Source organism: Cyclopterus lumpus, chromosome 21 (genome assembly GCF_009769545.1).
Source record: "Cyclopterus lumpus isolate fCycLum1 chromosome 21, fCycLum1.pri, whole genome shotgun sequence".
Taxonomy (NCBI): domain Eukaryota; kingdom Metazoa; phylum Chordata; class Actinopteri; order Perciformes; family Cyclopteridae; genus Cyclopterus; species Cyclopterus lumpus.
In genome coordinates, this window is record NC_046986.1 from 21152564 (window position 1) to 21220033 (window position 67470).

The 67470-nt window shown below is 44.4% G+C and overlaps 4 protein-coding genes across 13 annotated transcripts; 3 read left to right on the forward strand and 1 right to left on the reverse strand.

Moving 5' to 3' along the window:
- The first annotated feature begins 318 nt into the window (after nt 1–318).
- Nucleotides 319–2576, forward strand: rpl8 (ribosomal protein L8). Its single transcript, XM_034561367.1, has 5 exons — nt 319–505; nt 610–751; nt 1092–1310; nt 1449–1564; nt 2379–2576. The coding sequence occupies exons 1-5, from the start codon at nt 368–370 to the stop codon at nt 2535–2537; spliced, it is 774 nt and encodes a 257-aa protein (XP_034417258.1). The 5' UTR covers nt 319–367; the 3' UTR covers nt 2538–2576.
- Nucleotides 2577–3942: 1366 nt separating this feature from the next.
- On the reverse strand, nt 3943–37163 carry usp9 (ubiquitin specific peptidase 9). Of its 7 annotated transcripts, none has more exons than XM_034561360.1 (48): nt 36914–37163; nt 31999–32267; nt 29619–29764; nt 29409–29488; nt 28791–28903; nt 27187–27405; nt 26045–26160; nt 25696–25947; nt 25378–25513; nt 25140–25292; nt 24368–24472; nt 24039–24245; nt 23803–23939; nt 22704–22742; nt 20794–20927; nt 20590–20680; nt 20077–20190; nt 19721–19949; nt 18387–18482; nt 17962–18173; nt 17578–17818; nt 17250–17399; nt 16918–17038; nt 16673–16803; nt 16119–16397; nt 15841–15978; nt 15570–15707; nt 15135–15301; nt 14914–15022; nt 14651–14797; nt 14381–14527; nt 14080–14287; nt 13772–13992; nt 13436–13623; nt 13179–13352; nt 12938–13079; nt 12042–12798; nt 10529–10652; nt 10223–10448; nt 9928–10057; nt 9617–9802; nt 9091–9311; nt 8919–9007; nt 8652–8808; nt 8305–8517; nt 7837–7866; nt 6565–6663; nt 3943–6260 (listed from the first exon to the last, which is right to left on the reverse strand). In XM_034561360.1, exons 2-48 carry the CDS (start codon nt 32098–32100, stop codon nt 5931–5933), a joined length of 7944 nt encoding a protein of 2647 aa, XP_034417251.1. In that variant the 5' UTR covers nt 32101–32267; nt 36914–37163; the 3' UTR covers nt 3943–5930. The 7 variants fall into 7 exon arrangements, with proteins under 7 accessions (XP_034417251.1, XP_034417253.1, XP_034417250.1 ...); XM_034561362.1 differs by having other exon boundaries at nt 15570–15695; nt 36652–37163; XM_034561359.1 differs by having other exon boundaries at nt 36652–37163.
- Nucleotides 37164–39190: 2027 nt separating this feature from the next.
- Nucleotides 39191–52267, forward strand: med14 (mediator complex subunit 14). Of its 4 annotated transcripts, none has more exons than XM_034561569.1 (29): nt 39191–39629; nt 40123–40149; nt 40271–40376; nt 40511–40684; nt 40816–40945; nt 41068–41196; nt 41348–41455; nt 43356–43488; nt 43615–43765; nt 43867–43978; nt 44359–44484; nt 44814–44892; nt 45241–45400; nt 45514–45705; nt 45934–46068; nt 46206–46282; nt 46433–46593; nt 46697–46843; nt 47210–47454; nt 47887–48156; nt 48319–48568; nt 49073–49195; nt 49422–49598; nt 49763–50001; nt 50090–50269; nt 50542–50649; nt 50976–51101; nt 51212–51401; nt 51506–52267. In XM_034561569.1, exons 1-29 carry the CDS (start codon nt 39454–39456, stop codon nt 51577–51579), a joined length of 4305 nt encoding a protein of 1434 aa, XP_034417460.1. In that variant the 5' UTR covers nt 39191–39453; the 3' UTR covers nt 51580–52267. The 4 variants fall into 4 exon arrangements, with proteins under 4 accessions (XP_034417460.1, XP_034417461.1, XP_034417462.1 ...); XM_034561570.1 differs by having other exon boundaries at nt 47240–47454; XM_034561571.1 differs by lacking the exon at nt 49073–49195.
- Nucleotides 52268–52310: 43 nt separating this feature from the next.
- Nucleotides 52311–55969, forward strand: si:ch211-218d20.15. The gene is made up of 7 exons (XM_034561573.1): nt 52311–53287; nt 53609–53727; nt 54362–54490; nt 54598–54700; nt 55214–55332; nt 55423–55568; nt 55680–55969. The coding sequence occupies exons 1-7, from the start codon at nt 53227–53229 to the stop codon at nt 55786–55788; spliced, it is 786 nt and encodes a 261-aa protein (XP_034417464.1). The 5' UTR covers nt 52311–53226; the 3' UTR covers nt 55789–55969.
- Nucleotides 55970–67470: the final 11501 nt, after the last annotated feature.

Sequence of the window (67470 nt, forward strand, 5' to 3'; positions counted from 1 at the left end):
GCGGGCCGGATATACGTGTTATCTTCTAAAGTGAGCCGCGTGGACACACTAAATATAATTTAAAGCGTTATAACTGCTCCTAAAGTGGCGCCGTTACCGTCAAACGATGTTCCGCTGTGGCCGTTAGCACACACGTCACGGCGGCTAGCTCACTGCGCAGGAGCAAAGCTTCTCCGTGTTTAGTTTATAACTTTAGGTCAACGCGGCTCCTCGCTGCGGCTGAGCAGACCGCTGTCATGGCTGCCTATCAACCGTAGCTCCAGAAAGGGGAATGTGTTTTAATGAAGGCAGTGATTAGCCACAGGCCTCAGTTAGCGCTCGCATGCTCGGCTGGTGAATAACCCGTCTTGTCCTGTTTCAGTACACGATGGGACGTGTGATCAGGGGACAGAGAAAAGGTGCGGGCTCCGTATTCAAAGCCCACATCCATCACAGGAAAGGTGCCGCTAAACTCCGTCACATCGACTTCGCCGAACGCCATGGCTACATCAAGGGGATCGTGAAGGTAAAGCTGGCTGCGCACTCGGAACAAGTTTTTATTATTATTTTTTTTAAGTCGTCCAACTTGTCAGTGAATGCAGACTGACGTGCTCTCTCTCTCTCTCTCAGGACATCATCCATGACCCTGGCCGTGGCGCTCCCCTGGCCAAAGTGGCTTTCCGTGACCCATACCGCTTCAAGAAGAGGACAGAGCTCTTCATTGCTGCTGAGGGCATCCACACTGGACAGTTCATCTACTGCGGCAAGAAGGGTAAGAGGGTTAGTAGTGGACTCTCCTAGATCAGATGAAGCCCCGACTGGTTCGAACTAACGCGCCGTCCCAGCGCTCACATTTGACCCAACGTGGTTCTAATGTGTCTGCAGTTGTATCGCTTGTACGCCATCAAGTGATGGATTTAGCCGATTGCTCCGAACACCCTTTCAAGGTTGTGTGACTGGATTGTTAGAATACCGACACAGCGGGTTCTTGTAAACTGGTGAAATTGAGGTCACGTTGACAATAAACATCCTTACTTGCGTTGCATGGAAGGGTGTGTGTTGCTTCAATGTGAAGCATGTGCCTTTTTACTATTTATCTTTTTATCCCACAGCTCAGCTGAACATTGGCAACGTCCTGCCCGTTGGCACAATGCCCGAGGGAACCATCATCTGCTGTCTGGAGGAGAAGCCCGGTGACAGAGGCAAGCTGGCCCGCGCGTCAGGAAACTACGCCACAGTCATCTCCCACAACCCCGAGACCAGGAAGTCCAGAGTCAAGCTGCCCTCAGGCTCCAAGAAAGTGATCTCCTCTGCCAACAGAGCTGTTGTCGGTAAGGATCCTCCATGTGTCTTGTGGTGCTAATGTTTCCTTGTTGACACTTTGTCATCACTGTGTAAATCAGCAGATTTGATGTTTTGAACTGAAGGGTATGAGTGTATCGGTGCAAATTCTGCCCTGTTTGTTACAGGTGTGGTTGCCGGAGGTGGTCGTATTGACAAGCCCATCCTGAAGGCTGGTCGTGCCTACCACAAGTACAAGGCCAAGAGGAACTGCTGGCCACGTGTCCGTGGTGTGGCTATGAACGTAAGTGAACACGAGCACACTACAATTATGTTTATGCTGCAAACCAGGTACCACTGATTTTATGAAGTCGACAGGAGGAACAGCAGACTGAAGTGAGAGGTGACATGTAGACTGGTGGCAATCTTGATTTTAGTGGGTGCGCTTATAAACTCATTTGGTTTATATTCTGCTATCGCTGGAATTTGAGTTGGTTGCGTTGCTCCCATCAAACGGCTTTATTCATCGGCCAAGTTCTGCAGTGTATCTGGAGAAAAGTTGAAAAGAAACCTCAGGGTGGAGAAAGGGATGTTTCACTGTCTTACAAGGTGTAAGCTTTAACATCTCGTGATTTATTATATGGCACACAAGTTCTCAATGGCTCTTGGGAACCTGTACATTTTTATCTTAGACGTTTTCAGATGTTGCGAATGTTAAATCGAGCATATTTTCAGTGCCTGTAGAGGTGTGAGCTGGTTCAGCTGCACGGTCAGACTGCTCGTCTGTGGAAGAGGTGCTGACATGAGGCTGTGGTCTTGACTAGAATCATGTTTTTTCTTAATTGGATGGTGCTGGTTTAACCCTTCTGAGTCCAAATCTGTCTCCATGTGAAGCACTTTGACTGTTTTAAAAATGGGACTCACTAAATGGAAGCTTGTTTGGCTCTGGGTTTCTGCAGCTAATGTAATTAATGCACAATCTCTGTAGAGCTGCAGTCTGGAAACGAAAGTACAGTATTAAAATGAATAGGAAGTTTTATTCTCTTGCTCGATGAGGATGCAACTGCAATAACAAATGATGGTTCCTCTGACTGACGTCCCTTCTTTTCCCTCTGCAGCCCGTTGAGCATCCCTTCGGTGGTGGTAACCACCAGCATATTGGCAAACCCTCAACGATCAGGAGGGATGCACCTGCTGGTCGCAAGGTCGGTCTCATCGCTGCCCGTCGTACTGGCAGACTGCGTGGAACAAAGACCGTCCAGGAGAAGGAGAACTAAATCTGACTTTCTTAATAATAAAAAAAGTGTTCAAAAATCTGTTCCCTTTTTTTAATTTCCAGGTCCATAAGCTGACAATAAGCCTTCACTCCAAACGTCATCGTATTGTGTGGCTGTGAATTATGAAAGTAATTGAACGCTGGTTCAATCCAGCTATTGTAAATGTTATCGGAAACTAGTCTAGTCAAAATGTTTGCAGAACACAAAAAAACACATTTCTGCTTCCAGATGGACAAAAGGATTTATTTACAGTTGTTATATGAAACATAGGTTGTTTTTTTGGCTGTTCAGGGCTATATATTTTACATTGAACTGGAAAACCAAACAAACTGCTGTTACAGCAGGTAATCGTACTGAGTATTGGTACATACAGCATAGACTGATACAGGACTTAACCTTTTATTATTTTTTATTACTAAACCAAACTAGCCTCGTGAAGGAATATTTAGGGAGGATTTCTTACACAAATATTTAAACTGGTCTGAGGGCGGGTCCTGTATCACGACAGCTGTCAGCCCTCGTGCCAATGCTGATTTGATAAGGCAGACCTTCCAAAGTATTTGGATATGCTTTTCAATTGCATGTTTCTGTGACCCACTCAGTGAGGGGATTGTTTTCATTTGAGACATGCAGGAAGCATTACATATTTTCTTGAAGGGTGCCCCACCTCCCTCGAGTTGAACGAAAGATGTGTCATCTATAATGCTGAGGCACTCCAAAGATGACCTTTCAAAACAAAAACAAGTCACAGCTGAAGCAGATATCTTGACTTTAGATTCGTAGTAGCTGCGTGTTGAACTCCAGAAATGGCGCTTCCTACATTTCCCATAATACAACAGTGGCAGGTACAGCTTCCAAAGGATGTATTGCAGGGTTGATGTCCCCGAGTTCAAAGCTTGCAGGCTGGTTTACAGTCACATTTACAGAAACTCAAATGACGCAACACTCAACCACTTTATTAGGTACACCAAGCTAAAACTAGCGGCCATAGCCAACTAACAGTACTGCAATATATCCGACCTTCATGAGTCATGTTCGGTTCTTAAGCACTTGGAAAAGTGTTGAACCTTGTTAGAGGATGTCGTTTGTAGCGCTGCTGAACTGAAGTACATTAGTCATTCCTGTGAGGTCTGATAAATGAGTTCAACTGGAGCACAAACTACATCCTCCAAAACAGAGTATTCAACTGCATTAGTTTTAGCTTGGTCTACCTAATGACCTCATCCCAAATTGTCAGATGCAGAAACAACAAACCACACACACACAACTTCCAAACTTGGTACAAAAAAATAAATAAAAAAGTCAGCTGCTTGTGCGTGTATAATTGCATGTTTTCTGGATGAACTCTGGTGTTGCTCGGCAGATGTTTGCCGGTCGTTGGCCACAAGTAAAAATGAGACACGGGCAAGATTCCATGTTCTTTATTTGCTAAGGGCGCAATGCTTTTTTTGTTATATTTCTGTGCACAAAAAACCTCACAAAGTGAAAGTCCACATCGCGACTGTAGCTCCAGAATTCAACGTCACACCATGGCCAAAACAAAAGTCGGCAAAAAACAGGGCGCAGAACTCTGTACAGTCAATATCTCCTTTAAAAATAACACAAGGACAAAAATGTTCCTCTTAAATCAAATTCTATTTTTTTTGTGAAATACAACAAAATAAATTCTATAAAATAAGAGCAAAATATTTAAATATAATACGATGGGCAGAATATTTTCATTTGCAGGAGTATTTGGTATGTTTTAGACAACAAAAAAAAAAGAAAAGAAAGAAAGAATTCCCAAAAAAAAAAAAAATACATGCATTCAAGTTACCAATTAAATACAGTATTTACTGATGTTTACCTTTTACTCCTACAGAATTACAAATTAGCTCAAGTTGCAACATGACTAACCAGCCGCTATTCTTACGGAACAACCCTGCTGTGGGACCTGTTCTCCGTGGAGCCCGGGGGGGCGAGGGTCTCCCCCGGGATCAGCCCCGTACACGGCCGAGACGCCGGACCGGCTCCACGGCAGAAGAGGCGGCCGACCGGCCAACAAGTCTGTCTACGACTAGGCTCTATTGAAGAGACAGAAGCAAACCACACAGTCTATTACACACCGGGACGGCCCGGTGCAGCGCTTCTGTTGCATATGTGTTTCATTTTTCAGAATTCCTAACGATGAAAGCCAAGCCGTCTATCCCGCCAAAAGAAACCCCCCAAAAAACGGACTGCCAAATGTTGAAGTTGGAGGATTATAATGTGCAATTGAAAAGCCACTTATTCATACATTGGTTCAAAATATCACCCTCATTGTAGATAGGGTAGATGAGTAGAAAAAAGAAAAGAAAAAAACAGAAAAGAAAAAAAACACCTAAGGGTAACAACACCCCTCTTGAGATGTGGATTAAGAACAGCTTTAGGTTGTTATGATCACAAGTCTTCCCTTGAGCTACACTATTCTGGTGAGAAGCCATGCTAAATGTTACAGCATATTAACTAGAGCTTCAAAAAGGATTGAATTAATTACCAGAAAGAAAAAAATAAAACAAATAAAACAAAAAAAGAAAGGCAATGAGTTTCAGAACAATGTTGCATCACTGCTTTTTCACATCAACCAAAACACCGTAAAAGTCCACCCAACCATTCCACATCTCACACTAAAACCAACCACAGCTCGTGAGTTGATTTGGCATGGGTCATAAGGTTGCCAAGGAGCTTAAGAATAATAATAATATAATTATGATAATAACAATGCGTCCTTCTACAGTTGAATGACCAGTTAACTGTCCGATGGCAGAACAAACTTTACTGCTGAGCATGGGTGATAAAACAAAGAGGAGTCGTTGTCTTCTTACAGTTTTTTTTGGGCATTTTTCTTATTTATAATATCCATTTTGTTTTTTGTGTTTTTTTTTTCTCCATATTATCTGCGACATCTCCCAAGAGCAAACCACACAGAGTTATGCTACCGGGGGATCTGAACAGTCAGAAACATTAACATACTATGTACACCTTTTCATCGTCAGCTCCGGGTAATCGGTTTTTCTTTAGTAGAACTCTTGTCCACTCCCCTCAGCAGGCCCCTGTCGACGGGCCAGGCAGCCCCAGGCCAGGGGAGAGCGCCGCCTAGAGGCCAACGGGAGATAGGAGGCTGGGAGCCCTGGCTCTGCACTGCCCTGGGGCCAGAGAGAGAGGGAGAGAAAGGAGAGAGAGGAGAGAGAGGAAGGAGAGATGGGGAGAGAGAGGGAGAGAGCGAGAGAGGAGAGAGAGGGGGGGAGAGAGGGAGAGGGGCGAAAGAGAGAGAAAGAGGGGCGCGACAAAGAGCTCTCTGTTGACCGAAGGATGAGAGGAAGGAGAGCGGGACGATGGATGCTTGAGGCACAGCAGAAGAGGAGAGAGGGGCCGTTACTCCTTAGGTGGGGCAGGCGCTGGGGTCGTGGAGGTGGAGGGTGTGGGGGCCGGGGCCTGCGCCGGGGCCTGCACCGGAACCTGGGTCGGGGCCTCGGTCGGGACCAGGGTCGGGGTCTCGGTCGGGGCCTGAGCGACCTCCTCGGAGCTCTCCCAGTTCTCTTGTGCTCGCGGGCCTGGACCGGGAGTCGGACCAGGGCCAGGGGATGGGGATGGAGAGGTCTGGGTGGGGCCCGGAGTCGGGGCAGAGGCAGGACCAGGACGCTGAGGGTTGTTCATGTGCTGCGCAGCAGGCCCGGTGTACGGCTGTCCATGGGGGTGGTTGTTCTGTTCGGGGGGCGGAAGTAAAAACACAACAGTTGAATTAAATACATTAAAACGCAACCTAAAATGTAATTAACCTAATGTGACGAATTAACTAATAATACTAACAAATACTGTATTAAAACTTAAAAAAACAAAAATAAATCCTCAAATAATATCTTTTGGCCATGGAGAGATCTAAAGAAGCTAACAGTAAACACAACAACCCCAAAAAGCCCACGAGGGAGGAAAGCAACCAGAAAGCGCTTCCGCAACCGCCGCCTGCCATTAGGGCGCCAGGCGGCGAGCGGGAGCCCTGACACGCTACCTGCTGAAACTGTGTGGTTCCAGGAGAGTGCGGGTACAGGGAGGTGTCCTCGGGAGGTGACGAGTCCTGATCGTCCGGCGCTTCCTGTTCGTCCGGCTCCTAAGCAGACACGAGATAGACATTATCGCAAATTACATTTCAACTGGGCTAATAGTTTTTAAAAAGGACTACGCTTTTATAGGAGAAAAAAAACACGTGCAGGAAATGATAGTGTGTACGCAACAGTGAGTGCAGTGTTACACTCCCGGGGTTGTGTGCGTGTGTTGGGGGGAGGGGAGAGGCCAACTGTGTTACGCTGGCGAGTAAATTAGGTTTTAATAGGAATTTAATTGTGTGTGTGTGTGTGTGTTATTTATCCATCAAGCTATTATCAATCAAAACATTTTTACTGCCTTTGAGATTTTTAAAATTTTAGACAAAAAGAGCCTATTAATACTTAGTATATAGGCTACGATAGTAGAACCAAGTCTCGCCTCACATTTGAAATGTTAACTGACCACTGAAGAATAGATGAGGCTAAGAGCTTTCCATCAGATGCTGGCGTTTGAGTTGGGGAGGAAGCAAATATTTGTAATAACATTTTTTTTTAAATAACTAAGTGCACTCGATTGAGCTGGAGGACCAGCTATGTCAGTGACGTGGCTTTAGGCGAATCACTGGGTCCGGGCAGCCGGACAAGCAGCTGTGTGCAGCTGCATTATACGACTCCTGGTGCCCGGCACTCTAAGTGGCGCCTCACCGGCAGCCTGTCCACCTGTTCCTTTACTCCGGACGGAGGGCGGCAATTTAGTTTTGAATTGGTCTTTAATCTTTGGTCACAATGCGTGTTGCCAGCACGCCATGTACGTGTACATCGTTTGAGAGGTTAACATACCAACAATTATACACATCAAGGTATATACTGCTCATGAAAACCGTTGACGACATAAAACTGCTCGGCAGTTTGTGGAGCCTTACTCAAACTTCCTGTATTTACGCAACACTTGCATCACATTAATGCATATAAATATTAAATAAAAAAGGGTACAAAAAGAAAATGGCTCAAAGTTGACAAAATGGGAAGAATCTATGAGGACACAATGCTTCTAGACTCTACCACTGATCACTTGTTAAGCTACAGGAAACTCTAAATTGTGCAACTCTAACTAAAAGTCACTGTGTTGGTGATCTAAACATTGGCCAACTGTTTATCATTTCTCTGCAGATTTCTTTAAGAAAAAAAGATTGGTTTTCATTTCCTTCCTTTATGTTGTGGTGCTTGGAAATACTGACCTTCCCCGGGCTTCCCTGAGTACACTTGAGCTGTGTATGGAATATTACAAGAGAAGTGTGTCACTTGACTGGATTTGTCAACATAAAAATACAAGCAACTTATTTTACATAACATTTTTTTATGCATTGTGAACTGCAGCCATGAATCAACATATTCAGCATATCAAACTTAGTCATAGCTATAGCTTAGGGTGGAAGTAACGTTTAACATGGCTTGTTGGAAACAATTAATGGCTCCAACTAATCTACTCAATGTCAAGATCTTTTAATTCACTCAAACATATTTAATGTATGCATGTTCTCCCACTTATTGTGCCTACAGCCCCGCAGCTTTATCCACTAACAGTTTGGCTCACTGGGCACCGCCACTGAGTGTGGAGGATGACGTATAACATGCATTGTAGTGTGTGTGTGTGTGTGTGTGTGTGTGTGTGTGAGAGAGATGGGGACAATGTCAATGCCATTTACCTCCTCGGGACAAAGTTCACAGGCCTTGGCAAGTGTCATTCGTGCGCTGTGCGAACGCTCCAGGAAATAGCCGTTGGAGGTCTCGTTGCTCTGAACTGGGGGGGACCAGTTGTTGTAGGTGTACTGGGGGTTCCCCGTGTACGGCCTCCTCTCCAGCTCGTCCCCCAACCACTCCACTGCCCACGTCCACTTCCGTTTCAGGTCACCATTGCTCTGTGTTTGCACAAGGAGGAAACGGTGACGCAAGAGGCACAGTTTTAACAGGAAATTTGACTTTCATAGTGGACAGAAAAGAATAAAACATGAACACGCGAGAGAGAGAGAGCTACATCGGGCCCTTAGTGTACCTGTAGGATTTGGTAAGCCACCGAGCAGTTGCTAAAGAGGGCCACCATGCACTTGATGCACTGGTAGGCCCGTTTCTGGTAGTGGTTCTTGGAGCGCTGGATGGTGTCAAAGAGCCCATCTCTGTCATCGGGAATGCCCTTCAGCACATTGTGGATCCTGTGCGAGCAAACAGGGAAAGGAGACATATAAACTTGGATCAAGGCCCCCCCCCCCCAAAAGTAAACAATGCAGTAATCGTCCTTTAAACACAGAGCCATTGGTCTTACCTGTGTGTCTGCCAAGAGTCCTCGATGAGCAGGATCTGTAGCAGCAAGTCCAGGTAAGGCCTCAGCTCATAGGTGTAGGAGTATGCCACCTGCACACACATAAAGTCTGAGGTCTGGCGGACACGTGCAAAGTGAGCCGCCTGCAGAATTCTAGTGGGTCGGAAATATTTACCTGCCAGAGCAGCTCACTGAGCACGGTGGAGGAGAACTGGGGGTTCTCCCAGCAGCTGAAGCGGAGCAGCTTCACCGTCTCCTCTGAGTTGCTGCAGTCCTCGATGATCTTCTTCACGTAGCTGGTCCTCACGAACAAGATCTCTGCCACCAGCTGCTGCACCGGCATCACCGGGGTCGTCAGGTTGGTGTCACCGTACGGGTTGGGGAGGGGTGGGTTACCTGGAGAGGGTAAATGGGGGTCGGGGGGAACTAAGAGTAAATATTCTGAATTGCATGTAGTTAGTAAAAAGGCAACAAAATAGTTGTTTTCTTCTGTCTGTCAATGAAAGCCCTCAGCTCCAAGCTCTGCCTGCACAATACAGAGGCTCAGAGAGCCGGGTTTCTCAGTCACTAGATCCTGAGAAAGGATGAAAATCGTCATCGGGCTCCAACTCTGCTGCCAGATTTATTACTGGCTCACATCTGCAGAGTTCTTATCAAATTTTTTGAGTGGCTGAAAAGTAAATTTAAAAAAAACAACTCACCATTAATGGAAGACTGCATGCGCGAGGAGACGTCACAGCAACGAACCAGCTGGGAGACCACGGTGTAGAGCTTGCCCAGCTCAGCGTACTGATACTTGATGGGAGGGCCGGGACCCTCGTCCAGAGCGACCAGCATGAAAGTAGCAGGGACGTTCAGCTTCAACAGCTGGGTCTTTTCTGCCAGGCCTGCAAATGGGGGAGGGCAGAATTTTGAGTGCCAAACTAATTATTCATTCCATTTTTACAGAAACCTTGCTCGTACGAGTTGCTGAGCAGCAGGTGTACGTGGCAGAGTGCCGCGCGCTCCTTACCCAGATTGGCATACATGACGAAGAGGTTGAAGTACTGCTGCAGGTGACGGCCGTGTTCAGACACCTCTCTTCTGAGCAAGTTGAGTACGGCTCTCAACAGGTGGTCACTTAGACTGAGGTTATCAGAGCCCTGATATACAAACATGGGGGAAAAACAAAACGGACACAAAGCAGCAGGGTTACAACAAGAAGCACAGGACCAGAAACCTCTCGGTGATCACCTGCGACGCAAGCTGCTTCAGGTATCTTCCAGAGCCCTAACCAAAAACATGCCCTGCCAAAGTCAGGCACCAACCTGAGTGGAGGGCCCGGGCGAGGCGGTGGGGGAGGGACACGGGCCGTCCTGCAGCGAGAAGTGAGCGATGAAGACTATGAGCTTGGCGAATGCGCCGCGGACCTCGGCACTCGGGCACTCGAGCAGGTACTCCGAGAACCGGTTGGGGTAAGCAAACAGGACCTTGTGTGCAAACCAATAGCGTACATTCTTACTGTGTCTCAGCAGGATGCAGAGGGCATCATACCTAGGAGGGGAGGACAAAGGAAATGTGGTCAGAGAGGAAGACAGAGAAACAAAAAACAAAACCCAAGAGGCGACGCTTACCAGTCGCTGGCAGGACCCCGTACTACTTTCTTGGTGTGAAAACCTGTGCTGAAGAGGAACCTAGCAGCCAGCTGAGCACTTATCATAGCAATCTCCTCTGCCTCTGGCAGAAGATGGTCTTGTCCTGATTAAAAAAGAAAAGAAAAAAAAGAGTGCAACCATTAACTAAACAGTGACAATTATTCTGTTAATTTGCTTATAAAGTACTCTTAACATGAGCCGACAATCTGTGACGCTTAAGCAAGAGATCAACATACAAAGCTATATTTAACTAGCTGTTGGATCAGATTACTGGATCGTCATAAACACGGACTACCCAGACGGAGGGTTAGCGTGACACACTTCCCTCTTTGTTTTCTCGCTCTGTCCTCCAGATTTGAAATAAAATCATAATGAGGTTATAAAGCAGACTTTACTTTCAGGGTGTTTATTTTGAAGGAAGTCTAATTTGTCTTTGGTCTCTCCAATTGGTAGACTAGAAATAAAATGTTACAAAGCCTTCACAGAAGCAAACCTCATTAAAGTATAAAGTAAAGCAGTCAGCACCTAACCCCATAATCCAATGTGCTGGAGGACACGAATAATGTGCTACATCTACATCTCATCATGAAGTGACGTAAAAGGCACTGAAAGACAGTACTTGTTCAATCCAGTATGAACTAAGATGAAGAGTGAAGGCTCAGAGGAGGCCAAAAAATAAATAAATCTATTTTACAACAATAGGTTTGCTGCTGCTGAAAAGCGTTTTTTTTTTTTTAAAGATGGAAACGTATCTCAACTGGATACAAAGTAGCAAACAAAACATACTGACATCTGCGCTCAAGCATCTTTGTCCCTGCGAAACATTACGGGGCTCTGGTTCCATTAATAATGCATTTACAGAGGTAGTGCATTTCTGGGAAGCCCGCAGTAAACGCCACTGACCACCAATTATTTCCACTGGGATGCTGCACATTTACATCACTTTAAATGTATATATTCTTCTTTTTTTCGACGAGCAGGCCTGAGATTTGTGATAAAATCATAATGTCTTTGAGAGGGAACCAGTGGAGCTACAACACAGACTTCATGAGTCATGACTGGAGGAGGGACACGGTTCTGTACACAACGCACATGAGGGCTGAACTAGTTTGTAGAACAAAGACATTTATACTTATTACTTGTGTGGTTAATGGTCTGTTAGTAGCTTATTTTATCTTCTTAATATGGCTTCTTATATTTTGTCTACAAGTTTATTCAGAGGTTTTCAACTTCCGTTGGCCATACCTGGTTAAATAAAAAAGTAAATATTTACCAGTACAATATCTGTCGTAACAGCCAGTATTTGTGTGCGTTTTTGTTGTAGTTTAGGTTTCAAATGTGCTTCTAAACAACACCTAGGGTTTGAGCTGAGGTGAACTGGATACCTTAATTCATTTAGTTGTAATAACTTGATATACAAAAATATATAATCCACAGAATGAATAGATTAATTAATTAGCAGCACACACACACACGCAGGAAAGAGCCATACCTGGAGGAGGGTTTAAATAGACACTGTTACAGGTCAGAAGTTTCTTAATGAACTGGAAATATTCCAGGCTGTATTGCATTCGGTTGTGCATGAATTGGACGTTCTGCTTGCGGACGCTGCACTCGATGACACCTGGCATCTTGACCTGATGCGGCTTGGTGGAGGAGATGGTCAACTCAGAGATGTATTTGACAAGCTCGCTGTCCTTGTCCAGTGAGTCCATGCGCTCATAGAATAGGATGTAGGCGTTCCACCAGCGCTTCTGCCTCCGGTACGACATCCTCTTCATCATATGGTCAAACACCTCGCCCATGTATTCCCCTCCGAAGCACTGGTTCTTCATCTCCTCCTCGTCGTCCATCTTGCACTCCGTCACGTCGCCGTCGTCGAACTTGTACCAGCGGTTCTTCTCACCGTCGCCCCCGTTCCTCTGGATTATGTAGGAATAGTAGTGTCCGCCACTGGCCTGGCCTGAGTGGACCAGCACTCCAACCAGGCGGTACTTGGAGCTGCCGGGAGGCGTGGGCTCGGAGGGTTCGTTCTGTTGGATCACTTGGTTCTCGGGGTTGACGTCGTCGCCCTCGAGCTTCGCCACGCCCGCCACCGTGTACGGCTCCATGTCCAGCTCCCTGGGGAACTCAAAGTAGTCGTTGAACTTGATGGCGCACTCCCTCTCCCAGTCGTAGTCAAAGCGCTTCAGCTGGATGGCCAGGACTGGCGGCAGCTTCTTTATCAGCAGGCGCTTCACTGTGTCCACCTGGCGAGGAGAGCGAACATAACCGGTTATCTCTCTTTGAACTGAGGGACAGCCATCAAAGCCCCTTCTAGTTTTTCCACCGCAGCTTATTAGCACATTCCAATATTGGATGCGGACCAGGTGGATGCTTCATTCTCACCTTCTTATTACACTTCTCACAGTGGTAGGCGTTAGCTCCCTCAAGAAGATCTCCCTTGACATACTGCTCCATGGAGTCCAACAGGTTCTGGTGGTTCCTGATGTCCACATTGAGAGTTGTGAACGACTCCTCGCACTCGTACCTGGCAACGCAAAAAACATCATTTGTAGCGTAACCAGAACCAGAGTTTATATTTCTGATTCTGTTTCCAGTGACCGAGCGCAAGAAAGACTGCACTCACCTGTGGGGGCATCCCTGACAGATCTTCTGGTCGGCGAAGGACCCTCCGAGCACCTTGCTCAGCATGGCGGGGTGGCCCAGGGCTTTCAGAGCTTCGTCCAGACTGTCCACCAAGGAGTTGAAAAACTCCAGGGCATCGTGCTGCTCCCGCAGATTCACAGGCTCACCCCATAACCTAAAACAGATGGTACAGAGATCAGACATCAGCGACTGCCAAAACAGGCAAATTGCTACAATTACTAAAAGTCTTTGAAATACCTGAACTGTTTCCAGAATCCCCTGGGGACATAGTACTGAAGTCTGGACGCAGCCAGGTGTCCAAAAATGACCTGCAGGTGGCGAAGTACCCCGATATTGTACTCCTTTCTGTCCTCTGACTTGCTGGAGGGTTTATCGTCAAACTGATGGTGGTAGCTGAACACCTCATCACGAGGATCAACGTTACTCTGTGGAGAGGAAACGCACAATGAAAAATTACTCGTATGTCTCTTGCTTCCACAGTTCGTTACTTTTTGCTACCGTATGTCATCGTGTTCATGGGAGAAACGAGACTAAAATAGTAGTTTGGGCAGAAGCTTTGCTCCACCACTGTACCTCGTTCTCTTGCTTCTCATCCCCCGACATGTCGTCATCCACATCGGTGCCTGTGCCCTCAATGGCCAGGATGCCATTGCGTATCGGAGGGATCATGTACAGCTGCTGAATGACGGAGTTCATATAACAGGTGGCTCCGGCATTCTTCAAACCCACGAAGCCTTTGTTGGGCCGCGGCCCCACCGGAGGCAGGTACTCCCATTCCGTCAGCGTCTCGCAACCTGAAAGCGGAGGGAAGAGGCAACACCCTCATGCACGATGTAGATTACGAGCCATCAAGTGAAATTGCCACACCGGTGTTTACATACCCAAGTAGTACATGTCAGTCAGGGTGTCGACCATTTTCTTGAGGTTGCGGACACATCCGACGGCCAGTGCAACCAGGAGCTCAAAGCCAGCGTTGATGGAAGCGGGGGTGCTGCACACTGGGATGGCCTGCTCTGTGGGGAACTCCCCACTCTTCATGTACTGCAGGTACACATTAGATGCCGGGAAGATGAAGTCGTCGATCAGCTCCTGGTCAAGAATAAGAGGGAGAAATATACGTTATGAGCAAAAAAAACTATTATCGCGGACGATGCCGACATTTTCAGTTGTGGTTTGTTTAACCTTGATGAGGTTAGCTCCTCCTTTCTCGCAGCCAATGTAATACTTCTTCTCTGGTGTCTGGAAGGCCAGAAGCTCTTTGGTAACCCCAAGGTGTCCCTCCAGGATGGTCTCCTCCACACCGGTCTCCCCCGTCCTTTTAACCTCATCCTTAGGAATGAACAATTTTTGTGTGTCATCAACTCTGCCCCCACACTAAACTAAATCGATTCAGAAGGAAGCGGAACACAAACAAATCAGATGAAACATGTGATTGACATGTGATAGTTTTACCCTGATCCGTTTCAGCCAGTCGATCTCGTTGTTGAGCAGCACCTCAGCATTTGGCAGGTTGATGTTGCTGTTATACGCATAGTTCAGAAGGTGTCTGAGTAAGGTGAAGTAGTCTCCAGCGTGTTTGGCTCTCTCCTTGGCCGTACTCTGGACACGAACAACTTGAAATTAGGATCTTGCGGGCAGTTAACTGTTCCGATTATTATGAAGCATCACTACAGACAAATGATAGTCTTAAAGAACACAAGGCAATAGCTACTAACCCCTAGCACGGTGAAGAGGAGGGTGATAAAGAAGAGGAGGGGTCGATGGCCCATACAGCACCGAGTTGCCATCAGGAAAAACTGCTCCTGGGCCATTTGACGCACAGATCTGTGAAACACAAAGGACGACGTCACCGTCACGATATCCTGTCAGAGCTACGAAAAGGCTGGAGTTGAGGACATCTCCGCGATGCGAGTCAGTAGATTCCTGGTGTACTTACTTGCTGTGGCAGTGTAGCAGCAAGTCAATAATGAAGGTCTGCCATGCCTTCTCCTTGCTGAGTGTGTCCAGAGCCGTGGGCATGAGGGCGAAACACAGTGTCATCACCTCCAGGGCCTCGCAACACACCTGCTCATCTTCCCCATCTGGCTCCTTAGCTGCATTTGTCTAACGAGAAAAAGGAACAATGAAAGCCATTATGCAAAATTACACAGCGTAGCAATTTTTTACATTGCTAATCCCTTGAAAGTCCACAAAGCCCATCAAGAGCTCTTTGTCTCTTGGTTGTACATTGAGCTCTTTACTGTCCTGCCTCCTAGCTTCCAAAACAGTCTCCACCCATTATCCTCCTGCTTCCTATCCAGCTTAGACCGTTTTTCTAAGTTAAGTGAGCTCCATTCAACTCACAAAGAGCAACATTCAAAAGGGAACTTACCTTCTCGTATATCTTGCTGATTTCTTCATTTGAACTGAAGACGAGCTGCACTGTGCCACAGCCTGATGCCCACACTATTTTCTGCACCGCTCGGATCACACAGATGTCTGGGATGTACTTCGATGCCTGGAAGAAATTCTGGTGAAAAAGGTAGTCCCATAAGATTGTCATCTAACAACATGGTGCCAACAAAAGCCTATTCGCAATAAAACAAATTACCGTTGCTAGTTTACTGTATTCTATTCTTACAAACCTCTATCCATTTCCTTACATTTTCTGTGACCTCATCAGAGATCTGTTGGGCTAAGCGGATGGCTACGTTGCGCAGCATGCATTCTGAGGCCGGGTTAGGGATGTTTTGCAGGGCACTCTGGAGGACCAGGGCCTGGTCATGAGTGGCCTGATTGATCTGTAGAGGTAGTTGATGGCGGTGTGGAGAAAGATAAAACAACATGTCAGAGATGCCAGTCAAGTATGAAAGAGCCAGTCATACAAAGAGGTGTGTGTGTGTGTGTGTGTGTGTGTGTGTGTGTGTGTGTGTGTCCTAACCGGTGAGACAGGAATATTTCCTTCGGCATTGGGCTGGCAGGCCTCGGCCACGGCCTTCACATGCCCAAAGCCTACGGCGGTGAGGAGGAGCTTGGCGATCTTTAGCGCATTGAGGTAAGCACCGCGGCGTGTCTCCATGTCCGCTGAAGGGAGGAAGTTGTTCCTGGTGAGCATGCTCAACACCAGGGGCAGCCCACCGCTCTTCAAGAAGTTGTACTGGAAGTCGCTGGCGTCCTCGCCCAGAGTGGCACTGGCTGGCATCAGCAAAGCATAAACAACCTGGAACATGGGGAAGAAAAGCGTGAACCTTTTTGTATAGATCAACAGACATGGGACCGAACCCTTTGGCCTGTCTCACACCAGGATCAGTGGTATATCCTGGTTTCTTTGTTAAAAAACAGGAACTCTCTGCTAAAACACCAATCAACCCACAATAACTGAATACTACTTCACGGGCCAGTCAAGAGAATGGAGAGAAAACAACAAAGAAAACATGGTTACCAGGACAACGCTATATATCACAACTTGTGTAGCAATAGCACACTGGGACCCACCTCAATGAGGTAGAGCACTTGTGAGGGTGAGGGTCCGAAGAAGCGCGAGTCCAGTGAGGGACTGAGGCTGTTCTCACCGAGCTTGGCATGGTCCAGACACACAGCTCGCAGATTCTCCACGGTGGTGTTGTCTAACGGGGGAACACAACGAACACACAATGAACATCAGCTGTGTGTCTGGCTGTGTACGTTTTCATCAAGGGAAGCGGCTAAATAGTAATAATACTCCACAGGTGCATGTATACCTGGTGGCATGAGTTTCATGAGAACTCGAGCTCCATCTCTGAGTAGTGGCATGTTGAGGTTGCAGCCCAGGTCGGCCACCTGCCACAGGAAGGAGATGTATCGCAGATGCAGCGACATGATCTGTGAAACAGGGCAGAGGGCGTTCACATACTGGTCAACACACGTGACTTAAACGACTGCTTTGTTTATTCAGGGATCAGAACACAGATTGACAACTTTCTTGCAAAATGTTGCCACGTTTGGGGTTCGTGCTGCGAGCTACTCTGAGTGAGAAAGAGTGGGCTGGATTTTAAAAAAAGGTAGAACACTTTTAAATGTGCTGTAAACTCACCACACCAGGAAGACAGCTCTCCACTTCAGGGTTAGGGCCATCGCTGTAGTGGTTGCCGTGGTTACCAGGGGAGCCAGTGGATGAGTCAGATGAGCTGTCTGGGCTTGAAGGCATGTTGGCACTCACCTGGGTCAGCTTGGCCGTGATCAGCTACATTTAAAAAGAAATGACAGCGAGTGAATTCTGATCTAAAGTGAACCATTTGATGTCGACAAAGCGGTTCGGATCATTTAGTTTAAAGAGTAAAAACATAAGAGGCAACACAGCACATTCAACAAACAGACTTATTTACTTTAGCAAAAGACCAACAACAGTCCAACGCTCTCACCGTTTTGTCCTTCAAATTGAGCTGCCCAATCAGCTTCCTGTCATCAGCTGGGTCAACAACCTCTCCACCAATGAAGAGCTCAATCTTGGTGTGCGCGGCATTGGCTTTGATCCTGTTGAGGATGCCACGCCGGACCGAACCGATTGTGTCATTGGTGTGTGACCAGATGTCCAAGTCATCCACCTGACGCCCCTGGTTGGGGAAGCGGACGATCAATGTGATATGCTTCCCTCGGAAGGCTCTGCAAGAGAGAAAAGGGAAGACGGGTTGCCTTGAGGTTTCAGTGAAGGAGCTTGAGGAATGATAATTAGTGACCTGTATAAAAGATGACTGTAGTCTCTGGGTGGGCAACAATGTTGATTGCGTGTATTCTTGTGGCTGTACCTTGACATAGGCAGTATAGTCCTCTCCTCGTGGTAATCGCTGTCACACTCGTTGATGTACTCTTTGAGTACGGTGAGAACTCGCACCATGCGGATAGCCTCCTGACGGGCGCAGTTGATGCTGTCTTTGTCTCCATCTAACACACACAGCGTGTCGTAGGACGCCTTCAGGCGGTCAAAACAGGACTGGATGAAATCTTCATGAATTTCAACCTAAAAAAGGGAAAGGAAACGGGTACGACGATGAAGAGCAACTTATCATACGCCCAATGATTTTTAATCGGTTTGAGTTAACCTCTGTACAGGATCATGTTTGTTGACATATGCATCTGGACAGGAAGGAAACAAGAACTAGAAAAGAGACAAAAAGCCCACACAAAAGCAGTTTAAACCTCTGCTCTACCTGAAACAGAACGGCCAATGTACCTGATTGACTTGTAGTTTTGGTCCGAGGTTGGTGTAGATCTCTTTCAGCAGGTCTATGGCTCGGCTGGCGATATCGTCGCTTCCTTGAATTACCACCTGGGTGGGAGAGAAGAGAAAATAGAATCGAGTCACACTCAGAGCTGAGAGCTCGTTTTCCATGCAGACATGTCTGTGGCGCTCTGAAGCCTTTTAGAAAAAGAAAAAAAAGAGCCTCATTATCGCCCACTCAGAGCAGAAGAGGGGGGGGGGGGGGGGGGGGGGGGGAGGGGGGGAATCACAAAACTCAGTTTGGATTGTAACACGGTTTAAAATCAGCAGAAAAGAAATGTAATAAAGAACTTTTGGAGATGCCCCAATCACATTTCTTTTTACAGCCGACACGATTTGGCGAACGTTTATAATCCATTTGGGCTCGAGACGATTATTTTTCACCAACATCTAGAGAAATAATTTAAACAGTGTCAAACTTGTTTTGCTTTGTCAGTCTTCTATAGTGGTTATTTGCATTAAATACTTCCCTCTCTAATATATGTATATTGCTGTGAAAAAAAATTATTAATTATATTTTGACCACAACTTTGATATACCATCACCAAAATCACCCATAATGTAACTCACTGTCCACTCCTTTTTGTTGATGCAATTCCTACCTCAATGTACATCAGTGACACCCTGCAGAGCATCTTTTGCTCACATGTGCACCATTCCATCAAAGCTTAAGTTATGTCAGAGCAGAGAGTGTAAGTGTAATGTGAGCACGACCAATCACAGTTACATTTATTCACAAACAAATGATACAATCCAGGCCCCAATAGATCAAGGCTTTGAGAATAAGTGCATCATCACCCAGTTCTACCCGACTCAAGTGCCACAAAATTTCCAGCTGCATGAAGCACCGTAGCAATTACAAATGTTTTGAAAGCCAGCGAGACAGTATATTAGGTGGAATATGTATTCTCGGAAGAGGTCGGTCTTCAAGAATTGCATTAGTTTATGATGGGATTCTGCTGACTGAACCGGGTTTGGTCTCAGCAGGATCACACTGCAACTGGTCATGCAGTCAGAACTAAATCCTACAAATATCTCTGGTGTTTCACAAAAAAGGTTATTGTTGCTCCTCTGATACACACAAACTTAAAAATGATCCAACCAGAAACTTTTAAAATCCATCCAGGATTTAGTTGGTGCTCAAGGTTACTAAACTGAGATCTCTTTTTCAATTTTGAATGTTTCCTTAAAGTTAATTAAAAAGTATATAGCATAAAAAGAAAAGAAAGCCTCCCTCCCCAATAAACACACAGTTTGTAAGTGCCCATTGCATCGTTGCTCCTCACCCTCCAGAGGTAGTCCAAGCCGATAAGTTCCAGGTCATCCATCATGTAGGCCCTGCGCTTTGCCACCAGCTTGCCCTCCCTGCAGTTGACAGCCTTGAAGAACCTTTCGAAGCATTTCATGCCATTCTCCGTCAGCAGGGACGGGTCCAACTGCAGAACGTTGTTCTCAAAAAAGTCCTTATTGATGTCTGGGTCCAGGTCTGGTTCATCACCCATCAGCTTGGAGTACCTATTGAGTGGCATGAGACAAAAACTAATAATTGTATAAAAAAATAATAATAATAATAATAATGCTTTCAGCCTTTAAAAATGCAAGCAATAAAATTCAGCTGAGAAGAAATCAAATCCTACTGTACCATTTGAAGCAGGCCTCACGGTCGCAAAGAAACACTGCATTCTCAGCCAGACACTTCCAGATCTGTTTGGCCTGAGGGGCACAAAGCCACAGCTGACCGTCTTTTAGCAGGAACCTGGCAAAAAGACAAAACCAACAGGAAAATCAATAGCAGACACTGGTGGCCAGAAGGTTAACGAAATATGCTTGTGAAGTTAATTTAGTTCATCCATGACTGAATTCATAATAGCTGGTGGGGTGACGTCACTAGGTACCACTTGCTCCTCCCTAATTATCCACAGTTGACCTTGAACAAGGTACTTCAAATTGAGTGGCTCAGTAGCTAGAAGACACGACTGTGGATGTAACGTGTAGCTGTTACAAAAAGGACGATGACAGTACGTTTAGCAATGCAGCCGATTTAAGTCCAGCCGTGTTTAAGGCAGAATATGATTGATTATTAAGGGTTTTATATCCGTATTCCTTCTATTCGTAGTTGTGAGCTCAGCTCTTAGTAGAATGTGAGATATGGTACCTCAGGAAGTTGAGTCGTTCCTGTACTTCCTGCACGTGGCTGTAGCGGCTTCCTGGTCTGACCGTCTGAGGGTCAAACTCAGCCTGTTCTTCTGTAAACGCACACATACGACCAGTCAGACTGCAGACAGTGCACATCCCCTACCCAACTGCTGTACCAACAGGATGCTATCCGTGCCCCCCCACCCCACCCCTGACAACGTACCTTTGGAGAACTGCCTCATGGTCTCCATGTAGGCCGAGAGGTTCTCGGCCACCAGGGTGACCAGAGCGTGGTTATGCTGCAGCTGGTTGATCAGGTCGTGGCGGTAAAACACATGAGGACTTCGCTGAGTTTGACTAAGGAAAGAACAGCAGGGGGAGGGGAAGTTGTCAGGGGGACAAAAAAAACAAAAAAAAAACAGAAATTTGCTGAGGAAGCAAGGAAGACTAAAAAACAAAGTGAGAATGAAGCTGACACACAATTGAACACAATTTCTGATAATAAGAAACATAGCATGACTGGTTTCTCTTTTAAAAATTTTTTATCAGCGATATTAAGAAAGCAGCGTTTGGTGTATGTGTGTGTCATAGAATAACCAGCGGAAGAAGTCATATCATGAAAGGCTATTTCCTGCCTTGATTTCCACAAAAAAGGAAGGTTTATTTGGCTTGAAAACTAAACTCAAAAACCAGATCAGCTTGAACTCTATGCTGAAGATAGTCACATGGGAATCTGCTACACCTTAAAATATGTTTCAATTGCCAATGCAAACATAAAATTAATTAAAATAAAATAAAAAGAGTTGGAAAAGATTTATTAAAATTCAGGAGTTGCATTCAGATTCCAGTTTACCATCAGCAAGGAGCTGGATTATTCTGAATAGTGCTACCTGCTTTTTAAAAACACATTGTGGTGCTACTACATTTCCAGTCCCATACTATTATTATGCGTTTGAGTGGGTTCAAGGCATGAAATACCCTTGATACTTTTGCCTTGAGTGATTTGTGCTGAAAGGAGCTGGCATCAGGAAGAATGGGGCTCCATCTCAAAGGACCTTTCATTTAGTTGTGCAACGGTCTCAATTAAAATGAATATTCTGTGCATGCACTATGGCTTGTGTTCAGTAATGACAAACTGCACAGGAACTCCCTCAAAGTGCCTCTGGAGAAATGATGCATATCAGATATTATACCAAAGGTGTCGGTGTTTTAGAAGCGATGGTAACGACGCCTCATACTAGTGTTTGGAATTGGCTTGCATTCAGAAACAACACCGTGATTTTATCAAGGCTATTTTTTTTTAGATAAAATGGTCATTTTGATTATTATTAATTAATATCCAATATTAGGAAAGGCCTATTGTATTTTATTATATTTGATTGTGACCACAGCGTTTTAGCGTTTTTGTCCTATTAATGACACCAGTGTGATTATTCTAGAATTTAAAACGGGAGCACAACTTGTATGAATTTGTCTCAGTGACACTCTGAGGTCTATTTTGAGGGGAAATTGGACGGCAGAAATAGGAAGTTGTAAATGGATTCTTTATTATCAAGTTTGACTAATTATTCGCACAATTTAAATCATCTTTAGGTACGTATGTAGGCAATATTTTTGTATAATTATCATTCATTCTAAATATGATTTAATATTAAATAATTTGTTTTAATTACTTGTGTATATTAATTTTAATTACTGACAGGCCGAATGACTGACCTAATAAATGAATGCGAAATTTCCTATAGCTTTTACCGGTGGTTTGGTCCTATTGATCAACGCTCTGTTTGTCTTGAGGCCCTGAAGGTCAAGTGCAACAAAAAATGTGATGGATGAGCGTCTGGGTTGCCACAGTTTCCCCGTCCCAAAAAAAGATCTGCAGCTTATTGCTTGGCGATCAGAATACTAACATCTTGTCCATTGCTCGACTGAACTACACGTGTGCAGGACTTTGAACAGGAGATAAGATGAGGTGTCAGTCATTTGAGATGAAACCCAAGAGAGAATTGCATAAGCGGATTCATGTCAGAGATTTACATTTTATATAATAAATATATCATAAACATGTTCAAAGAGAAAGTCAGACTTGACGTGAAACAGAAATAGGTAGAACCCTGGAATTAGCACTCAACTTACCCCACTAAGTTCGTTTGTATGTTAATTGGCATTTTCTTTCTGAAAAACAACAGGCATGTATACTACATGTTTTCTACATGGACTAGAAAAAAGCACTACTTCAAATTTGCGAATAATGCTAAACAATATGAATTCATATCATTCTTACAATTCTTTCACAAATGTTTCACATGCTAAGGTAATGCTTATGTTTGTATAAATCTCTCTACAGTTCCCTGGCAACATGATTGACTGACAGAACAATTGGAATGGAGCTAACCCTACGCTTCTCATCAGCATGTATAGCAAATAACACAAACTAACTTTTGATATCTACAAGCTAGCTATGAGACTAGACAGGTACCTAGCTAGTCGGCTAAAGACAGAAATGGCATTTTGACTGGATGATGTGATTGTTCGGCACGGGCTTGGAGTAGTTTAAGTTGGACCTGCGCCTATAGACCATCTCTGTTTAGCTGCAGTTGCAGAGTTAACTTTGTTGCAGTATAACACATTAAGGAAGTGTACCTTTCAGTTCAGTGAACTGATAAGAAAGTGTGCATCCATTGCCCCAAACCACCCCTATTCCTAACCAAAGAAATAAACCAAGTAGCCAAATATCTGTAAATCTTGATTGAAGGCGCCACACACAGGACTTGCGATGTTTTAAGAACATACAAAACAGTCAACGTCGGAAGCTAAATTTGGCTCTATATTCAATCGAAGAAAAAGTCGTAAATTGTGTGTGCATCGCCCAGCCACTGGTCAGCACTGATGGTTAATTCGTGCACCGGGATGAGTTGCAGAGGACAATCGTGATGTTATCGTGCAATGATGTGACACTAAACTGCAGGTCCACTTACTCTCTTGGGCGCCAAGCGAAAGAGTTCGACATGCCTCGGTCTTGTGCAAATGTGATTAAAATGCCAGTTGGCCAAAATTAAGTGAATGTGAAGGTCACAGGTCTTGTCGCTTTCCTAGTGGGTGTTCATGCATTATGTGCAAAATACAGATTAATAATTCAGAATAAAGCACTCTAAGACTACGTTAGATAAACACTTCAAACCTGCCGACATCAGAATCATCCTGTACACGTTCCTGTAGTGTAAAGATCACTTACCTAAGGTTTTGAGGGGCTTCTCCAAAGAGGCTACAGATTTCTCTGATTTGCTTCAGGGCAGGGATCACCCATTTGTCATTGGTTCGTAGCTCCTCTATGAAGCGATCTATCCACTGAATCTTCTGTGTGTCTCTGTCCTGTGGGTGAAAATGTAAATATGGTCAGTATTTTTGCGTAAAGGAAGCTGGTATTTGTGTGCATGCCATTTAACTTTGAACAAATTCACCAACATGCACCTGTGAGCAACTGTAATCTAATATTTTGATGTGAGCACTAAGTGCCTGGTCCATGATGTCTACAGGCACGTCATCGCTGTGCGCCAAGTTCCACAGCAGGTTGAGGACCTTGTGGGCCATCACCCCATCCTTATCGTCCTCGGCCAAGCGCCGGATGAGTTCCAGCAGTTTTTCCCGCTGCTTCTTGCTGGCGTTGGTCCAGCTTGCCTGCACAAGAGGAACCACTAAGTCCAGGGGTTAAGGCGCATGCAACGGTATGTTGTTGCGATATTGTGAAACAAACCCCTTTTGTGATTCATGATAGAGTTATCAGTCTGACGCTTACTCACCTTGAAACAGTCAAAAAGGTGATCGAGCTGCTCGGGTGAGAAGTCCCACGCCAGCTTGGCCAGGAGGTCGTGGACGTTCTTCACGATGGCCTCATGCTTACCGGCCTGCGGACAAAACAACCCGACTGTCACAAAAACACTTCCGACATTCCCCAGACACCCCGGCAGTGTCAGGGATACGATATTATGAGATGTGGACAACTGTCAATTTGACTAGATTTGTGTTGTGAGAGTGAGCCGTGATTCGTAGCACGGATGTTCTTCTGGAAATAAAAAGGTAACAGATTCACATTTGAACTTTGATGTTACGTCGCGTTACTCTCTGTTCCAAAAGGTCAAAATCCCAGCGACTCCAGTAACTCGCACCTCTGCCGATGATTTACCGCGGACTCATCGTTCACTACTCTTAACCTGCAAGCGACAACATCGCCGAGTGCTTTGCCCGTGCTCTGAGGTGGATATTCTGTACCTTTTTAAATTGGGTTTAAAATGCATATTATGAAAACAAAAACACTCGAAGGCTGAATAAACACTTCCAAGCAGCGGTTACGCCGCGAGACCAAGCTAAGACGAGCAGCTGCCCAGAGCCGGTGCAGACGTCTGCATAGATGATTAAAATGAGACGTTCGATTGAGAAACACACCTGATACAGTGGCAGTCTAACCTTTATAGTTAACGCACCTTTCTAGATATTGAACTCCCTTACAGACTAAACAATTATTTATAAGATTGATACTTTTGAAAAAATATTTAAAAGTTTGTTGCAGTGTACCTGTGCCGCCCAGATGTTGTCCAGATCCTGCATTGTAAGAGCTTTTTCTTTGATAACGAAGCGGAGGATCTTTTCCAGTTTCTCTACGTACTGCGGCTGATGCAAACTGTCCCTCAGCACAATGGACAGGATGTGGTTCTGCTGGATCCACTCCTGACGCAGGACAAGAGGTACATTTTAGAGGGAGAAATCTTCTTTTTTTTTTTTAAGCACAGCGCAAGTCGAGAACTGAGCATACCGCCATGCGCTCCGCAGTCAGCCACTCCTCCTCTTCAGGGTTATGCCGATGAGTGTAGTAGGACACACTGGAGATCACCTTGTTGACTTCGTTTAGTGCATTCATTTTGCCGTTAAAAGAAGAAATTTGCAATAACCTGGGGATGAAAATAGAGAATTAATTTAATGAATATCAAATCAGAATAAAGGTGTTTAATGATGACTGCACTATAATGTTAATAAAACTCTAATAATACCATGATATGTTAAGCGTTATGGATATTTAGGTTTCTCTCTCTCCGATGACTCAATAAAAAAGGCATGATCTTTCGGTACTTACCTAAGAATCATTTTTAATCTAAAAATCTCTAAATTCTTCACGGTCTCCTCCTGCCCTGGTACGCGAGAAGCCAGATTCTTCAGAGACTTGATTATCATGGACAGTGCGTCGTTTTTGGCTTCATTCTTGGCCTCTTTCTTCAGCTCCTCATCCGTGAGGTTCTCTAGAAACTGGGGAACCATCTCGATGACTGGAAGGAAGTACTTCTTTACCGTGTGCAATGTGAGGAACTCGTAACACTGGCCAAAAGGCCTGTAAACACAAGGGGAAACAAAACCAGGATCAGCATTGCACCGACGGCACACCGGACAAGTTGCAGAATATTGCTCTCGGGGAACAGCGGCCTCACTTGATAAGTGCAGCGATGATCTGGACGTTCAGTGCTTGGCCGCTCATGAAGCGATCGTGCAACATTTGAAACCCGTTTAACGTGCCAAATTTGTTTATTAAGTCCACCAACCAGCCCTGTGAAAAACAAAATAAACGTCACGTCACATTGAGACATATTTTTCCTCCATCTCTGAAAAAGTCAGTTTTCCTTTTTGGGGTTGTTTTGCAGTGTTGCAAACAAACGTTGCCAATTCTGGTGTAGCAACTTTTCGTGCAGGATATTTCCCCGTTGAATCAGGCTTTCAATGCCTAAAGCCGTGCATACGCATATGTTTTTATGTAGAACAGCCAATAGGAATGCCCCTAACTCTGAAATGACCTGTGATTGGCCAAAGTCGACAGTCAGACTCGATATTCTAAAGACTGAAGCAGAGCCGGAAGCCGGTGCACAAGTCTAGTTTTCTAGACAGGGTATTGCGTAATTTTTGTCCAATGATGCAAAAAAAAAAGAGAACTGCCTACCCTAGCTTTAACTTACGAAAAAAAAATTAACAAATTTCTTGATTTGATTTTATCTTCATACGACCAAATAATTCCAAGCATGCAAAACAATATTTTCATGCACTATTTTTCCATTTGAAAAAGAGATAAACTCTCTAAAATGTTTTCATTTGAGAAAGAGATACAACAAGCTTCACCTGACAAGAAATGTAACGTTTGCTTTGTAGCCAATAAATAAATACTTTTAAGCTAAAAAAGAAAAGTGACTTAATATTCCCAGAGCTACCCTAAGTAGTCCTGGGCCCCCTGCCAACAAAGGCAGACAGGCAAGCAGTGCTGCAGTACTGTTCATGCTGACCCAGTGCCCACGCTGGATTCATCACTTTTTACTACAAAATCCTATTCTCCAGTGTATCCACCTTCTCTTTAATGCAATCTGTTTTCTGACACATGCACACAAGTGTCCGATGGACTGCGAGTTCCATATAATTCCAGAGGGATTCTCTTTGTTCCATGAGGACCCCGAGGGTGAGACTACACACAATGCAGGGCAAAAAGTCTTTTCTAAGAATAAGGAAGAAAGAGTCTACGATGACTCATTAAACTGGTCGGACATCATATTAAAAAGGAGCACGATTTTAAAGTTTGGTGGGGACTCACCTTAGGAGAGCGCGGGTCCGGTGGTCGGGCGAAGAGCTCGTCATCGGCCATCTGTGCTCCAGCGGGGACAGTCTCAGAGGGCCGTGTGCCGTTGTAGATGTGGAACTTGCAGTGAGGGTTGGTGGCCATGGCCAGTAGCTCCAGTAGAGGGAACCAGTCCTGAGAGAGCTTGGCAACACACAGCTCCACCAACCGGTGTGTGTTATTGATGATACACCTCTGTGAGACAAAGGTTGTAGGTAGATTTGGATAATAAATAAAAAATAGTGAAAGACAAAAACAAAAGTTTAGAACATTTAAAAAACAATGCTGTGATCGACGTCTGTTTCGGAACAATAACCTTCCATTCTGACCTTAAAATTCAGCGTTTCCCACGCACTGCTTGGGTTATCCCAAGTATATTCTGACTCAGTACTACACAAAAGTTCAGAAATACAGATTGGCCTACATGGCCTAAAACATAGGAGCCAAATAAGATAATTTAATTTACACGGTGAATCTGATTCAACTGTGTGACAGGCCAACGCTTCAAATGTGCTTGTACTTTGTGTTTTTGTTTATAAAAACTGAACATTTTCACAGATACCTTAACATTAATATACTTTACTTGGAAATATGAGAAACCCTATATTATTCATGGGTTCTGCCCGGTTACCCTGCAGTCAGGCGAGCCTCGATAGAGCAGCTGCCTCAGACTTAACCCCTAAAATAGACTACCTGTCTAGTCGGATGTTTTACACAGACTTTGGTGCAATTACTGGATTCTCGCATCATGTTTGAAACTTCAGATTTACACATTAAAAAACAAATAAAATGTGAGCCTGCTAATCATATCATTAATAAAATGAGAATCCAAAGCCCCTTCTGCAGTGTCTGTCAGATTTACACATCTGAAGGAGCCAGATACCAGTAATTAATATGGGACTGGTTCATCAAAGCATTCCAAAGAAACTTTCAGACATCATTAAAGTGGTGTAGTTTACAAGCATCTGGTTGCATCTTTAACAATGGCTGTGGATCATAAAAAAAAACAACTTTCTTGTGTAATGTACGAACAACAAGATTAAAACTGGTCAGTTTCACTGGTTTATCATGAAAAGGTATCCAGAGATCAATCCCCTTCATACAACACAACAGTAAGCCTCAGCTACTTCTATCAGACAGATCATTGACTGATCACTGCTGGCGTTGCCCATTTCTCTCAGCTCTAAGAAAACAAAACGGATTAGTCAATTTGCAGGCAAGCACCTGGTCTGAGCATTGCATGCATCCAATGACAAGAGGGTAAAGAATAACTAAAAGCTACGCTGACAATAATACTGACTTGTCAACCCAACACCTTCGATCCCTCTCATAATAAACCAGTACAAAGTAGTTGTAGTGCTCTGTGGGAACTGAAAGTGGGGTCAAATTGCATAGATAATTATCCTTTACCACTTAAATTCAGCTTTTACATGCGTTACAAACAAGCAGCCATATTTTCCTTCATTAAAAACTGAAGAATTCAATTGTGATGGGTTTGATATTTCATTTGAAAACTATATACATTTTTTTTTTTTCAAATTACTCAAGTATCAAAATATAAAGCAACAGCGAAAACTCACATGAATCTCAAACTTCCAGCCACTGACTGCCTCGTCTGTCAGGATCTTTGTGAAGGAGATGGTCAGACCATCTCGGAAAAATCTCTGACAAGCCTCACACTTCACATCCAGTCCTGCAACGGGAAAGACATCTCTCATAAAACACCATACCGTTCATATCAAATGTGCTGCAAAGTGAAATGAAAGGCACTAATGAACATGAAGAGCTTGATGGAGGTGTAAGGCCTCATGCACTGGGAAAAGTTAAATAAAGAAATGTAAGGACATCATCTTGGCCTTTGGGAAACACTGGTCATAATAATTCATCATTTTATCAAGCACCAGGGGTAAAACATTGATTTGATATAATTGTACATTACATATCTGTGTCTGATGTGTTACTCTTGCTAGTTTGATCCAAATGGTGGAAGAGATTCAACATTAATCAAATGTGTGAAAACTTATTTAAAAGATTCATTGAAAATGAAAGTAAGCATAGTAGTGTTATTCTCTACACTTAAATTGACTGAGATGATTAATAATCTGTACTGCTTGATTAGCCTTGAAAAGCAATGACTGTGGGTTGTAAATGCGACAAAGCGTCTCTATAAAACACAAAAGATCAGTGTTTATTCCTACCTTTTTTACTCAGGTCAATAGCAGCTTCCAAGAGGACTTCTAACTCTCCTTTTGGCAAAACTGGAACGACCCAACGAGGCCTGGGAGGGTTGAAACAAACATGAATCAACAAAGGCATACTTACTAAGTCAATGGAAAGACATGGTGCACCGAATCAAGCTTCATTTAAAAAATATTTTTACTCAATTTTTACTCTGTGTGAGTAAATACCTGTTGATCATATCATCCAGCTTGGCTAGGTCAGTGTGAGGGAAGGCGGGCTCCTCCTCTTCCAGCTGAGGGGGTCCATCCCCCTGGGCCTGCTCATCTGGTGGGCTCACTGGAGAGTTCTCATTAGATGAGTTTGGAGATGATGTCTAGAAAAATCACACACACAATCAGAATCATGCAATGCATTGTTGATATCTGTAGATGTATCGCATAACCAAAATCGGTCAGTCACACCAGGTATTTAAAACAAAATCTAAGTCCAAGAATTAGTCACACGGTTGACGAGATGAAATCCTTCAGAGCTCTTCCATAGATATAAAGCTACTGTGCATCCTCTTTGTCCAAAAAATATTAACATCTGGAAACGTAATCTAGCTGAAACACGGGTACAATGTAATGCAAGAAAAGTAATAAATTCCAGACTGCCTTGTTTAGTTTATGTATTCAAGTCTATGGCGATGGGAGAGGAGGCCCAATCAATCGTGTCCATTACACACCACAAAACAAAAAACAACAACTTGGTTACCGTTTGTTTCTTTCCACATTTCAGGTTTGGCTGAAGTGTGGCTATAAGTAACAGCCATATTGGTACAAAATCATTTATGATAATATATGTATTTACTTCATATTTAAATGAATATCGGCTTCCTGGCCGAATGTCATGGGAACAGGGCATGTGTATTCAACTATTTAACCACCAGGATGCCTCTAAGATATAAACGTTATGCCACAAATAAATATGATAACAGCCAGCATCATTTAAGTCGAGAAGAAATGCTGAAATAGCACCACCGCTTTTTAAGGTGCATTAAATATCCCTTGTGTCATCAACCGAAACAGCAGGCTGCCGTTATACTCATGTGGGTGCTCGTCTGGCCACTCGCTAACAAGGCTGTGCAATTTGTAGTGTTTTAATGGGGCATTTTTTTATCACTGGTGTATCGAAACAAATAAAGGATCAGAAATGGGCCTGGCTTTGTGTAGTGGATGTCAATCCATCCATGAAAAAAAGAAAAGAAAGAAAAGAAGAAATGGGCCCCCCCCCCCACACACACACACACACACACACACACACACACACACACATATACATACACACACACACACACACACACCTGTCCGTCTTACCACTTCCCTTGATGAATTATTGGGCTGTTACTAAATACCGTGTTCTTCCTTAAATTAATCCAAATCTGCAGCAAAACAAACAGGATGACAACCGCAAAATTCATTTAAAATGTCAGTGAAGCTGTCATTTTTTGTTGAAAGATCCCTCAAAGTCAGAGTGGAACTTTAATTGCCGTTAACCACACCGGTTTCTATAGGGCCGTAAACCAATGGAGAGGCAAGGCCCACTTCTGGCATGGGATAGGGTTTCTATTGTCTCGGGCCACTAAGTGTACATGCATGTAGGCATAAAGAAGCAGGTGTTTCTCCTGAAAGGCCTTTAAACAAAGCCAGTCAAGTCATTATGCTCGTAGTATTTGGCACACGTAGCAATGATCTTTTCAACCTTATCTAACTCAGTGAAAACAACCTGTAGGCCGACATGGATGTGTTAGAGTTAGCGTTAATATGTGGGTGTATCGGTGTTATGGTGCTGACATTTCTTTGGAAGGAAGGAGTGTTTGAGAAAACAAAATGCAGCAATGTGCTTCCACGAATGTGCATTTCAGCATCGGCGTGACCGTTCCCATCTTTACCGCTTTCCTAAATCCAACGAGTTTGTACGAACAGCAGCGGCGGCGACAGCGCAAGCAGCTGTGTGTGATGGAGTAAAAGAGGGACACATATAGTGGAGGGAGAAGCATAACTGAGAAATATGAAATGTGGGGGTGTGTGGTGAAGGCTCCTTCTGCTTGGCTGACCTACATAGGCAGCTTGCCTCTCACGTCTCACTACAGCTCATCTCTAACCTGCACGCGCGCACACACACACACACACACACACACACACACCCTTTATCTATCACTCAGGAGGCTCTGTTCATTGATGCCTCGCCTCTACTCTCTCACTCTTTATCACTCCCTCCCCTCCCTTTTTGTGTCCCCTTGGGCATCTGTGTGTGGTTTAGGTAGGAGCAATATCTGTAAAAAAAGAAATAATTTAAAAACACTGTGCTGCAGTGTCTGGACTAACAAAAAGAAAAGAAAAAAAAGAGCTCTCAAAACACACCATGTCCCATCTCATTTCACATATTAATCGAAATATAATCGAGTCTATCGTCAGAAAATGTAGTAGTGTAATGCAGGAGTCATGTAAAACAAAAACGCAGTAGACAGCCAAAAAAAGGGAGAGAACAGAAATATTCAACACATTGGACAAAATATAGTGAAAGACAATGTGTGAAGTTTGCTTTGGCTGGCAAGATGACGCTGACCTGGTTCTGTGACAATGGGGGTTGGCTTTGAGCGTCAGGTGCCTGGCCCTGGCCCTGACTGTCGTTGCCCCCCACCGGAGAGCCACGTGTGGTGGCCGTCATGCTCGCCACCGGGCAGATCTTGGCAATCTTGGCCTCTTAGGGAGCGCTGGCCAGGAGGGAAATCACAGCCACCTCAGCTGTAGAGCAGAGGGAAGAGAGCCCGAACGCACGAGAGAGGAACACAAGCACCTGGAGATCTGGACGTGCCGCTGAGACCATTGCATAACCTGGAACGGGGGAAGAGGGGTAAAGGTCAGAACAATCAGCAGGCTGGTTGAGTTATAATGCACAGGCAAAATACACAAGGTGTTTATAATCAACCATCTATAACAACTTGTTCTGAACCGGGCTGTGCCTGGTAGTTAACCACTTTTTTTTTTTCTCTCCGCAAGCGACCTCACAAAGGTTCCATGTTGAGTGATCAACTAGATGTGTAATTAATTTGGATGCTCCAGACAAGCTTTGGAGGGCCAACACGGATCACTGATTTAAATTAGATTTAGAATATCCAGCATCAATCATTGCTGATCTGTTCCCGATTCAATATATCTTAATTGCGCCTTAACCGCATCATCTTACAGTTGCAGATGGTCAATCGCTAACAGACAGTTTATACATCTCTTTCAGACGGAGTAAATTTTCCAACCACGAGGCAACGCTGCAGTGACTTGTGTTGGGACTCGCTACTAGCTAATCTAGGCCTACAACAACAATAATATAAATGATGAACAGCATCTCAAAAATAATCCCACAAATGCCTAGTTTCATTTGAACAAAATTATGTTGCCCCTTGTTAACACGGGGCGTTCAACACTTGCTATGAATAAGTAGCCGGAGGTTACAGTCTGCCTGAATCCATCTCAAGTCCCGCCGCAGGCGACAGCATCATCTAAAATGTGTACAAGGGCGACGTGAACACACAGCCTCAGGTGTGCATCGTGGCGTTGGGGCAACGATGATGAATTGTTCAGTGAGCGCAGCCTTTTACATCTACTGTACCAGTTTTTTTGACAGGCGTATTTAAAAACTACTGACGTAGTCATTTGTAATGCATATTATCAGTCATGCTTCTTTTGGATACCTTGGTCTTCGGCAATTCAGTTTTATTGCAACCTGGGTATTATTTTTGTTGTTTTGGGCTTTTTTTTTATCAATTATAATAATATAGCGCTGACAAAGTTAATTACCGAGATCTGGTAACAAGGTGACATTGTCACACGCTACAATAGGGCAAGAAGCCTGAGCAGTCCCGCGCTGAGATCGCTTCAAACAACCTGGCAGTTTGGCCAGATTATCTAACCCACTTCATTTGGAGGTAAACCGTGGAGATAAGATTTCCCAACTTGGAGGCAAGCCAGGAAGTTGGTCCGTAAACTGTGAAAGTTATTTACCGCGGAAAATGTTTGGGCAATATTGTTTGCTTTCTATTCTTTAAAACCTGCACAAATAGTGTGGCAAATAGTTAAGGAGAATTTCACATAACTACAACTGCCCCGGTTTGAGTCCAGCCAGAGGACATTTGTAGCATGTCATACCTTGCCCCGTCTGACTTCTTTTTGCAGAGGGCACGGCATTCCCAGAATCAAGCAATTCATTATTAGAAATGATGGCCAAAACAAGGAAAAGAAGACCCAGCTTGTATGACACAGGAATCCCCCCCCCCCCTTTTAAATGTCAGCACGCCAATCAGCACAACATGATTCAGCCTGTCAATTTAGCACTTGGCAATGGCACTTGACTGTCTGATCAACAACAAATCCTGACGATAAATGTCCTTTCTAAAAGGGTGGCTTCCGAAAGCATTTCAAATCGAAAAGTATCAAGCTTTCATTACAGATGACTTTCAAATAGAATCTGTTTTTTAGCATCCATTCTCTTTAAAAAGAGTGGCAGTCATTTAAATAAAGAGATATTTTGGGTAGGATAACTGTGCAATGATAGAACTATGAATGAACTGCCATGACATGTGGGACCTATACGTTAGCACACACGCCTTTAAATCAGCAGCCAAAAAGCTAAAGTCTAATACTACATCTTGTCTTTGTATAAACCAATTAGTTCCTGTTTCTTACAATGTTCAAGACTGGCCATCGGACGACAAATTAAACCGCAATTGTTAAAGATAAAGTAGATAGCTGGAAGACACAAATAAGGCAAATGCCACACCACACCTTAATCTTTAAGTCATAAACATTAACACTGGTTATATGCTACTTCAGAGTCAATGCTGTTTTTAATGCATTTTTGCAACTGAAGGTGAAAGGGGGCTATATTAGGTTTACAGACTGGCAATGAATCCAGAACCCGTTTCCACTGCGATTCCTGTGATCAAAATCAATACGGTGCATGGGGCATCATAAAGTAAAGGGAACGTGACTTGGAGTTTTTTTGACAAAATGGAACATTTTCAAGACATCCCCTATGCTGTTCAAACAGCTGAGAGCGTGAGAGAAATTGTCAATCGCACTATGTCTTAGTCGGTATTAAGCTCCAAAGGATAAGAGCCCTTGAGCTATTATTATCTCAATTTCAATTACTTTCTATAAAAGCCCATGTCTCCTGAATCTTCTGCCCAGAAACATCAATAGTTTACAAGATCAACAAATTACTGGAAATAATAGAACTCAATTTGAATTTTGCACATAATACATTTTGAGATACAAATAAGTCAACACAAAACCAAAGAACATGATCATTAAGAACCATAACCCTCTGTGAGGTGGGCAAACATGGGCATACTAAAGTGGCTGATTTTAATTTTGTTTACCACAAATCTATTTGGTGAGCAGCCATGCATTTTTTTCTCAGATATGGATTGGTTGAAACCAATTGTTAGCACGTCTGTTTGGTTAATCTAGGGTCACAGTGTTTTCCCTGGTGGAAGGGTAGTGAAACTAAATTATTTCCTATTTCACAGGTGGCCGGTGACATCAGCTTCGCATCAGCAATTTCAGTTGCAGCTGTCATTACAGACAGTACATTTCGTTATAATAGGCAAAAGATCTGGCAAGTGTGTTTGGCTTGCAGACAACGAAATGCCATCTCATGTATCGAATGCCACAATCAGTGAAACCACTTAGTAGCTACCTATCTACTAATGGGGGTGGGATAGGGTGGGTTACTTTCATGACGCACACAAAAGCATAATGTTTTATCAACAGTGTCAAAAGAGTGACACACACACAGAGAGAGATAGAGAGATCAAACAGCAGCCACCATTAAAACAAGCGCTAAGCTATGTAACATACAACTGCGGCCTTTAGGACCGAACCGGCTACGAGACCTATACGTTGGTGTTATTTAGAAGAAACAATACATATTTAATGGCCGTAGATATCGGTCATATTACATTACGCGTGTTACCTTTGGAATAGTGTCAAAATGAAATAGCTCAGGTGCATATAAAGTACACGGTGACGTTACATAACTATCAATACACACAGGCACCGTCAACAGCTGATGGTTTAGTTAGTTTACGCCTGCTGCTAGTTTGCTAGCTGCGGCAACTAACGTTCAGTTAGCCTGCAAGGCGATCCGCCCAGACGGCGGAGCGGGGACGGCCTTGTCGTCCGAAGCCCTTTGCGCTGAGACACAGGCCTCAGTACTCGACCGGGCCTGGCGTTAAGACTTGCCCAGCATACCGTGGCTACACAACGGGCGACCTTAAGCACAGATAGTTTGGTTAATAACCGAAATCATCAACTAACATCACTTTCCCCGTGTTAATTGTTGACCAACAATGTCCATGTAACGCCGTTTACGGTGCGCTTGGGTCATGCTAGTATGCTAACGAGCGGCAATCTAGATAAACAGTTAACGTTAGCTAGCAGCTAGCTTCCGTGCGAGTAAATACCCGAAGGTGCATCGAGCTAACGTTAACGTTCCTATTTTGACAAGCGGCTCGCTGGTATGACTCGACAACTAGCAAACTAGTTTTCCCATTTATAAAATAAACACCCAGCGTTAAAGCTTAGCATCAATTAGAAGCAATTCCAGCGTTTAAAATAAATTAATCTGACAGGCTGCTTTAGATAACGTAAAATATGTTAGTGACAGGGGAGTCGTCTATTTCCTGAAATGTAGAGTGTTCTAGCCTGTATCGTCAAGTTACAACTTAACGTTGGCTAAAAGAAACTAAAAAAAGGGATATTGGAAGCCCAAGTGAAACTACATGTTAACAGCAATATGGTTTGGACAAATCGACCATTAAGGAGATATTAAAATAGTATGCGAAGGACAATCAAATATGAGTAACTTGTAAACAGGAGCCATTAAAAGGAACCGTCCCTTCTCAGTCGGTAGACTGTGTCGAGGACTGTTTGCGGGTAACGTTAGCTCACGCTAGCTCGCCTTCAGTGGCTCCAGCAGGGTAACGTTCAGCTAATCTGACTGCACGTACCGTTAAAACCATGAATTGCAGTTAAATCGCATTGACAGTCACATTTTCAACAAGCAGCAGCTAGCAAAGCTAAAACCGCCATAGCCTGAACATCACAAGTAACCCAAATGCAGTAACGTTACCTTGCATCCGCCACCAGCTGACGCTAGGACTAGCAAGCTAACAATCAGCAGCCAGCGTACCGAGCTAACGTTAGTTAGCTAACAACTCACCAGGAATTTGATATGACTTCCCCCTCTATTCACGGGCTACGTCCAGCCTTGAACGATGGTATCGTCGTATATTACATAAACGCGGCCTATACCAGCGACAGTTTTTGTAGGACCCAAAACCTGTTACTAGATATATCCAATTCCTACGTTTTTCTCCTCTGCTTCTGGGTGTTTTTCCTGCGTCACCGGCGCGGTAACAGCCCCCTAACTCTATCTAGTCCGATTTCTGGGGCTTGTCACTTCGGTCCCAGCAGTCACTCACAACTTGAATCTGTTCAACATGGCGGAAGCGCAGTCGGACACAAACGCCGCTCAGTGAAACGGGCCAGACGACTGTGTGAACTCCAGCGGTCGGCGTTGTCTATGAGCCAGTTTGCACCACACAACAGAGAGCAGCGCCGCAAACACAACACCCGCTGAATGGAAAGGGCATAAAACCCCTCTCAATTCTGATGAAGTGACTCCGGCTCCAGCGGGAGTACCCGGCCCGTTGTTTGGTAAAAACCAGGCGAAAGAAACGGAGCAACCTGGCGCACTTGACTATATCGCCTCCTATCGCACCGGGTGGTCACACATCAGTGGGCCATGTTATCGTGCAATCTAAACACACAAACTGACATTAAATAATTTATCTTATTAGAGAAGGTGTGGTTAGGAGGAAACACAGAGGAGACTAATTTAATAGAATCTCGTGGCAAACACTTTAAAAGTCACGCGAGAGTACTTGGGTATGGACACATTGTGTCCATGGCAAATAAACGATCACTTTCACTTTTTGTTATAGATTGTGGCAAGATTAAAGGATATGGTCACACTTTTTCCTGTCTGTCTGTAGACATGTGCCAATATGAACGTTGACACAAGACACCATATTCATAATCAATGCACAGTGAAGAGTCAATACCTTCAGTCACAAATTAAAGGGATTTCACTAAGGAGGTAATTACTGGGCATATATACTGATTCTATTACAATGACTAGAGGTTAACACTTTACTCTGTTCCTCACCGCTTTAGTAAACAATTAACTGGCAGGAATTAGGGCTTGAGGGGGAACATTTAATTTATTAACAGTTCACTGTTAGGCAGCATCTTTTCCAATATTACATTTTAAAATGTGCCTCTCAGTTTAATATGCTGAATATTGCCCGTCAATCTTTTCTGCCATTCCCTATGTGTTTTATGCATTGGACACAAATACACACTAATCCTCCACCCTTGGAAGCCAATAAGGTTCTGGGTCCCTACGGAAACAATATGAGCCCCTTTCAGACAACAATCTTGACCAAATACACCACTGGGATAGCATCGTATTTACAAGACGAGGCAAGGAAAGTATTAAATTAGATATTAGAACATATAGAAGACATCATGGTATGGCTCATTGCGGTGTGAGAATGGATGCATGTGTTGTGTCATTGTGCGTATGTTCACGTTTCCATTTAAGGATGCACCAATATTTAAGGATGCACCAATCTGACTTTTTCATTCCTGATACCTTAGATTTAGGGTTATCAGCCGATGAGTACCATTCCAATCTGATTCTTCTATTACTTAAAAAAAACTGTTTTATAAAGGGGTCCTACTGAGAAGCGTTTAGCTGGCTTTAGGTGGGGACAGCTAGAATGCTTTTCAAGGTAGACTTGATCAAGACATACCATTAAAGATGGCAGGATTTAATAAAATTATAATCAAATCTGTATAACAAAAATTTAAAAAAGATAAAGACACAATAATATCAAGTATTTAGATAAGGCATAGAGTTGTTTAACTGATGCCCAGGGTATCTCTGTAAAACACATCAGAGAGTTTTAATGGGTAGTATCATCGTGAATTCTTTATTTTTATAGCATTTCGTGATTCATTATGTTCTGGACTTTTTTTTGTCTTTTTGATTATTCGTTAACCTTCTCATCAGCAGTGGTGGAAAGTGAGTAGTACTGAAAAGTATATTTACCCAAGTTTAGCCCACTTGAGTAAATCCATGTTATGTTACTTTATACCTCTACTCAGATTACTAATACAAAATAAATCAACAAATGTAAAGATATGTCATCATAGATTAAGCGACACAGCAGTTTATACAATTGCGACACAATTGTGACACAGCAGTATATACAATTGCCTGCTTACATCATCTATCAATGATCACAATCCAATAATTTAAAAAACATTATTCGAAAATGGGTCATTCTGCACAATTTAAGCATATCATGATGTTAATATTGTGTGTACTTTTATCTGGAACAGAGTAGTTCTACCCTGTGCTACCAGATACAGATTATCAGTGCCACAGATTAGAGAATCCATTAATTTAAAAAAATACAATAAACTATATAGACACTATCAAGCTTAAACTAAGTCTGTGAACACATACGCACATCTCTGGCACTGAGAGCCCGACATGTACCACCTTGTTTGGTCCCAGTTAATCCAGTCTGGGAACCAGGTGTCAAACACAATTATGAGGAGACGTTCACGACTCTCGCTCCTTCGAGGCTTCGCTCCGGGTTTTCTCGCCCACTTTCCATTCCCGACAGCAAAGATGGCGGCCGAGCGGCGTTGAGCCTTCTCCGTAATGAGTTACCAAATTTGGTACATTTGTTGAGTTTTCTGCCGACTAAGGAAACCGAGTCCATGCCGAGAAACCCGTCTCGTGAAAGAGATGTTGTGAGACTGAAGAATAATCTGTTCACGAGGAGTTCCCTACTACAACTCGATAGTTATTTTTTTCTTCTTCTCCGTTGTAGCGCTGGGTGGTTATCGCCGTAGCTAACTAGCCCGTACGTACAGTCATTGTAAAATGGCTCCGGTGCAGATTGGGTCAGACGGGCAGCTTGTTCCGCTCGGGGGTCCGGTCGTCTCGGGTCCGCAGCCGCCGCCGCCCGGGACACCGGCCACTCAAGGGGTCCGTCTGAGCCTGCTGATTGAATTTCTTCTCCAGAGGACCTACCACGAAATTACGCTTCTGGCAGAACTGTAAGTAACACTCTCGCGTTGTAGGCCTCAAAGCTAACGAACCGGCGGGCTATTCAGCTAACGTTTACAAACTCGGCTGGTGCTCTTCTTCTCCAGCCGCCATACACAGAAAAACGAACGGGCGCATTGCAGTTGACACCTATAGAGGAATTGGGAGATGCCTCTTCATATTTCGAGCCCTGAGAAACGCGGCTAGCGCGGATAACTGTCGTTACCGGTGTGCCAGGGGGCGTACCGGTAAACAACACACCGTTTGTCCGAAGAGCACAAAGTTATAGCTCAGTTACCCGGCATTAATAGTTGGTGTTTATTCAAGACTAGTGTTCACGTGGGGCGGTAATTCCGTGGGTTCAACAGTCTGCTGTTGGTTAGCTAGCTGCAAAGATGAACGTTTCCATTTGCTGACATGGGATGCACAGATTTTAGGCAGTTGATAACGTCTACTGAGGATAAGGAACTATTGCAGTAATTAATGTGTTTGTTCTTTTTCTAGGCTTCCCAGGAAAACTGACATGGAGAGGTATGCTTGGATTTTTATTCAGAACTTATTTATCCCTTCACTCCTTCAGCCATGCATTCTTTTTAAGCTGTTGTTTTTTTAATATCTGTTTTTTTTTTTACATCCCGTTTCTTTCTTTTAGGAAAATTGAGATTGTCCAGTTTGCCAGTCGTACCAGGCAGCTGTTTGTGCGTCTGCTAGCCCTGGTGAAGTGGGCCAGCAATGCAGGGAAAGTGGAGAAATGTGCGGTATGTTTGCTTGTAATTTTGACTTCTTGGTTTAGGTGGATAAAAAAAAAATACACTGCACACTGACTTGTCACCTTTTAGAACACAAAATAACCACCACGCTTCCCATCTCTCTACGGTATCCATGGTAACAGATGATTTCCAGCTTCTTGGATCAGCAGACCATCCTGTTTGTGGATACAGCTGACAGGCTGGCATCGCTGGCCCGAGATGCCCTGGTGCATGCTCGTTTGCCCAGCTTCGCCATCCCCTTCGCCATTGATGTTCTCACCACGGGGTCGTACCCACGCTTACCCACGTGTATACGAGTAAGTCCGTTGAACCCCCTTCTCTGCTGGCTAAGACTGTGCATCTTGGGGGATCAAACTCTGGGCTTCTTGACGCATTCTTGTGCAAGCTTGGTGTTTCATCACAGTTGTTACCACGTCCATTTCTTTAGGACAAGATCATTCCTCCAGACCCCATCACTAAGGTTGAGAAGCAGACCACCCTGAGCCAGCTTAATCAGATTCTGCGACACCGCCTCGTCACCACAGATTTACCACCCCAGCTAGCAAACCTCACAGTCGGTAAGCAGCCAGCCAAACCCGCTCTGGTGTTTTTCAGCTGATTAGCATTTAGTTTTTTATGCTGTACTGGTTATGGGAAGATATAACTAGTGTGTTGTGCTTGTGTGTATATTTTTTCGTAGCAAATGGGCGTGTAAAGTTTCGCGTGGAAGGAGAGTTTGAGGCCACTTTGACAGTGATGGGAGATGACCCCGACATCCCCTGGAGACTGCTGAAGTTGGAGATTCTGGTTGAGGACAAAGAAACTGGAGGTAAGGCGTGCACTCATCCGGCTCCGCTGCACACCACAGTGGGTACCAATGACCCACCGATTGACAATATTGGGAATGTTTTCCCTTTTAACCGTTTGCTCACAACTGGTTTGTCTGCCCCCCCCAACCCCTTCCCGCTCCTTCTTGACAGACGGCCGCGCCCTGGTCCACAGTTTGCAGGTAAACTTCATCCACGAGTTGGTCCAGGCACGTCTGTGTGCGGATGAAAAACCTCTACAGGACATGTACAACTGCTTGCGTATCCTTTCTATCGACGTTGCACTTTGTTGTGCGTCCTGCACAAAACCACTTGGCTTTGGTCCCAGTCCGGTGGGAACTACTGCAGTGGGGCGGAAGTGTTTGGCGGAGCATATCGAGTATTGACTGGTCAAGCAGACGTTTGCAGCATTCCAATGAGTAACACAGCTGCAGAACTGCATCCTACTTAAAGCTTTAAAAAAAATACATTATTAATTCTCAAACGACACAATTACCTTTTCTTACTGACTGGTAAAGGGTAGCACTGTTCTCACTACAGCTTGTCACTTAGTCATATCATGTGAGGTGTAATTCATTCCTCATGGATATGTGTTTCCAACATCTTTTAATACTGTACTAAAAGAAGAACATATGTTTATTTTTTTTATGTGTTCACGCTTTTGTGACATTTATTTTCAAAAGATTTCATTGGTCCAAACCAATCACCGAATATTTGTATTTTTAGGGAGTAATGAGTGTGCCCTTCATTGCAACCTGTACATCAGAATCAGCTTTATTGGCCATGTATGTGTGCACATACATGGAATTTGACTCCGGTTACACGTACGCTCTTGTCGTACATGCATATTTAAATTACAAATGACAGGATAAATATAAAAAGACATTAAAGACAACAGAGTAGTAACATGTATGTACAATATAAAAAACAACAACATGTATGTACCATATAAAAAAACAACATGTATGTTCAATATAAAAAACAACAACATGTATGTACAATATAAAAACAACAGTAGTGACAATGAATTGGGGATGTAGTGCAGAAAGTGGTGATAGTGCAAGTATTGAAGATGTAGGCGATTTAGGTGTTCATCAGAGTGACGGCCAGTGTCGGGTGGTTTTGGCGTACAGTGCTCTGTAGCGCCTACCAGAGGGGAGGAGTTTGAGCAGCTCGTGTTCAGGGTGTGAAGGTCTGCAATGATCTTTCCAGCCCGCTTCCTGACTCTGGAGGTGTACAAGTCCAGGATAGAGGGCAGGCTGGAACCAATAGTTCTCTCTGCAGACCTGACTATCCGTTGTAGTCTGTCTCTGTCCTGTTTGGTGGCCGATCCAAACCACACAGTGATGGAAGAACAGAGAACAGACTAGATGATGGCGGAGTAGAACAGGATCAGCAGCTCCTGAGGCAGGTTGTACTTGCTGAGCTGGCGCAGGAAGTACAACCTCTGCTGGGCCTTTTTCCGTATGGTGTTGATGTTGGCGGCCCACTTCAGGTCCTGGGAGATTGTGGATCCCAGAAACCTGAAGGTCTCCACCGCAGACACGGTGCTGTTGAGTATGGTGAGGGTGGGGTGTAGTGTTGAGGGGCTCCTCCTAAAGTCCACTGTCATCTCCACAGTTTTGGGCTTGTTCAGCTCCAGGTTGTTCTGACCAAACCAGAGGACCAGCTGTTCAACCTCACGTCTGTACGCAGACTCATCACCGTTCCTGATGAGGCCGATGACCGTTGTGTCGTCTGCGAACTTCAGGAGTTTAACAGACGGGTCCCCTGAGGTGCAGTCGTACATGCAGGAAACAAAGGATTTGTTTCCGACTGTCACGCGCCTAAGCCACAGCCTGTTAAGCGTTGATGCAAATATAAAAGATCCTAATCGAGCATGCAAGCCACACACAATGCTAATCAGTACATTTCTGCTCTGCCTTTCCCCCACCACCGCCAGCAGTGCAGCTCTCCGTGTCAAAGAGCAGTCTGTGTTGGGCACAAATAGCCCTTTTTTACCAACAAAGTGTATGTGTCTTGAGGATGTGTGAGTGAGTGTGTGATTTGAATGTTAATGGAAAGATGAGTATAGTACTTCTTTTTTATATTATTTTTTTATCTTTAATCACCTGGACTTGGTATTTCCCCACACTGTTTCCTTTAACTGCGTTGTGTCCAGACTCCTTCTGCCTGTCACTGCAGCTGGAGGTGCTCCACTCACAGACTCTGATGTTGATAAGAGAACGATGGGGAGACCTGGTGCAGGAGGAGAGATATATGCCCGCAAAATACCTCACGCTCACTGTCTGGAAGTAAGAATTTTTTTGCTTGCCCGTACATTAAAAATTGAAGCGAACACTGTGTTTCCCAAAAAACAAAGCTGAGAGAAAGTTATATAGGGTTCATTCTTATTCTGTCCCTTTTTTTTGTTTCACCAGCCAACAGGTTTTGGGCAGGAAAACAGGTACAGCCTCAGTGCATAAAGTCACTGTCAAGATTGACGAATCGGATGGATCCAAGCCATTGCAAATATCTCATGAGCCTCCTCTCCCTGCCTGTGACCCCAAATTAATGGAGAGAGCCATGAAGGTACGGTGGACATGTGTTTTCGGGGTAATGTACAATGTGGCTTACTGTACGAGTATCCGACAGATAAATAATGTTTTTTTCTTCTCTTGCTCGTCTCCTAGATTGAGCATCTGTCTGTGGAGAAACTTCTGATCGACAGTGTGCATGCACGGTCCAATCAGAAGCTACAGGAGCTGAAGGCCATTCTAAAGACCAACAATCCCAACGACAACTGTGTGTATATACTCTACTTTTTTCGTCAGTAAATCAAAAACGCATTGCATTCTTGGGTGTGTGTGCATATATATGGGCCAGTGCACAGAAATCAGCGTTGCCGCCTACAGCAGCTGCTGTGCTGCTAATCAGTTACAACAGTTGGGGGAGAAAAAAGAGAGGCCTTAAGGATGCGGAACGCACCATTTTCAACCTGAGAGAAATCTAATGGGAAGGTTTTCTTGGTCTTAATTATGATGAATTGCATGTTAAAAATTCCCCATTAGTTCGTAGAGATTACTCCCACCCCCCAATTTGCGTTCTGTCAATGAATGTGCCGTTGCCAGGGTTTCGAGTCTTCTGCAAAAGAGATACTTAAGTGTGTGTTTTGTTTATTTCAGCGTTCATCGAGACTGCTCTACCCACACTCGTTATTCCGATACTTGAGCCCTGTGGTCGCTCGGAGTGCTTACACATTTTTGTAGACCTGCATTCTGGCATGTTCCAACCCATGCTGTATGGATTAGGTAAGTCATAGCACATGTTAACCCACCAATATATATATATATATATATATATATTATATATTTTTTTTTTACGTTTGTTCATTGGGTTGTGTTTTTTATATAAGGGTTTGTGTGTGTGTGTAACAACAAAGGCTATCGGCAGTTTGGCTGGTGATGTAAATGGTGATTTACTTATTACTGTGAGCAATGCTGCTGTAATCCCGTAATTTCCCCACTGAGGGACTAATAAAGGATTATCTTATCTTATCTTATCTTATGTCTCTCGGATGGTGTAAATGTTCGTATGCTCTGCACTGTGAGAGTGAAACCCCAGTATGTTCTCTCTCTAGATCAGTCCATGCTGGATGACATTGAAAAGACCGTTAACGATGATATGAAGCGCATCATATCCTGGCTTCAACAACTGAAGTGAGTTCTCAATTTGTTACATAGCTATGAGCATGCAATGTATATTCCCAGCCGACAGTATAACATATTCTTTTGGCACAGGCAAAAGATAGCAGAGGGTGTTCGGAGTTAACAGTAGACGCCGAAGTCTGGTGCCTGCTTCTAGTGTGTCAAAATTGACTAATAACTGTCAGTAGCGACACTTGGCTTAGGAGGTGGCAAGCTCTGAATTTCCCAGAGTCTCGCCCTAATAAACAGTGGGAATGCTGTGTGTAATAGTATGAGCTATGAATCTATGAAGCTATGAATCTTTTTGCACCTTTTAGACTTAGTTTAGATGCCAAAATTGTTCTTTTTCTCCACGGTAAGGTTTTGGTTGGGGGAGCAGCGATGTCGACAGTCCGTGAAACACCTTCCCACCGTGTGCACTGATGTCCTTCATCTGTCCAACTCGGCTTCCCATCCCGTCGGCAGCCTGTCCAAACACAAACTCTTCATCAAGCTCACGCGGCTGCCGCAGTACTACATTGTGAGTTCCTCAACCGGTATATTGTTGAAAAGTGCTATAAAAAAAAAATTCTCCACAAAGGTAAAAGAAATGTTTATGTCCTTCCTCTTATTCTTTTTCCTTTTTTTGGGTAGGTGGTGGAAATGCTAGCAGTGCCTAGCAGCCCCACAGCGTTGCAGTACAAGTACTCTTTCCTGTCCGTGTCTCACTTGGAAGGGGACGAAGGACCCATGTGCGCACAGCTCCTGCAGCACTTCAAACCCAACTTAGAACACCTCGTTCAGGACACAACTGGGAGAGGAGCCCGACCTGGGACTAAGAGAAAGGTAGTCAGTGCTACAGTAGTTATACACAAATTCATTATTTCAGCATACACAAATTAGTTTTTTTGTTTTAATGGATGTGGTGCTTGCCTTGAATTTAGAACTTAGAACCTTTTTTGTGAATTTTAGACAAGCCATTGATGAGAAAGAAAACCTGTGAGCCCAGCTGGATAAATTAAACTAAATAAATGTCCTTCAATATGCATTATTTTATTTTTTTTGTCTTCGTAGGTATCTGGGGACCAGGGGGAACCAGAGCCAAAGAAGCCGAAGCGGTCTGGAGAAATGTGTGCCTTCAACAAAGAGCTGGCTCACCTCGTAGCGATGTGCGACACAAACATGCCTTTCACTGGCCTCAGAACAGAGGTACGTCACTCAGTGCTCAGAGAGATGGAATCAATTCATGCCAATCATAGATGTCTCGTAAAAATATCAAAGCATGGCAATCTCAGTCTTTCTTTTGGGCTAATGCTTCATGTCGGTTTATGTCTGTCTTTGAGCAGCTGTCCAACATGGAGATCCCAAACCAGGGTGTCCAAGTGGAGGGAGATGGCAGCAGTCATGCGATACGTCTACTAAAGTAATAATCCCAAACGCGCCCACACACACTCACGCATGCATTTATGCACACACGATGGCAGCTAAATGTATTTTTTCTTCTTCTTTTAATTCGTGAGTAACTTTGCCCTAAGCCATTGCAACTATTCAGCGTAATTGTTTTATTTTGCAGGATTCCTCCGTGTAAAGATGTCGGAGAGGAGACCAGGAGGGCTTTGGAGCGGTCCCTGCTGGACTGCACCTTCCGACTGCAGGGCAGGAACAACCGAACCTGGGTGGCCGAACTGATGCTGGCCAACTGCCCTCTCAACAGCACGCACAGCAAGGAGCAAGGTACACACACACCACATATGCAGTGTGTTCCAGTCCGTCACTATAAGTTTACAACGTGGCGTCTAAACAAACCCATCTGCCCCCCTCCCCGTTCCCGCACTAGCCTCCACTCGACACGTGTATCTGACCTATGAGAACCCTCTGTCGGAGCCGGTGGGCGGCCGCAAGGTGGTGGAGATGTTTCTCAATGACTGGAACGCCATCAGCCAGCTCTACCAGTGTGTCCTCAACTTCTCTCGAACGCTGCCAGGTACGTGCGCCGTCTTCTGTGAAGACTTCACTCGCATGTAAATGAAAGACTGCGTTACTCTTAAAATCAGCCACTATGTTGCTGGTCATTTTACTGCATGTGCTTGGATTTGCAATGCCTGTGTGTTTTATGTATCATGTTAAAAACAAATTATTGTTTCATTGGTTTGGTTTCAAATTTAAAAACCAGATAAATCGCATGTACCTACACACACATTTTAACCGTGTGTGTGTAGAAATCGGCACATGGCTAATTACAGTTGGTTAAGGCTCGCAGTCATCAGTGTCACTCTCGCTGCGGGTCTATGTGTGGCCAAAGAGGCACACTGATCTAATGCAGCTGCGCATTGTGACTGCTTCCCTCCAGAGATGCCATCTTACCTGAGCCTGTTTTCAGAGGTGCGGCTGTACAACTACCGCAAGCTGGTGCTGTGCTACGGCACCACCAAGGGCAGCTCCGTCACCATCCAGTGGAACTCCAACAGCCAGCGTTTCCACCTGGCCCTGGGCACCGTGGGGCCCAACTCCGGCTGCTCCAACTGCCACAACATCATCCTCCATCAGCTGCAAGAGATGTTCAACAAGAGTCCGAACGTGATGCAGCTGCTGCAGGTAAACGGACGCTGTTATGAAACCACTGTCGTGACATATCTTCTAGGGTAGTGGTTCTCAACCTTTTTTCAGTGATTTACCCAATGTGAAATATTTGTGCACAGTATCCCCTAACCAAGCAATTTTGGTTGAAAAAAAAAGTAATCCACAGCGCTATGCCATCAGTGATATTAATATAAAACATATCAAATTCAGTTTCTGAACTTACACTTATATTCTATTGAATATTGATTAAATAACTATTTTCAAAGGGTTTTTGAATGGATGCACATTTTAAATATATTTAAAAGAAAATCTCATGTACCCCCATTTGAGAACCACTGTTCTAGTACCCTGTTCCGCGTTCTCTATCCACATCACAGACCATCTACTCATTTTTCGATGCTTTGTGTGATTTCCTAGGTAAAGTTGCTACTTTTTATCTTTCCTTAGGTGCTCTCGGACACACAGGCCCCTCTTAATGCGATCAACAAGCTTCCAACAGTGCCCATGCTGGGCCTGACCCAGCGCACCAACACTGCCTACCAGTGCTTCTCCATCTTGCCCCAATCGCCCACGCACATTCGCCTGGCATTCAGAAACATGTACTGCATCGACATCTACTGCCGCAGCCGCGGCGTGGTAGCCATCAGAGATGGAGCCTACAGTCTTTTCGACAACACCAAGATTGTCGAGGGCTTCTACCCTGCTCCCGGACTCAAGGTATACCAGCCGCGGATCACAGTAGTGGTGTCAGTTTCTGTCTAAACTGTTTGACCAAAGAAAATCCTGTATTTTTAGTTCTCATGGACGTGATGATGAACAACCTTTTTTTTTGGTCCATCTTTTTAACATTAATGTCCTTCTCTCGTGTCCCCCATCTAGACATTCTTGAATATGTTTGTAGACAGTAACCAGGATGCTCGCCGGCGCTCCGTCAATGAAGACGATAACCCGCCCTCGCCGGTGGGCGCCGACGTGATGGACAGTCTAATGAACCAGTTGCAAGCTCAGCAGCAGCCACAAACGATGAGAGGGGGCGCGGGAGGCGTCTACCCGCCTCTCACCTCACCGCCTCCCAATTACCATGCCAACGTAACGCCATCGCCGTCCATGATGCCCACCCAGTCGCCAGGTAACGGCACACTTTTTGCATTTGACTCAAGTTTGTGTGAGTGAATGATTTGCCATGCAGCGTTACGACCAACAAATCATTGTTTTTTTAATATATCCCACCCTGCTGACTTACGCATTTCGTTGCAAGAGCGAGTCGTGTGAATGTGAACGAGGAAGAGCAACCATGTGTGTCCATTTTCATTATCATTATTTTTTTTTTAAACCACTGCGTTTCTCATGCACACACACACCTCACAGCCGAGAGGGAACAAAGCATGCATTTATTCCTGCTCCTTCCATTCCTCTCCATCTCAGCGAGCCGGAGACTACAGCCCTTCTTGCCCTGCTTTAGCATGTGTCTACATGCGTGAGTGTGCGTTTGAGTGTGTGTGTGTGTGTGTGTGTGTGTGTGTGTGTTTGTAAGGAGAACTTGTCAACCCAAGAGTCTGACGAGTCCTTTGGTGTGTGTGTGTGTTTGTTTGTTTGTGTGTGTGTGTGTGTGTGTGTGTGTGTGTGTGTGCAGGGAACATCCATGCCTCTGGCTCCCCTAGTGGAGCTCTGAGGGCACCTTCTCCTTTCGGGCCCACCCCATCTCCGTCTTCTCTGGGCATAGCCATGGGCCCGACCAGCTTTGCCAGTCCCCACGGTAAGCAGCAGGGTGGCCCGTAAATTCTGGCCCTGGTGGTGGTTCTGGTCTGTGGGACAAGGGCTGGAATGGGCTGCACTAAACGGCGTCACTTGGCGCTGCAGACTGTATGACCAAGTGGCACGTGGTCAGTGGACCCACGGTGCTGTATTTGCTTCACAGTGGGTTTTTTGTTGTCCATTAAGTTGTTGTTTCGTCGCTGATGGCTGTTCCGTCCTCCCCATAGGTGCTCTGGACCCCAGCTCTCCGTATGCCATGGTGTCTCCCAGCCATAGGGGCCAATGGCCAGGCTCACCCCAGGTGTCAGGGCCTTCTCCTGGGGCTAGGATCCATGGCATGTCCCCTGGTAACCCATCGCTGCACTCGCCTATCCCGGACCCTCATTCTCCACGTGCCGGGACCAGTAAGTACTCGCACCTAGTTTGGTCCTTTACTCGTGTGTTTCTTAATGCTACCAGTCACATATGTCTGCAACAAGATGACATCGTGTGACACGTCAGCGTAGCTATTTTCAGTTGTTTGAGTGTTTGCCTACAACTTCTTTCTCCCTCTTGTCTTTTGGTTTAGGTTCACAAGTCATGCCTACCAGTATGCCTCCCCCCCGCAAGCTACCTCAGCGCCCCTGGGCTGCCTCCATTCCCACCATCCTTACCCACAATGCCTTGCATGTACTTCTGCTCCCCTCACCTACTCCCTGCCTGGTGCCGGGCCTGGCAGGGAGCTACCTCTGCTCACCACTCGAGCGCTTTCTGGGGTCGGTCATCATGAGACGGCACCTTCAGAGGATCATCCAGCAGGAGTCCAACGTAAGTACTGCACTCATTTGGAGAGATCTGGGTGTGTTCTGCTCTCTGCGCTCCCCTAACTTCCCCTGCTCTGTACATTCTCCTCCAGTTATCCATTGTGAACTCTAATGAGCCGGGCGTGATAATGTTTAAGACGGATGTACTCAAGTGCCGCGTGGCTCTCAACCCAAAGAACTACCAGACGCTGCAGCTCAAAGTCACTCCAGAAAATGCAGGTCCCTGGTCCCAGGAGGAGCTTCAGGTGCTGGAGAAGTTCTTTGAGACGCGGGTAAGAAAGAGCAGCAGCCACTTGAAGCCTCAGTCATACATTAGTCAAACACACATAGTGATACATGACAAATGCATGATAACCGGGGGGGGGGGTTTTGTGGGTTTTTAATTATTGTATTGTATTAGTCGAAGTGTTGTGTTTTAACTAAAAATACTTGTCAGTTTGGTTTACAGGGATGGACTTAAAAGGCCATTCATAGAAAAAGACATGCCTGCACTTATGTTGTTGTTATTATTCCGTTGATTCATCTGCTGTCGTCCTTTTGCTAGGTTGCTGGTCCTCCCTTCAAATACAACACGCTGAATGCCTTCACAAAGCTGCTCGGGGCGCCCACTAACATCCTGAGGGACTGTGTGCGCATCATGAAGCTCGAACTGGTGGGTAGCTGTTTCTTTTTTGTTACAATGTATTGAATCATGCTTGTGCGTGAGCCCCCTCATTTTATTTGTTGCTGTTTTTTTTGTTTTTTGATCCATATAGAAAATGACTAAAATTGCAATCCATACGTATGAATATACAAACTTTAGTTCCCAGCTGGCAAACATTGCAACAAGATACAAGCTCCGATAAACTGCTTTTTGCACTGCTGTGTAGTAGAGAAAATGTATTGTTGTGTGATGAATAGCACAATTACAAGATATCCATCAAATATGTTGTTGCCTTTCTTATTTTATTTATTTTTATTTTTTGCCACTCCTTTCAGTTCCCTGACCAGGCCGCTCAGCTGAAGTGGAACGTTCAGTTCTGCCTCACCATCCCTCCCAGTGCCCCTCCGATCGCCCCTCCTGGGACCATCGCGGTGGTGCTCAAGTCCAAGATGCTCTTCTTTGTAAGTCTCCGCAGCGCCTCCACGTTAGCTCCTTGTAGCATTATTTTTTTTTTTAACGACCTTGACCCTGTGTTTTGATGATTTTTAAAAATGTTTTATTTGCCTCACAGTTGCAGTTGACCCAGCGTATCCCAGTGCCCCAAGAGCCGGTGAGCATCATCGTACCCATCGTATACGACATGTCCACCGGCCTCACGCAGCAGGCCGACATCCCCAGACAGCACAGCTCCTCTGGCGCCGCAGCGCTCATGGTCTCCAATATCCTGAAGAGGTTCAATGAACAGCACCCAGCCAGACAGGGTGAGACCCGCACGGGATCAAATCTGACAAACTGAAACTGGTGTCAACTGGATATTCACAAATGTCCTTTCTAACGCTGGGGTCTTTTTCTGTCTTTCTTTCAGGCGAGTGTACGATATTTGCGTCTGTTCACGAGCTGATGGCCAACCTCACTCTACCCCCCGGCACTCGTCAGTAGAAACGACACACTCAAAAGTCCTGGAAGTCAACCAGAGTCCCTTTTGAGACCGAGGACGGTCCATCTCTGAGCGAAGAAGAAAAAGGAAAGCAACAGCTGTGGTCCGAAGATGTCAAAATCCAGCCCGTCTCTCTCCGCTTCAGCCACTGGACTATTGAACCGATGGGAAAATGCTATTGTGAAAAGAATTTAAATATGTACAGTTGTGGACCACAGTCTTTATTCTTGATAGGAGCTCACAAACAAGATTTGATGGTGAAAGAGGAGGAGGGGGGGGGGGGGGGTATAAATGTTATTTGTTTTCCTCCAGGTGCACTTGTAAACAAGATTATCTATTGAAATTAAGGTTGTTTACGAAAATATGTATTATATTGTATATTTGAGTGTTGAACAGAATCAGGTGAGTTAGAGTTTTTGCTAGAGAATTGTCTTCAGTTTTTCCTTTTTTTTTTATAATGCCAGACTGATATTATTTTAGTATCAGGATAGCACACTATTTAAATTTTCTTTCCTTTACTTGGCCAATACCTCTGCATTTTTATTTCAAACTTTCACTTTGGATACTGTAAAAACTGTGACAAACTTTATAAGCCAGTTGTATTTTATTAAGACCCATTTTGAGTCCTGATTGGGGGGATTTGAGACTTCCTGTCTGACTTTGCTATTTAATAAACCACGCCCAGAGTTGGTTTGTGCTTCAAGGATCATCCACTGGCACCACTAAACAAATCAGATCGTTTACTGAAGTGAAAAGAAGCTACTCGCTACACTATATACAAATACTATATTATAAGTAGTCTGCTGTGACAATTCAGGTGTTATTCAATCAATTTTTGGCCAATCATTATCTATTCCGGCCTCAGTTGTGAAGATGTGCTACTTCAGGTAACTGTGGTAAAGGTCATTTTTTCAATATTTGTTGACAGCGTGTCGTCCAAATGATCAGTTGAGATAATATTGTATCATTGATGAAAATGATATTCAGTTGCAAGACAACACGTTTTGGTGTAAACGGTACAACAATTCCCTTTTAAATTTAGTGGACTATAGGTACGAATGAAAATACTACTAAGCTACAGTACTCCACCTCTTAGACCGTGGTGGTCTTTGTGAGTCCTGCGTTAAACCCGTATAGAGAACGGCCACCCTGATCCCCAAAACATGACATCATTCAGACTGGACCCGGGGAAGGGGGCGTTCAAAACTGCTAATCACGGACCGTGACTGCACTGTTGTCGTTGCAAAAGGGCGTGGGCATTGTTTTTGTTGTTGATATTATTACATAGCTGCATGGATCCTCCGGGTGTTGAGGATGTAATCTTCACCTCGCGGCAGCGTGTGATCGTCGGTACCTTCGAAGAAAGCGGAACGAATCGCGGACGAAGAGACGCCGTGTCGGCTTTTTTACGCAACTCCCACCGAACAGTTGACACGCGAACGCAACCTCCCTCGTGATGGATTTGGATACTTCCAGACAAAATGACATAAGATAAATAAATGGATGGATCCTTATCTGTCTATTTAACCCTCTTCTTCCCAAAAGTCTCAACTGGTGACGTCGCTTCTGCAGACCCCCTTATGGCTTTTATGAGCGCTGCCAGTTGAGGAGAATAGCGAGATAACCACAGAGCCGGGCTCGAGTCCGATATGGCGGCGAGCACGTCCGAGCCGCTCTGCCAGCCGTGCGTTTACCACGAAGCATTCAAAGGTAAGTCCCGGGGATGCACACTCGTTTTTTAAAATTTTTATTTATTTATTTTTTCTTCAAATTTCGGGCAGTAGCAGCGGTAACATCTTTCTGGTGCTCGGTATTGCGCGCAGAAACGGGCCGCGTCTCATTTCAACGCGCTGACCACTCCCCTTCGGCCACTGTAAAAAGTCCTCCATCCTTCCCGTAGGACCTGTAGGATAGATGACGCATGCTTTCCCCCCCCCCCCCCCCCCCCCCCCCCCCTCCTTCTGTGAGTTTGTGTTCATTATTAAGGGGAGATGTCAGACAGGCCTACTGATTTGGTTGCTGTGTGGTCAGTGGAGCTGCAGGTGAGGAGACCTCTGATGCCGGTCCAGCTGAGTCCGGAGCGGGTGGGCCTGGAGATGTTGTGTCTTTGCGGGCAGCTGGACCTCCTCATCAGGGCACAGATGCAGCAGGTAGAGTTGACCCTGAGCGCCCTAAACACATCGCTCTCTGCCGATGCTGACAAAGATCACATTTAACTCCTGCACTTTGTTCTCAGATTTCATTTTTAAAAATAAAAAAAATTAGCCCCATCAGCTTTAACCAAAGCAAAATACAACTTTAGTTCAAGTTGGTTTAATTGTATTTTTGCATCGTGCTGCTTGATTAAAGAATCAGCTCTGCTTATTGCCTTTTAATTTGAGGTTTATTTTGGGCGGGGTGAGTTCTTTAAGAGAGCTTTCATTAGCCAGGAGCACAAATCCAGATAATGCACATTTAGGCCAAGCACCAATTTTCTTAAATTTGATTAAATTGTGTACACAGACACACACACATTTTGGTCTTTGAGAAGTCCTTATGACCATTTCCCACTCTAGCATTTATGACAGCCCTCTAAAGGCCGCCTTAGACTTGAGGAAGTCACTCGCAGCTACAAGCACGATTATGTGCATCTTATCCCAACATGCCAACACCCATGAACTGCTTTCAGGTCCATTGTGAATTCTGTCCTATTGTTCATGAAGCTTTTCACATCATTCTCTGCGCCGACGCTCCTCCCTTATGTTTATCCGGTGATGTTATCCTCCGTGGTGTCTGTGTTTCCAGTTCCAGGAGCAGTTGGGACAGGGCTGTAGCCCAGAGGAGGCGGACACTTTCCAGGCTCAGGGATCCGAGATTCTCGACCAGATGCTGCAGTGCCTTGAACATCTACCGAAGCCCATGCCCCAGCTAGAGGTACGCCAGCTGATGATAGTGTTCGAATAAAGTGTTGGCGTCACACGCCTCCCTAAAAGGGCAGCTGTGTCATGCCGTAAAAGCAGGGGGCTCGTGTGTTTCCACAGGACTACCTGGACATGGTGGGCCTGTCAGTAATGTTCCCCCGGGTGGAGGTGTTCCTGATTCAAGGCAGCCCTGTGGACATGCTGGAGAGCCCCCCGATGGACGGTAAGAGGAGGAGGAGGCGGCAGCAGCACATTTTTGTATGCATATATTTTGAAAGGAATGTCAAATATCAGGGGCTTTTATTACTCGAGCTGTGATTCAGTTCAAGACACATAAAAAAATAAACAAAAAAATGCAAAGCTGTCAAAAAGCAGCTGGTTTCTAATTTAGAAATATCAATGGCAAATATATTTGACTTTTTACTCCATTTGAAAACTTCAGTTCCGATTAACTTTGCAAAAGGAAGCTTTCACACACGACACACGAGATTGACTTTACATTAAAAGTATACACACGATAAAACACTCACATTATTCTCCACGGTGAGCACATTTGGCTGATAATCCTCCTGTGCTTTTATGGCTGGGTTTGAATGTGGGACAGATTGACTATTGACACTATGGTACCTGCACTCTAGTGAAGGAGCTACATTTCCTGTATATTCTCGCCGCACATCATACCCCCCCCCCCGCGAAGAAATGGACTTACGTGAGCCGATGCTTCCTCTTCCTGCAGAATACTTCTCCCACGTCTCCAGACTGAACCAGCTCCTGGTGCTGAGTCAGCAGCTGGAGGAAGACATCAGGCACCTCGGAAGTCACAAATACATTGCCCACCAACTGTCGGTCATCTATGTGAGGAGAAAACATTCCCATCATGCATCGTCCGCCCTGTTTTTGTCCCACTGTGCTTTTTAATGTGGCTTTTTTTTCTCGTTCTTGCAGCAAGTCGTCAGCTCTTTCCGAGGAATTCAGGCTTTCTCCGAAATGAAGAAAGACATTGAGGCCAACTTCAAACAGATGAAGCAGTCTCTGGCGGTGGAGGAAGGTTCCAGGCACGAACCTCAGCTGGCCGCTCACTACATCACATGGTGAGTTAAGAGTCCAAGCTTTAAGTTGATGACGATGATGACGATGATGATGATGATGATGATGATGTTTAGTGCAGCAACCGACTGATGTGAACCCTGCTCCCCGCATAGGATCTTAGAGCTGACTCAGAGCTTAACAACGGTGGTGTTGACACTGCCAGAGGAGCTCACGGAAGACCTAGAGCAGGCCGTGACCTTCGTGTCCCAATTCATTTCCTGACTCGCCCCCCCCGAAAAAAAAAAGACAGACGCCTCTGCACCTCTGACGCTCTGGGTCTCTGGGTCTCTAGATCTCTTTGGGAGCCTCTCAATGAACTGACTGTGAGAAAGGTGCTACGTTGTTCCATTCAACCGGTGGGGTTGGATGCTCCATTTACAAATCATGTAGGTTTTTATATATCGCCCACCCCCCTCCCCAGAATGTGGCCCGTATTAGTCCCCTGTGTTGAGTCCGTTGGAGATGAATGTAAAGTATGATTCCCTCCTTGCACTACTGTTATATCTACTGTTATGCTTTTCTTTTTTTTAACCTAGTGGAATAATAAAATTGAACACAAATTAGGGGAATGTGTTTGTGTCGTCCCTGTTCCGAGCACATGTGATGATCATTTCCAAGGACAGAGCTAAAAGGCATGAACTTTGACTCGTCATTGCAGTTAAATGAGAGGCGTAACTATTACTAGCAAAGTACAATTATCATTAGTGAAAGATCCACATTAAAGGCCCTGAATTTAAAAAATAAAAGTTTTACATTTTTTCAGTGATGAGCTCCTACACAAACACAACTTTTCTGCCAAAGTTGTCAACAGTTTGGGTTATTTCACATGAGAGCGATTCTCTGTTTGGGGTTTTTGTGGGCGGGGCTCCGTTAACAAAGTAATTTGATCCAGGAAGCATACAAGAGTATAAAAAAACCCTGGTAAGATACAGAAGAGTTAGTCCAACAAGGGATTTGATTGTCATTTAGAATTATTAGCAACACATTAGCCTCAAACAGCTAGCAGGCTATCGTGGTAGCACTTAAATGTCTCTTACTGATAGCACTTTGTAGTTTAACTTTATTGAAGAAATTGTACTTGCTTGATTCTTGTTGTTCTGAGTTTGGACTCATGGTTTAATGCACTTATTGTAAGTCGCTTTGGATAAAAGCGTCAGCTAAATGACATGTAATGTAATGTGTTAAACATATGAGCGTTTCCATTTTCTGCTGCCAGAATAACTCATAATGTTATTGAGCAATGATACAATGAATAAAACAGATATTCTAGAGACATATTAATATAATTCAGTAAAACAGTAAAACACACTAACATAATATATCATGATATAATACAGTAATTATACGGTATTATATCATGATATAAGATACAGTAGCATATAAGGGGTAATGTAATAATGTAAAATAATACATAGCAGGGGCTATAGGATTCAAAGAAAGGGGGGCTAATCCATTAACAGGCAAAATTTATTTTTTAATTTTGTTTATGTTTTATTCAAATGAACCAAACTTTTTAAAAGAAAAAGATACCGTGACTAACCAATATTAGTCCATCTCTTAATCTTATCTGACCTATGGCACTCAGAACGAAGCTCAGTCGTTCCTATGTAAATCTTTAACACCTCACAGATATATAGTTTTTAATAAAACTATATATTTTTATTATGTATGGTGGCAATGTAGATACAGTAAAGTATACAAATTTCATGAATACGTGTTTTTTTTCTCTCTACTATTTACTTTAAAAATAAAATAATAATAAATACTACTAATACATTTGAGTTAACTCTAGTCAAAACAGTTGAGCAGAAATTATAAATAAAATTATTTTAGTAAAATGTGTAGAATTAAGTTAAAAATATGTCTGGATTTAGATACAATTATTGTGTGCAATTACTTACCTTAAGAAAATTAAGTAAATTCAACACAACATTTTTTATTCTGTGAACTTGTGAAGACCAAAAAATATTAATATTACAAACGCAGGTGTTATACATGTGATGCCTAATGATAGGAAACGTCAGCATGAATAATATGCATGTAACATCTTATAATACAGAACATGCCACACTGAAAATAATGTTGTGTTGAATTTACTAAATTGTTTTTAGGTAAGTAAAGACAGTTTTTGTGTCGCTGCAGAAAGCCAGAATGATTTCAGTGAAGTGTGAACTAGCAAGACAATCGACATATGCAGTTATCATAACACAATGCCACATTCACTACCCCTCTATTATACTGCGTTTAATTTGAAAAAGGCAAAATAAAAACAGGACCGCCCCCGGTATAAACCCCATTTCCCGAATGTCTTAACCAAGGTTGGACTACCTGAAGGCTGTTTGCTGTCCGTTTCCAGCAGACCTGTATGATAGGCCAGGTCGTGGGCATCTGAGTCTCCAAAGCCCGTGTCCGGGCTGCTGGTCGGCTCATCCTCCAGGAGGGGTGGAGCTCAGAGCCCGGCCTCTTGACGACTCATCTCCAGCACGGCTGCCAGCATCTCATCGTTGTTTATGTCTGCTGAATCTACAGCTGCTCCTCTCTGAGGACACATGAGACGGTGTCTAAACAGCGACAGACAAAACAGGAGGCTGAATCAACTGACATTGTCTGTCACAGCAGACGCTTACCTCTTCCGGTCGGTGGTCATCATCAGGCAGACAGCTGCTGAGACGTCGCTTGTGACTTGCAATCACCTTTCTGTTCTCTTCTTCACAGTCGGAGGAGATTAGAGATGAAGCTGGAGTTGGCCACTTTCCCTCCAATCCTTCTACGAACACACACACACACACACACACACACACACACACACACACACACACACTTTAAAATATAATATAATCCAATGGAAGAGAATAATCGAGCGGAGTACAGTTACAAGAAGTATTTAAATCTAATCCTTTGCATTTGATTGGACCGTTACATAGTGGGCGTACTTAGCACAGTACTGAGCAACAGGACTCCACTCACACCTCCCTTGTTGGTCATAATATGTATGGTTTATTATTGCAGAAAAATGTAGAGGAGTGAGGGGTTTATACTGTAAATAAGAATACAAATGAAATACTCTATAGTGCTCTACTTTGTCCATTTGTATTTTTAGATCTTCCCTAAATTCCCCAAACATTTGTATTAGTTAATGCCTTATTTGCATATTCAACCATCTAATTTTAGAAAACTCTTAATACTAAATAATTGTCCTAAAGTATGTAATCAACTGGGGAAGTTTCATGGTGATATTATCTTTTCTACCCAATTCACATGTAGTGTAATTCATTTGACAAATCTCCACTTCAGCAGCACTTAAACACATCACACGTTCCAGTTTCATTCCTTTCTATATTCTGATGTTTTTTATCATTCAAAGCCTGATTTCTAAAATGTTATTAAAAACATGGTGGAAATGGATGTGTCTATGGTTATGGTCATTAATGCATTTTATTTTCTCATATTCCCAAAGTCAAAGAGCACATCCAGATAACACATCCAGATAAGTGAAATCTCTTTTGACAAGTGGTAAGCAAAAGGTTTTCTCAGTTTCATTCATTAATAAAGAAAACCGTCTCTGACCTGATTGAAGTATCGGTGCAGGAGGCAGCTGGCGAGGGAGGAGGCTCCTTTGACCAGCTTGTAGAAGCTTGTGCTTCCATGGACTGACCGGAGGACGTCACCGGCGGTGAGTTTCAGCAGCACGTTGTACTGGCGAAGCTCTGCCTCCAGGGGGCAGCAGACTGGACGCACGGCCAGGTCCTGGTACATTTCTTTAAGACTCCGGAGGCACGTTGTCATGTTCTCGTTGTTGATCTTGGCGTCAAAAGCTGACATGCGCTCATCGCAGAGGTAGTAGCGCAGTGCACGTGGAAGCGCGCGCACTTCTCAATCAGCGACACCGTGGGAGGGCAGCACAGGTGCTGCTGGGTGATGTCCTGGGACACCTGGGACAATGTCAAAAAAAAACTGAATTAAAGAAATACTTTGCCCCAAACTAAAAGAAACAAAACAACATATACTCCATGTCACAGCACAATCTATCCATCTAGGATATACTGTGGAAACCCTTAAGCAGACAGCCTCCGAGTCTTTCTCCACAGATGATGTATGCAATTGATCAGTGCTGAAAAGATTGTTAAATTCATCAATAAGACAATCAACAGAAATACTGTTTTTCATAAGCTATTCACACGCATGGACACTTGCTGGTTCCCTCTTCTTTGTGTCAATGTGCTGCTTCTCTGCATTATATAATAATTATAAAGTGTTATTTAGGTTCTGGACTATCGCTCAGACAAAGTAAACTTCCTAAAGAAGTCAGCTCGAGGAAATTGGGATGATTTATAGACCTATGGATAAAAGAAATGTATACAAGTTATCTGTGGAACCAAAACAAAGTGCTTGTGTGACAGAGCATCACGAAACTGGTGAGGAACCGATTAAGTTGTGTAAGATCCAGAAGACTGACCCTGGCCCTAAAGGGAACATGAAGATACATGGATTTGGCATTAATTAAGGTACTCAGACCGTAATGTTATTTACTTTGGTGGTTTTACTCTAGTAGCTTTCAACACAAGTGATAAGGAACCCAAACGGTGGTGGGACGAGCGTACCTGCAGGTGGTTGGAGGGTCTGCAGCACACAGGTCACCAGGTCGCTGTGTCCCCGCAGGTCGTGCACGCTGCAGTCGTAGGTTTGGTCTCAGCAATGGAAAGTTCTGCTAAAATGCCAATATACAGTAACAGTATATTCTATATCCAATATATATATATATAAACAACGTTTACCAGTTGTGTAGTGAAAAAAGACAAAATAATGTTTCCAATTACTAAAACCATTTAAGCAGAAGGCTGGGACATTTTTTTATGGTGTATTCTTTAACACACTCAAAACAAAGTACCTTTTTCAATTGAAGACCTCACCTGAAGCCCTGATGGTCCAGCTGCTGCTTCCTCAACCTGCACTGGATTTCTGAGTTTCTGAGTTTCCTGAATGCATCTCAAAGGATGCAGGTTTCCACTGGGTGGTAGTTAGCCTGCTAACGTTACTAGCTAAAGTTAACTAACAACGACCCGGGCTCCTTGATAGCTACTTACCCTCTGGCTGGTGAACAAACTGGATATCTCTTTTCTTTTGTGGTGTCATTTTCCTTTCTACAAAGCACAGGAGGGTCAACAATATCAATGCTGAGACCAAACGAAATACTAATATGAGGCTTTATTAACTCCTGTCGTATTTAGTATCTTACCGTGACTCCTGCCAGCTCTCTTTCTGTCAGTCACGATTCACGGAGTGTTTCTGACTCTTCAGCCAATTTAATGACAGCGTCTTGCGGGCTCGAGGGCGCATTGGAAAAACATAACATAACTCTTAATCTGAAAAGTAGTTATCCGTCAAATAAATGAAGGAGTTTAGTCGGAAGACCATGCACTTGCAAGCCCGTCATTTATGTATCATACATCTGCCAATCATCAACAAGAAGTAGATGTGCAACAACGTAAAGCACATAATAACGCTCAATATGCTGCGTGATTAATTACAACGAGAGCATCATTGGAATCTACAATATTGCACGATAATAAAGTATATTTCATTTACCATCAGTTTGGCTTTACAGCTCATAGCTTTACTGAATAGCATCAGATCACTGATAAATAAAATAATAATAACTCTAGTATGAATCAAATACAAATATATATTTGACAAATGTGGGGAAATAATTAATACTTCTCTCGTTCTGTAGGCCTATTGCTCAATCGCACGCAAGCCCGTGCGTCAATGCCATGGAAACCGGACCGAGGTATTTAAGGGCCGCGGACGTTCTGATTCGTCCCTTTGCACTTTGGACTTTGACATGAGCTGAACCCTCCTGAGAACCCAAAACTGTGAAGGAAAACTCTTTGAGTTTTGAACTGTTTGACACTTTTTGCTGGAAACTAAACTTGTTGGCGAACAAACCTACTAGATCACGACTAGCGAGAGCATCAGAGACCCTGAGAAAGGCCTTCCGACGACTCCGGACCGAGAACCAGCCCCTGCTGAAGGGACCGGGCTGTGAGTTAGACCATTACTGTGCAGGTAAGGCCATTTTAATGTTTAATTTATCATTTTTATTATTAATGTATCCCCTTAAATCCTTAAAAGTGTTCTCAGTTTAGAAATTAGTGAAACTTTTTGAGTTTTAAGGTTAAGAATTCACAGAATGACGTCAGGCAATTTAGGGGAAAAAGATATTTTGTGAAAAGTGACACTCAGTCGATGATTTCTCCTGTCAAATTATTTCTGAGCCGCAGAATGTCTTTAAAATTTCGGGAGATGTGCGGAATGTGTTAACAATTAGAGTAGAGGTTCCACAACCCGGTTATTTTGGTTTGAAGGCATCAAAACGTCGAAGTTTAATATTGAAATTCCAGAAAAAAGATGGCGCCTGAACCATATTTATAGAATTCTAAAATCAAATATGTAAAATGCATAAATTTCGCACCATGGAAACCATATGGAACGTTCGGGCGTTCGGATCGAATCCAACGGTCACCTGACCTGCACGTGACCCTGAGTTGCTTTGTTTTGACTGTTGAAACGTGACTTATTGTACAAACATCTGCTCCTTTTACTTTATCATATTAAAGGAGTGATTTATTTAACATGTAACATTGAAATGCACTTTGCTCGTTGTTGCGGTGCTTTGTTTTCGGGGGACAAGAAAGCGATCTGTTATGGGAGTGCATGTGCGCGTGCTGCCTCCAGCATCTCCTCCACGCGCTCTGAGATGCACCTCATAAACTGGAGAATGATGAGTTATGAACGAAAGAGGTTACTGTGGTCATGTTGGATTAATATCGCCATGTTTCACTGTGCGTCATGACGCACGTGGTTTATGTATAATAAACACGTTCACGCCGTTTATTGCGCACCATTGATCGTTTTTTTCACGAGCACTGAAGTCCTGACACTTGTTCGGTCCAGAATAAATGTCTCTGAGAGCTCACGAGAGCTCAACTGTCGGTTAATTGACCACAAAGAAAGCCGTGAAAGGCTCCTGGTCTCCGCATCCAAACTTTATGAAGCCCTCATGTGCAACTAATTAATTAATTATGAACGACATATAATAAAATAATAATAACTTTATTTATATAGCACCTTTAAAAACAGGGTTTACAAAGTGCTCTACATAGAAGCAAGGCAAAACATAACATCAATACAAGTAAACATTTCAGAAAATACATAAGGCAAAGGAGATAATGTCATATAGGCAATGAACACAATAGAGGAATAGAAAAATACAAATACAAAATAAAGCAGAACAGACAAATTAAAATAGGGGAAACAAAGAACTGATTCTGCAAGCCTTATCAAATAGTAATACTGCTGACATCAATAATGATAATTATTATTATTATTATTGCCATTGTAATAAATCTATATTATGTAGTCAACATTTCCATCTTTGTGAAAACGATTTTTTCAATATTAACAAAATGTATTAACAACCATGTTTCTCATTAAGTGTCACATGAAAGCATCATGACCGAAGTGCACTATGTTTGATATCACTGTTAAATGTTTAAAGGCACAGCCTCTTATAGTCGTTAGTTTAAGGATATGCTGTATATTATTATTGTATTTTATTAATTATAATAATAATATATTATCGCTCAATGTAATCCAGAAATATTTATTGTTATGATAAATCCTTATGGTTTTAACCTTTCCCTCTTAGCTGGTGTGAACTATCATGGAGCGGCCTGCAAGAGACCCCATCAGGATCGCCTTAGACGACGAAGGTAATCAAGGTGAGGCTGGGATTGCATTTATGGGTCACATGCCTGTGGGTGGGGGTCGCGGTGGGTTGCGTCCCCAGGTCCTATTTGATGACTACGAGGGAGAGGACGGCCACTGGGACAGCGAGGGAGAGTCGGACAGCGACAGAGACTCGGACAACGAGGGATACTGGGACCCCGAGGACGAGGAGGATTCCGGATACGACTCCATGTCCGAGGGAGAAGAGGAGGAAGAGGACGAGGAGTACGAAGATGACCCTCCCCGCCATCCTCCCATCCCCCCCTTTGGCGAGACGCCCCCATTCTTCCAGAGGCCAGAAGAGTCTGCACCCTCCACGTCAGGCCTCGGATCCTCCGCCAAGAGGGCCAGAGAAGAGGACTACGGGGACTCTGCACCCTCCACGTCAGGCCTCGGATCCTCCACCAAGAGGGCCAGAGAAGAGGACGAGGACCGCGCACTCTTCAGAAGATACTGGCAGTGGGCTGAGGACAGCGACTCGGATTGAGACCGGCAGCCTGTTCGCTGCAGGATTTTAAACCTCTATGTCTGGCAGGACTGATAAAGCGCCAGACAGCCTTCCCTCGCGTCTGGCAGGGTTGGCAATAGGTTTCATCCTATAGCAGAGGTTTTTGGGGGGAACATCCTAAAGAAGCTCCACCCCCAGATGTGTATTTGGAGTCCCAGAGACGGGAGGACGCAGTACGGTCATTCATTTCTGCGGTTCTTCACTGTGAACTATTTTTACCATCAAACCACCAAATCGTCGGAGCACATTTTTAAGGAGGCTTAATCTTGACAAACCGACCACAGATTTGATGTCTAAACTACTAACTTCAGACAAGTACAGACAAGAACACATTTTGAGAAACAACCATGGTCTGCACCCTCCACGTCAGGCCTTGGATCCTCCACAAACAGAACACACTGGCAGTGGGATGATGACAGCGACTCGGATTGAGACCGACAGCCTGTTTGCTGCAGGATTTGAAACCTCTATGTCTGGCAGGACTGATAAAGCACCAGACAGCCTTCCCTCGCGTCTGGCGGGGTTGGCAATAGGTTTCATCCTGTAGCTGAGGTTTTAGTGCGGAAGATCCTGAAGAAGCTCCGCCCCCAGATGTGTACTTTGGAGATCCAGGGACCGGAGGACGCAGTACGGTCATTCTGCAATTAGAACTGCAGCATACTTGATGACGTCATCACCTCAGCTCTTCTTGCTAATGAGTTCACTCCAGTTCTTCACTGTGAAGTATTTTTACCATCAAACCACCAAATCGTCGGAGCACATTTTTAAGGAGGCTTAATCTTGACAAACCGACCACAGATTTGATGTCTCAACAACTAACTTCTCACCTTAAAAAAATCCAGAGTAGTATTTCAAAATGTCAACTTTCAGTTGTTTGTTGTCTTCTCCACATTTGTTCTCTGTTGCTGGTGCAACATGCATTCTGGGATATTTGGCTGTCCCAAGTACGGACATTTCATTTTCGATGCATCCCCGGTAAAGTGGGCAGAGCAAGTCACATCCGGGTATTTGGACCGTGGTTGGCTAGACGGGGACTTTGAATTGGAACAACTTGACAGACTCAAGATGTTTCACAAGTTCACAAATACAGACAAGAACTCATTTTAAAAAACGACCATGATCTCCACCCTCCACTTCAGGCCTCGGGTCCTACACCAAGAGGACCAGAGAAGAGGCCTACAAGGAGTCTCCACCCTCCACGTCAGGCCTCAGCTTCTCCTCAAAGAAGAGGAGGGAGGTCCAGAGGTTTCTCAATACCAAGCACACCAAGTTTGGACTTGTGTACTTTGGAGTTTGGACTTGAGAGTCCAGACTCCCAGGGACGGGATTCATTCTGCAATTAGAACGGCAGCTCACTTGATGACATCATATTAGTATTTTTACCATCAAACCACCAAATCGTCGGAGCACATTTTTAAGGAGGCTTAATCTTGACAAACCGACCACAGATTTGATGTCTAAACAACTAACTTCAGACAAGTACAGACAAGAACACATTTTGAGAAACAACCATGGTCTGCACCCTCCACGTCAGGCCTTGGATCCTCCACAAACAGAACACACTGGCAGTGGGATGAGGACAGCGACTCGGATTGAGACCGACAGCCTGTTCGCTGCAGGATTTTAAACCTCTATGTCTGGCAGGACTGATAAAGCGCCAGACAGCCTTCCGTCGCGTCTGGCGGGGTTGGCAATAGGTTTCATCCTGTAGCAGAGGTTTTAGTGCGGAAGATCCTGAAGAAGCTCCGCCCCCAGATGTGTACTTTGGAGATCCAGGGACCGGAGGACGCAGTACGGTCATTCTGCAATTAGAACTGCAGCTTACTTGATGACGTCATCACCTCAGCTCTTCTTGCTAATGAGTTTACTCCAGTTCTTCACTGTGAAGTATTTTTACCATCAAACCACCAAATCGTCGGAGCACATTTTTAAGGAGGCTTAATCTTGACAAACCGACCACAGATTTGATGTCTCAACAACTAACTTCTCACCTTAAAAAAATCCAGAGTAGTATTTCAAAATGTCAACTTTCAGTTGTTTGTTGTCTTCTCCACATTTGTTCTCTGTTGCTGGTGCAACATGCATTCTGGGATATTTGGCTGTCCCAAGTACGGACATTTCATTTTCGATGCATCCCCGGTAAAGTGGGCAGAGCAAGTCACATCCGGGTATTTGGACCGTGGTTGTCTAGACGGGGACTTTGAATTGGAACAACTTGACAGACTCTAGATGTTTCACAAGTTCACAAATACAGACAAGAACTCATTTTAAGAAACAACCATGATCTCCACCCTCCACTTCAGGCCTCGGGTCCTACACCAAGAGGACCAGAGAAGAGGCCTACAAGGAGTCTCCACCCTCCACGTCAGGCCTCAGCTTCTCCTCAAAGAAGAGGAGGGAGGTCCAGAGGTTTCTCAATACCAAGCACACCAAGTTTGGACTTGTGTACTTTGGAGTTTGGACTTGAGAGTCCAGACTCCCAGAGACGGGATTCATTCTGCAATTAGAACAGCAGCTCACTTGATGACATCATATTAGTATTTTTACCATCAAACCACCAAATCGTCGGAGCACATTTTTAAGGAGGCTTAATCTTGACAAACCGACCACAGATTTGATGTCTAAACAACTAACTTCAGACAAGTACAGACAAGAACACATTTTGAGAAACAACCATGGTCTGCACCCTCCACGTCAGGCCTTGGATCCTCCACAAACAGAACACACTGGCAGTGGGATGAGGACAGCGACTCGGATTGAGACCGACAGCCTGTTCGCTGCAGGATTTTAAACCTCTATGTCTGGCAGGACTGATAAAGCGCCAGACAGCCTTCCGTCGCGTCTGGCGAGGTTGGCAATAGGTTTCATCCTGTAGCAGAGGTTTTAGTGCGGAAGATCCTGAAGAAGCTCCGCCCCCAGATGTGTATTTGGAGATCCAGGGACCGGAGGACGCAGTACGGTCACTCTGCAATTAGAACTGCTGCTTACTTGATGACGTCATCACCTCAGCTCTTCTTGCTAATGAGTTTACTCCAGTTCTTCACTGTGAAGTATTTTTACCATCAAACCACCAAATCGTCGGAGCACATTTTTAAGGAGGCTTAATCTTGACAAACCGACCACAGATTTGATGTATCAACAACTAACTTTTCACCTAAAAAAATCCGTAAGTAGTATTTCGAAATGTTCATCTTTCAGACTTTAGCTACGTCGCCTGGACTCATGAGCCCCCGTTTCAGCGCCGCCATTTTGGAGTTTTCCCCAGAGAAGGAGAGGGTCGTCTCCCTGTGGGTTGCGGGGGAGTAAAGATCTGACTGTTGTGGAAAGCTTATGCCAGGGTGCTGGAGAGAAGGCGCCGACCGTTTGTCAAACCTCAGATTCAAGAGGCGCGTATTCCGGCCCGGTCGTGAAACAGTGGACCAGCTCTTTACCTTGAGGGGTCCTGGGAGTTTGCCCAACCAGTCTATATGTGTTTTGTGGACTTGGAGAAGGCTTTCGTTTGGGTTCCTCTTGGGTTGTTGTGGTGGGTGCTGCAGGAGTATGGGGTGCCGGGCCATCAGGTCTCTGTACGACTGCAGTAGGAGCTGTGCTTGTATTCTCTGCATTAA

Bases quoted from the DNA above. Each gene is read 5' to 3' on its own strand.
- rpl8 (XM_034561367.1), top strand. From the start codon at position 368: ATGGGACGTGTGATCAGGGGACAGAGAAAAGGTGCGGGCTCCGTATTC. The intron at 1,311-1,448 runs GTAAGGATCCTC...TGTTTGTTACAG, and splicing joins TGCCAACAGAGCTGTTGTCG to GTGTGGTTGCCGGAGGTGGT. The intron at 1,565-2,378 runs GTAAGTGAACAC...TTCCCTCTGCAG, and splicing joins TCCGTGGTGTGGCTATGAAC to CCCGTTGAGCATCCCTTCGG.
- usp9 (XM_034561360.1), bottom strand. From the start codon at position 32,100: ATGACGGCCACCACACGTGGCTCTCCGGTGGGGGGCAACGACAGTCAG. The intron at 22,743-23,802 runs GTAAGTGATCTT...GTTGTTTTTCAG, and splicing joins GAAGCCCCTCAAAACCTTAG to AAAGAAAATGCCAATTAACA. The intron at 14,528-14,650 runs GTAAAACTATCA...TTCATTCCTAAG, and splicing joins ACTGGCTGAAACGGATCAGG to GATGAGGTTAAAAGGACGGG.
- med14 (XM_034561569.1), top strand. From the start codon at position 39,454: ATGGCTCCGGTGCAGATTGGGTCAGACGGGCAGCTTGTTCCGCTCGGG. The intron at 45,401-45,513 runs GTGAGTTCCTCA...TTTTTTGGGTAG, and splicing joins GGCTGCCGCAGTACTACATT to GTGGTGGAAATGCTAGCAGT. The intron at 47,455-47,886 runs GTAAACGGACGC...ATCTTTCCTTAG, and splicing joins ACGTGATGCAGCTGCTGCAG to GTGCTCTCGGACACACAGGC.
- si:ch211-218d20.15 (XM_034561573.1), top strand. From the start codon at position 53,227: ATGGCGGCGAGCACGTCCGAGCCGCTCTGCCAGCCGTGCGTTTACCAC. The intron at 54,701-55,213 runs GTAAGAGGAGGA...CTCTTCCTGCAG, and splicing joins GGAGAGCCCCCCGATGGACG to AATACTTCTCCCACGTCTCC. The intron at 55,333-55,422 runs GTGAGGAGAAAA...TCGTTCTTGCAG, and splicing joins ACCAACTGTCGGTCATCTAT to CAAGTCGTCAGCTCTTTCCG.